Source organism: Psammomys obesus, unplaced genomic scaffold (assembly GCF_907164565.1).
Source record: "Psammomys obesus unplaced genomic scaffold, mPsaObe1.curated_primary_1811, whole genome shotgun sequence".
In the NCBI taxonomy this organism is placed as follows: domain Eukaryota; kingdom Metazoa; phylum Chordata; class Mammalia; order Rodentia; family Muridae; genus Psammomys; species Psammomys obesus.
This window is the reverse complement of record NW_026596051.1, coordinates 6,004,455-6,076,543: the sequence shown is the minus strand read 5'-3', so window position 1 is coordinate 6,076,543 and position 72,089 is coordinate 6,004,455.

Below are 72,089 nucleotides of genomic sequence, written 5' to 3'. Positions count from 1 at the left end.
GGAATCAGTTAGGTCCACTCTCAGGTCACCCAGCCAGAACCCGGAAGAGATACCAGGTGGCGCAGGCATTAGGTCACCAGACCAGAGCCACATGCCTACTTGTCATGATCACCTTCCCAGGATGATCGGTGGGCACAAAAAACACCAGAGACTGGGAGTCCCAGTCATGAGAAAACCCCACAAGGAAGAAAGGAAATGGTACTTACTGACTTGGGTCACGCAGTCCGTGGAAAAAGTCTCACAGACCAACAGGTACAAGCCGCCATCACTGAACTGGGCTCCAGCCACAATCTCTGCAGCACAGACAGAGCTGTGGGCCCCAGGGCACCAGAGACGGGAGTCACTGTGTGGAGAAATCCTCACAGGGAACAAAGCGAAGCAAAGGGGGCAGACTTAGGCCACCCAGTATATGCCTGGAAAAAGTCCCACAGAATGGCCCAACCCAAGGACCTGCTGTGAACCAGATAGCCTGCTGGTACCAGAAGAGCTGTACCCACACACCACAGATTACCACTTGGGTACTGGGGAGCAGAGGGCCAACCTCAGAACTACAAAAGCCTGGAATCCCCAAGATCAACCCCCAGATACTGCTCCAAGGGGCAACCAGTTATCCCTACTAAAACTGATCAAACCACAGGACACACAGGTTACAGCAGCAGATGACTAAATTTACAACAAGAAAACCAGAAGCAGGGCACCTGTCTTCAGGACTTCTCCAGGTGAGAGGAGAGCCCCCTCAACTAACAAGGACCACAGTTACCACTCAGGTCTCTATGCCTGAGTTAAGCAGCAGCAACTCCTGAAAAAAACACTGGCCATCCAGTGACTATACGCAAAAAGCTGAGAAGGCTTCCTTCAGGAAAAACCATCTTCCTGCCAAGGGGATTCTCTCCACCACAGGATTCCAGGAACCACCAGAAACTTACTCCAAATACCTAAGATAGCCCAATGGGTAGAGGCCAGCACAAAAGCTCAACCAACAAAGACAGAGTAATATGGCATCTCCAGAACCCAGTTATCCAGGGCAAGTAGCCCTGGACACTCCAGCATAATTGAAATTCAAGAAGATGACCTAACACTTATGCTCATGAAGAGGATAACAGAGGAAACAAATAAAATATGCAAAGACCTAGAGGAAGATAAACTCAAACAGATTATGGCCATCCATAAAGAAATAGAGGAAGATAAAAACAGATTATCACCATCTGTAAAGAAATACAGGAAGTTGCAGCCAAAGAGTTGTGGCCTTTAGAGAGGAAATGCTTAAATCACTGAAAAAAATAAAAGAAACAGAGGATTTTTCAAACAAACAGCTGAAGGAATTGACAGAAAATACAGTAAGACAGGTGAAAGAAATCAACAAAATGCCTCAAGATCTGAAGATAGAATTGGAAAAAATTAAAGAAAACACAAATGGAGGAAATTGTGGAGAGAAAGAACTTAGGGAAGATTAAAAAGAACTATAGAGGTTAGCATAACCAATAGACTATAGACATGGAAGAAAAAATCTCAGTGTGGAAGATACAATGGTGGAAATAGATATATCTGTCAAAGAAAATGTTAAACTAAAAAATTCCTTACACAGACCATCCAAGAAATTCAAGACAACATAAAAAGACAAAACCTAAGAATAATAGGAATAGAGGAAAAAGAAGATTCCCTGCACCAAACCCAGAAAATATTTTCAACAAAATCATTGAAAATTTTCCCAACTTAAAGAAGAGGCCAATAAGAATATGAGAGGCCTACAGAACACCCAATAAATAATACCAGAAAAGAAAATCCTCCCACCACATAATAATCAAAAAAGTGAGTATACAGAAGAAAGAAAAAATACTAAAAGCTGCAAGAGAAAAGGCCAAGTAACATATAATGGCAAACCCATTAGAATCACACCTGAGTTTTCAACAGAAACTATGAAAGCCAGAAGGGCCTGGACAGATATCTTGCAAACCCTAATGGAACACAGATGTCAGCCCAGGATACTATAACCAGCAAAACTCTCAGTTCTCATAGATGGAGAAAACAAGATATTCAATGACAAAAAATTTCAACAATACCTACACACAAATCCAGCGTTACAGAAGACAATAGAAGAAAAAATACAACCCAAGAAAACTAGCTACTTTCAAGAAAACACAGGAAATAATTAACCTCAGTACAGTAAAACAAAAAGCAACCAAGCACACAACCTTATGACCACTGCCAACACCAAAATCAAAGGATCTAACAGCCACTGTTCATTAATCTCTCTCAACATCAATGGACTCAACTCTCCAATAAAAAGACACAGAATAACAGAATGGATGGGTAAACAAACCCCCAGAAATCTGTTGCATACAAGAGACTCACCTAAGTCACAAAGATAGAGAGTACCTGAGGGTAAAGTGTTGGAAGAGACATTTCCAAGCAAATGTACCCAAGAAGCAAGCAGGAGTAGCCATTCTAATAGCTGATAAAATAGACTTTCAACCAAAATTAATCAAAAGAGATAGGTAAGGACACTTCATACTCATCAAGGGAAAATTCCACCAAGAAGACATCACAATCCTGAACATCTATGCCCCAAATATAAGGGCACCTACATTTGTAAAAGAAACATTAATAAAACTTAAACCACACATATATCCCCACACATTAATAGTGGGAGACTTCAACACCCCACTCTCAACAAAGGACAGGTCAACAAAACAGAAATTAAACTAAGGAATAGTGTCTCTAACAAAGGTTATGAATCAAATCGACCTCACAGACATTTACAGAACCTTACACCCAAACACATAAGAATTTACCTTCTTCTCAGCACCTCATGGAACCTTCTCCAAAATAGACCATATAGTTGGTCACAAAGCGAGCCTCAACAGATACAAGAAGATTTAAATAATCCCTTGTATCCTGTCTGATCACCATGGAATAAAGTTGGACTTCAACAACAACAGAAATAGCAAAAAGCCTACACACACATGGAAACTGAATAACTTGCTAATAAATGACAGCTGGGTCAGGGAAGAAATAAAGAAAGAAATTAAAGTCTTCCTAGAACTCAATGAAAATGAAGACACAACATACCCAAACTTGTGGGACACAGTGAAAGCAGGCTCAGAGGAAAGCACTAAGTGCCTTCAAGAAGAAATTTGAGACAGCTCATTCAAGCAACTTAATGGCTCACTTAAGGACACTAGAAAAAGAAGAAGCAGACACACCAAAAGGGAGTAGATAGCTGGAAATAATCAAACTCAGGGCTGAAATCAAACAATTAGAAACAAATAAAAGAATTCAAAGAATCAATGAAACCAAGAGCTGATTCTTTGAGAAAATCAACAAGATCGACAAACCCTTAGCCAAGCTAACTAAAAGGCAGAGAGACACCATCCAAATCAACAAAATCAGAAATGAAAAGGGGGATATATCTACAAACACTGAGGAAATTCAAACAATCATTAGGACTTACTTCAAAAGTCTATATGCCAAAAAATTTGAAAATCTAAACGAAATGGACAATTTTCTTGATTGATTCGACTTACCAGAGCTGAATCAGAACCAGGTAACACAATTAAATAGTCCTACATCCCCCAAGGAAATGGAAGCAGTCATCGAAAGTCTACCATCCAAAAAAAAGCTCAGGTCCAGATGGTTTCAATGCAGAATTCTACAAGACCTTCAAAGAAAAGCTAACTCCAATTCTCCTCAAACTATTCCACAAAATAAAACCAGAAGGATCATTCCCAAACCCATTCTATGAAACCACAGTCACCTTTGTACCTAAACATCACAAACACCCAACAAAGAAAGAGAATTTCGGGCCAATCTCCCTTATGAACATTGATGCAAAAATACTCAACAAAATACAAGAACACATCAAAGATGTCATCCACTATGACCAAGTAGGCTTCATCCCAGGTATGCAGGGGTTGTTCAATATATGGAAATCCATCAATGTGATCCACCATATTAACAAACTGAAAGAAAAACCACATGATAATCTCCCTAGATGCTGAAATAGCATTTGACAAAATTCAATATCCATTCATGTTTAAAGTCTTGGAGAGATCAGGGATACAAGGGATACACATATCAAAGCATACTAAAGGCCATATACAGCCAACATCAAAATGAACGGAGAGAACTTAAAGCAATCCCACTGATATCAGGGTCAAGACAGGGCTGCCCAATCTCTCCATATCTCTTCAACATAGTTCTGAAAGTCCTTGTTAGAGCAATAAGACAATTAAAGGCGATCAAGGGGATACAAATTGGAAAGGAAGAAGTCAAATATCACTATTTGCAGATGATATGATAGTATACCTGAGTAATCGCAAAAACTCTACCAGGGAGCTCCTACAGCTAAAAAAAAAACCTTCAGCAAAGTGGCCAAATACAAAATTAACTCGAAAAAATCGATAGCCACCCTTTATACAAAAGACAAAAGGGCTGAGAAAGAAATTAGGGAAACAACAATAGCCACAAAGGACATAAAGTACCTTGGTGTAACCTTAACCAAGCAAGTCAAAGACTTGTATGAAAAAAAATTTCAAGTCTCTGAAGAAAGAGCTAGAAGATTGCAGAAGGAGAAAATATCTCCCATGTTCATGGATTGGCAGGATTAACATAGTAAAAATGGCCGCCTTGTCAAAAGCAATCTACAGATTCAATGCAATTCCAATCAATTTACCAACATAAATCTTTAGAGACCTGGAAAGAAAAATTCTCAACTTTATATGAAATAACAAGTAACCCAGAATTGCTAAAACAATCCTCTACAATGAAAGATCTTCTGGAGGTATCTCCTTCCCTGATCTTAAGCTGTACTATAGAGCAACAGGTATAAAAACTGCATGGTACTGGCATAGAAACAGAATGGTGGATCAATGGAATCGAACTGAAGACCCAGAAATATACCCACACACTTATGGACACCTGATCTTTGACAAAGATGCCGAAACCATACATTGGAAAAAAGATAGTATCTTCAACAAATGGTGCTGGTCTATGTGGGTGTCTCCATGTAAAAAAAAAAAAAAAAATGCAAATAGATCCATACTTACCACCCTTTACAAAACTGAAGTCCAAGTGGATCAAAGATCTAAACATAAAACCAGACACATTAAAATGGTTATTAGAAAAAGTGGGGAAGACCCTAGAACTCATTGGTACAGGAGACAACTTCCTGACCAGAACATCAACAGCGCAGGCTCTAAGAGCATCAATCAATAAATATGACCTCATGAAACTGAAAATCTTCTGTAAAGCAAAGGACACCATCACCAAAACAAAATGACTGCCTACAGATTGCGAAAGAACCTTCACCAACCCTTTTTCTGACAGAATGGTAATATCCAATATATATAAAGATCTAAAGAAGCAGAGAAGCAACAAACAAGTAATCCAATTAAAACATGGGGAACAGAGCTAAACAGATAATTCTCGATAGAGGAATATCAAATGGCAGAGAAACACTTAAAGAAATGCTCAACCTCATTAGCCATTAGGGAAATGCAAATCAAAACGACCCTGAGATTTCACCTTACACCCATCAGAATGGCCAATATAAAAAACTCAGGTGACAACACATGCTGGAGAGGGTGTGGAGAAAGGAGAACCCTCCTCCACTGCTGGTGGTAATGTAAACTTGTACAACCACTCTAGAAATCAATCTGGTGCTTTCTCAGACAACTAGGAATAGCATTTCCTCAAGATCCAGCCATACTACTCCTAGGCATATATCCAAAAATTCCTCAAGTACACAATAAGGACATTTGCTCAAACATATATGTAGCAGCTTTATTTGTAATAGCAAGAATCTGGAAATAACCCAGTTGCCCCTCAGTGGAGGAATGGATGCACAAATGGTGGTATATCTACACAATGGAGTATTACTTTGCAATGAAAAAAAGGAAATCATGAAATTTGCAGTTAAATGGTGGGACCTGGAAAGGATCATCCTGAGTAAGCTGTCCCAGAAGCAGAAAGACACACACAGTATATACTCACTCATATAGACATATAACATAGGCTAAACCTACTAAAGTCTGTACAGCTAAAGAAACTAATCAAGAGAGAGGACCCTGACTAAAACGCTCAGTCCCCATCCTGAAAGGCAAAGAGGATGGACATCAGAAGTAGAAAACTGGAAACAATCTAGGAACCTGCCACACAGAGTGCCTCTGAAAGGCTCTGACGTGCAAACTATCAAAGCAGACACTGAGACTTATGGCCAACTGTTGGGCAGAGTACATGGAATCTTACGTAAGAAGTGGGAAATAGTAAGATCTGGAGAGGACAGGAGCCCCACAAGGAGAACAACAGAACTAGAAAATTTGAACACAGGGGTCTTCCCAGAGACTCATACTCCAACCAAGTACCAGGCATGAAGAAAACCTGGAACCCCTGCACAGATGTAGCCCATGGCAGTTTAGTGTCCAAGTGGGTTCCATATTAATGGGAACAGGGACTGCCTCTGACATATCTGATTGGCCTGTTCTTTGATCACCTCCCCCTGAGAGGTGAGCAGCCTCACCAGGCCACAGAAGATGACAATGCAGCTACTCCTGATGTGATCTGATAGACTAAGATCAGTAGGAAGGAGAGGAGGACCTCAGCTATCAGTGGCTTGGGGAGGGGCATGTGTGAAGAAGGGGGCGGGATGGTGGGACCAGGAGAGTAGGAAGGAGGGGCTTATGGGGGGATACAAAGTGAATAAAGTGTAATTAATTAAATAAAATTAAATTAAAAAAAGAAAACAGTTCTAGACAATAAATTATAAATAGAATTACCAAGAAAAACCCAAACTGAGGAGAAAAATAAAAACTAGAAATAAATAGTTTATATACTCATATCAAAACCATTTAACGAAGTCTGACCAACAGAATACATGAGATAAAAGAGAGAATTGCAGCCACTGAAGACAGGTTGGAATAAGTGGATACCACAAACAAACAAAACACCAAAGTCTGAAACACCTCGGAAAACTGAGAAACTGTAAAGACCAAATTTATGAATAATTGGAAGAGCGAAATAGGAAATGCATGTGAAAGGCATTTAATATAAGAAGGCTATTTATCAAAGTAGAGGAAACATTCAGGACACCAAATAAACAGCATAAGAAAAGAAACTTTTTTAAGACACTTTAACATTTGCCATAGACCAGATTAGCCTCTACTTTTGAATTTCCTGTCTCAGGTTTTCTGTTGCTGGAATTCCAGGGATGTGATATTGTGCCCACATAAAATTTCCCACCCTTGAGCCTCATGTGGTTACCTTTTTATCCTAGGAAGCAAATGAATGTGTTCATTACTCCTTGTGTGGGCAAAAGGGTTTATGAGTAGGAACGACTGTGAGATAGGTTGTTAGGTAATAAAGAACACAGAGACAAAGAGATCTAACTTTCCTTGGGAGAACTTTGACTATTGTCTCTTCACAGCCTTGTCAGGTATTAGAAGGACTGAGTTTTCTAATATATATATTATATATACATATCATATATATGATATATATATATATATCATATTATATATATATATAATTACATATCTTTGGGTCTTGAGAACCCTTGAAATTCTCTTGAATTAAGTTTTATTTAAAACTATGAATTTGAATATTAAGGTACAGTAACAGTAATCAGTTAGTATTTTAAAGGGGAAATTTAACCAAAATTCGTGGGCTTTAAAATCAAAACAGAAGCTATTGCTTAAAATATTACTCCTTTTAAAACCCTTGTTTCAAAGTAACTAACTTCTGGAAATTAATTCTCATAGCAAGTCATTTTCAGAATAAATTAAACACTGCCCATCCCTGTGTAACTGAAGTAAAACCTCAATACACATTATAGCATCATATGCTTTTAGTTGATCTAAAAACCCTTGTTAGGCCACGTATTTAGGCAACACATGATTAGTTTTCCCCTCTGGCTTGCTGTAGACAGCATCTTCAATGAGTAGGTTAAGAGAGCAGTAGACTTGGAAAGGGGCAGGGTGAAGATAAGGGAGGGAGCATGGGAGTGGGAGGGAATGAGGGAACGAGATACAGCTGAGATACAGAGTTAATAAAATGTAACTGATAAGAAAAAAATAAAATTATTAGAAAAAATAAAAAAATAAAAAAAATACAAAATAAAAAAAAGAGAGCAGATAGCTACTTTGATGAAAACAATGACTCTTTATCTTGCAGTTGTCTACAGAGTTGCCTCGTTTGTGCTCTCAATGTTTGGTGTAAGATACCTTCCACCTCCACGACTGGAAACAGCTGATAATAACACAGCAAAAAGAGGTGGCTCTGGGATCCATCCTGGAAGGTCTACTTATTTTTGAAGCAGACAGGAATGTAACATCAGTAATATAATGTGTCATCAGTCTGCAATGTAGCTTCTTTCCCTGCTTACTCAACAAGCAGCAATTCAAAGCCTGCTTCATTACACTGTTCATGATTCCATTAAAGACCAAGAAGTGGGTTCCACTTATATCTAGGTCAAATTTGAGCTGAAAATCTAAAGTCAGTGTTGCTAAACACGAGATGATTTTCCCACTGTCAAATTATAACTTAAGAGATTTTAACTTTACTATTAGTGGATCTTACTAGTAATTCACTTAAATTATTCCATAAAGTATGAAACAGACCTCTAAATAACTTAGGTGTCAACTTAGTTTGAACCAGACACAAATGACTCAACATGGGAGCAAACTGACTCAGAAAGGACCAACCTTCACTTTAAAGGTAAAGATCAAGTTTAATGTATTGGTTTAAAATTTTACGTTTTAAGGATAAGAGGTTTTTTAAATTAAAAAAAAAAAACAATTAAAGATTATTATTTTTTTTCTTTTTTTTTTCTTTTTCTTTTTTTTTTAATTTTTCTTTTTAGTTACATTTTGTTAACTCTGTGTCCCAGCTGTATCCTGCTCCCTCATTCCCTCCCCAACCCCACACTCCCTCCCTGGTCTCCTCCCTGCCCCTTTCCAAGTCCCCTGATAGGGGAGGACCTCCTCCCCTTTCATCTGACCCTGTTTTATCAGGTATCTTCAGGGCTGGCTGCAAAGTCCTCCTCTGTGGCCTAACAGACTGCTCCTCCCCTGGGGGTGGGGGGTGTCAAACAGCCTGCCCTTGAGATCCTGTTAGAAATAGTCCGTGTTCCCCTTACTTTGGAAAACTACTTGGTTACTGAGCTACCACAGGCCACATCCGAGCAGAAGTTCTAGGTTATATCCATAGATGGTCCTTGGTTGAGTGTCAGTCTCAGAAAAGACCCTGTGCCCAGATATATTTGGTCCTTGTAGAGCTCCTATCCTTTCCATATCATACTAACTTCCCTTCTTTCATATGATTCCCTGCACTCTGCCGAGGGTTTGGTTATGAGTCTTAGTGTCTGCTTTGAAACACTGCTAGGTAGAGTCTTTCAGTCTACCACAATTAAAGATTATTAAAGAGCTATATTTATGGGTTTTATTTCAAATTGAAAGTCTTATTAAAATTATTTTAACTGTGTAAATCCCAGCCATTATATTTGATGAAAAGCTAACTCAGCTGGCAAAACGATGACTTAACTATTTTTATATAGTAAATAAACCTTTATCACAACACAGCATATTCATTGAATATGCATTCTTCAGGCAGACTTTTCGGTTAAGAAGGAACTGTAGAATGTAAAAATACTGGTTGAACTGTATTATCACAAATCTGTAGCTCCATGTTGATATAAACTCACCTGAAACCAGCAACACTTTAAGAGGCAAGTGTCAGTTCCAAGGGTTACTCAAGCTAAGCTGTTTGCCTGATATTTTAGAAAACACGAAATTAAAATGATAGAATGATAGATACCATTTGTAACTAGTGATTGTATGACATAAGACATGCGTGTCTCAGTTTAGACAGGAGTACACGTAGGGGCTTTGTGGAAACAGCTGCTATATCTGGCCCGCCTTCCAGATCTTGGTTATTTGGCCAGCTGATGACCATCAGATCCAGATTTTTTACAGTTTGGAGATTTGTAATTTCTGGTACTCAGCCTTCATTGTCATATCAGCCTTTGAGAAAAGGTACAACTACACACAGCCTACCCACCTCTAGACATGACACTCAGGCGTGTCAGGTGTGCAAAGTTCCACCACCATTCCTTACTCTTTCCTGCGCCATGACTAACCTCCCAAATTAAAGACCTCCCACATCCTTCTATGGGTTCAACGAATTGTGTACCCTAAATAATATCATGAATACTGATTTCAGTCAACATTCTGCTACCTAGTGGACCTGACACTTGTTATGAGAAGGAAGCTTCATGCAGGGAATCTCCACAATATGGTTGCCTTAAAAAGACCTGCATACTTGAGCATTTTGGATACATTTCTAGGAGTGGTATAGCTGGATCTTGAGGAAGCAGTATTCCTAATTGTCTGAGAAAGCACCAGATTGATTTCCATAGTGGTTGTACAAGTTTATATTCCCACTAGCAATGGAGAAGGGTTCCCCTTTCTCCACATCCTTTCCAGCATGTGTTGTCACTTGAGTTTTTTATATTAGCCATTCTGATGGGTGTAAGGTGAAATCTCAGGGTTGTTTTGATTTGCATCTTCCTGATGACTAAGGATGTTGAGAATTTAAGTGTTTCTCTGCCATTCTCTATTCCTCCACAGATAAGTCTCTATATAGCTCTTAACCCATTTTTTAATTTGGATTTTTTGATTTGTTGCTTTTTATCTTCTTGAGTTCTTTATATATTCTGGATATTAGCCCTCTGTCAGATATAGGGTTGGTGAAGAGCCTTTCCCAGTCTGTAGTCTGTCGTTTTGTACTGACTAGAGTGTCCTTTGCTTTACAGAAGGACATTTGTTCAACCGTGTTTGTAACAGCTTTATTTGTAATAGCCAGAACTTAGAAACAACCCAGATGTCCCTCAACAGAGGAATGAATACAAAAAAAATGTGGTACATTTACACAATGGAATATTACTCAGTAATTAAAAGCAAGGAAATCATGAAATTTGCAGGCAAATGGTGGGATCTAGAAAAGATCACCCTGAGTGTGGTATCCCAGAAGCAGAAAGACACCCACGGTACAAACTCACTTATAATTGGATATTAGATCTATAATATAGGATAAACATACTAAAATCTGTACACCTAAAGTAGCTAAGCAAGAAGAAGGACCCTGGGTAAGATGACCAATCCTCACTAAGAAGTGCAAACAGGATGGACAAATGGAAGAAGGAGAAAAGAGGAAACAGGACAGGAGCCTACCACAGAGGACTTCTGAATAACTCTACCAGCAGTGTACCAAAACAGATGCTGAGAATCATAACCCAACTTTGGGCAGACTTCAGGGAATCTTATGAAAGAAGGGAGAGATAATAAGACCTGTAGAGGACAGGAGCTCCACAAGGAGAGCAACAGAACCAAAATATCTGGGCACAGGGTACTTTTCTGAGACTGATACTCCAACAAAGGACCATTGATGGATATAACCTAGAACCCCTGCTCACATGTAGCCCATGGCAGCTCAGTATCCAAGTTGGTTCTCTAGCAAGAGCAACAGGGGCTGTCTCTGACATTAACTCAGTGACTGGCTCTTTGATCTCCTCCTGAGGGGGGAGCAGGCTTGTCAGGTCACAGAGCAGGACAATGTAGCCAGTCCTAATGAGACCTGATAAGCTAGGGTCAGATGGAGTGGCAGGAGGACCTCCCCTATCAGTGGACCTAGAGAGGGGCATAGAAGAAGATGAGGGAGGGAGGGTCATATTAGGAGGGGGCTACAGCTGGGAAACAAATAAAATAAACTGTAATTAATATAAAAAATAAAAATTTAATAAAAAAGACCTGTATAATGACAACAATTGACATGGCATCATGAATGAGGAAAATTTCACAAGGCTTCACCTAGACAAAGGGCAATAGGTAATAAATGGCTGCTAGAAGAAGGAGAATCCGTTTTCTACAGGAACATTCTCTCTGATAGGTTATCCAACCCCAGGTGGTCAGAACAAACGCATGCAGATATGAGAAACACTTAGTGAACGAGAGAGAGAAAGAGAGAATAATCACAGTAGAGGTCATGGAATAATTTTAGATGGAATTAAAGGGTACATAGGAAGAGCTGGAGGGGTAAGTAATAATCATAAATATAGTACTCATATGTGGAATTCTCAAAAAATATAAAATGAAAGAAAGATAGAAAAATAGAAAGAAATTAGAACGAAAGAAAAAGAAAGATAGAATTTATATCCTATTATCACCATGGAGAACAAAAGCTGATTCCTGTTTTAGAATCAGATCAATCATTGCCTGGTCAGCTTCACCTTGAGAGAACTTGCTTTTGTGATTGTGGTGATTGCAAAGTTTCAACTATATTATAATTCCTTTCTTAAGTGATTCAGAGAAATTCTACCGTCTTTGAAATCTTATTAAAATTTGGTTTGAGCTGAAGATGACTCTGGAGCATATTTTAGTCCTCAGTGTTATTCTTTCTACTTGCTTAGTCTCTCGTAGTTTCCATGGGTATCATTGTGTTGTCTACTGGGAGTAGAATTATTTTTTGTTGCTTGTCTGTTCCACACTCAACTCTGCGGGAGTTGCCATAACAAAGGGCTTGCATGGCTTGTCTTACATATATGTGCATGGTCATGCTTCTTTATCACCAAAGAGGCACTTCCTCCATGGGCTGCTGAGGCTGTGTGTTGGAGGGTAGAGCAGGTTAATATTCTAAAGCTTATAAAATGCCTTTTCATCTTGAATGTATATGATTTATGGGGTCTGGACACTAATATTCCTCTTTCTCTTCCTCCTCCTTGTCCTCTTTCTACTGGTTCTTTCTTTGTACTTTGTAGACCAGAAACCCTGCCTCAGCCTGCTTCATGTTAAGATTAGCATTAGAGTTTCTGTATTTCCAAAAAAGAAAAAATTCACTTTGTCTTTACTTATAAAAAAACCCTATATACTTTATAGTTTTTGATACGCATAACAGCTGCTTTTGTCTGTTTACAAAGCTCAAATTCCAGCCTATTAGAGTTTGATTTGAATTTAAAGTGTTCTGTTTGGGAATTTGAATTGTATGTTATTGTGCCTTTGTGATCCTAGCCACTAAAAATATCAGACATTGTGTGAGAACACAATTAATGAAAAAAAACAAAACTGGGCCATGTTATCCTAAGTGATAACATGGAGTGTCATCATGTCAGTTGTTCTAACCAAGACATATGGAGAACATTTCTTTGTAGGATTTAACTACCCTTTAAAATATCTATTGTACTTTATTTTACAAAAATAGAATTAATTGTTTTTTTAATTTTTATTTGTTTTGTATTGCTATTCCTTCTGATGCATTATATGAAAATCAATTGCATTCTCATTCTTCACAGTTGGATGTAGAATATTGTCAGGAGTGTCTACAGGGGATCAACCTGCTGAGAGTATTTTAACCTTTTCAGTTGTTTTTCCTTTTCCTCTGCATCCTAGAGGGAGATTATGAAGCTCTGAAAATTATATTGGAATAATAACAGTATCAATAAGTACACAAATAAATTCATTCCTAATAAAATTCATTCAGGTATTTACCAGATATTTTTAAAAGTCTGTATGTTTTTGGACTAATTGTAAAACATTGTGGAAAATAACAAGCTATTTAAGAAATTCTTTGAGAGTTACTAAGTATGAAAAGCAACACCAAGTTCATGTAAGGAAAAACAGTGAAGTTATGAAGTAATGAGTTAAAGATGCTTCTATTTCTACTTGATTCACTCTTATCTTCTGTCCAGATCTGCACCTTGTCCTGACTCTATTCTCATCCACCTCAAAAGAAAACAGTCTGAATCTAATACCTTTTTCTTCTGCAGAATATCTTTCATAAGTCTTTATTTCCTTCCACTTGATACATGTCTGCGAATGTAAAATATTGTGTATAAGTATGTATACATATTTCACAATCATAAAAATATACATATGTGTTTTAGATATGGTAGTGATAGCAGGAGGAAAGAAAAGAATGAGTCACAAATCAAAAAATGGAGAATATAACAAAATAAATACCATTAAAGCATGGATGAAACTATTTCTCACTTTAATTCCAGTTAATAATGATAGCCTATCTCTTCTCCACTAACGATAAATGTTAACTAACACTAATAGGTATGTATAGTGTGGAGTGGTTAATTTTGCACAAAATGAAGACTCACATGGCCTTCAAAGCATGATGCACAAGCTGGCACCAGAGCTGGACACTGAGGGATATAAACATTATGTCTTTATTTGCAAGTATTGTCATGAAATACATTAATTAAGAATAATTCCTGAGTAAATAATAAATCTCATCAGACACTAAGAAAGCAGTATATTACAAAGAAAACTTTTGCCTTATTTATAGAACTTATTGAAAACTGGGTCATGTGGCAGAAACAGGTTTCTATAAGCTCCAGCCCAGCAAGAGTTACATGTTGAGACATGTTCTCAAGGTAAATAAGTAAATAGCATGTTGTGATATGGGACATAACTGTACTAAATGGAACCTGCATGTGTAATAAAGAACATTTATGGGGACATGTGACCAAAACACAAGTGCCATGAGGTCACATGGCAGAAAATGCCATAGACTGAGTGGCCTCTTTTCAAAGGTGATATTGACTTGAGATGTGGCTGAGAAGCATTGTGCTGGTGAGGTTTGGCAAGAAATCATCTGGTAGAAAATGCAGATCTAAGATGCATTCAGGTAGCAAAAGACACAGTTCACTCCATTCTGGACACAAACGTCTTAATAAGACTCCAGGGTATCAGTTGAAGACTCTGAACATAGCTAAAATGTTTCATCAAATTTACTTATTTTAAAATAAGTAAATGGGCACTCAAATGCTGTTGAAAAAGATAGTAGATGCACAGCAATGGGTGAACAATTTTATCTTAAGCTGCTTTTGCTGCACTATGTTGAGGAGATAAAATGGTTTGCACCAGAATGGGATAATAATGTGGAATGATAAATGTAAAGGGAATTAGAGAGGTAAACTGAAGTGCATATCATCTTAAGTTACTTAGAAATAAGACAGAGTGATGTGTAATAGGTAGATACTGGTTCTGTATTTTAGCTTTTTGAGTGTGATCACTAATGATGCTGTTTACCAGTGTAAAATGGACACATGAGATACAAATGGCTGAGTAGTAATTGTGTATTATCACATACTTTACTCCCCATACATTAAGTTTGTTGGGTGACTGGAAAAACCTCAGATGTATACAAACAGTCCTTGTTTCACTTGTTCTAATGAAAATATTAGACTGTATCACTCTAGTGGATAATTTGGAACAGGTGGTTATTGACATAGTATGTTAGTCAGGTTTCTCTTGAGCAGTGATTCTCAACCTTCCTAATGTTCCTCAACCATTTAATATAGCTCCCCAAACCATAAAATTATTTTGTTCCTACTTCATAACTGTCATTTTGCTATTGTTATGAATTATAATATAAATATCTGGTATGTCACTCCCAAAGGAGTTACAATCCATAGGCTGAGAATCTCTCCTCTAGAAAAACAGACCTCATAGAATGAATTTATAGCAAATTAGAATTTATTAGATTGGCTTACATGAGACACTCTGAGTATGTTCAATAATCTTCAATATGATTGAGTTATCTATCCTGTATCTAGAGAGACTGAAACTGGTGGTCACTCAATTTACAATTCAAGATTCCTTGACAACTCTAATCTGGTGCCAAAGGTCTAGAGGGCACCTGATCTTCAGCACATACCAGTTTAAGTATAGTGTAGTGGGGTTGTGATTGTCAGCAACTATGGCAGCAGAAATAGCCGCTAGTGACAGACAGGCAAGCAAAACCAAGCAGGCAAAAAATAATAGCTTTTCTTGAGACTTCCTTGTTTCTAATACTTAGTGCCACTCACATTCTGGGTGGGTACTTCCTACTTCACTTAACATAACTGAGAATGCTCAGCTCATTCCCATCCATATGCTAACCCAATCTATGAAATCCTTCACTGTCCATAATTCTAGATCCTGTCAAAATGACATTATTAACAGTTACACATAGGATGTAATGAGTGAAATTCATGAGAGCATTTTTGGGGCACCTGAGCATTAAAAGTATGCATAGAAGAGGACAGGCCTACTTACTCAACTCAGAAGTAGAGAACTTGAGGACCCAGATTTAGTCATGAACATTTTAAGACAGTTGGACTAAATTAGTTAGCACAGAAGCGAAGACTGAAGGAAATCCTTTATGTCAAATGGAAAATGAAGTTGGATTCCTGAGTGTATGACCTTCTCCTGGCTGATTCTGGAGAACAGATGGCAGTGGTAACATCCTTTTAGCTGTCATCTAAGCAGTTAATTTATCCTGTGTTCTGTATTTTCATCATATGTCATGAAATATTCTATAGGTTGTTCATTTTATGTTGTCAATTGAAAGAAAATATCCAAAATTCAGCACTAGTTAGCTACTGAGCACGGCCAATGTTTGATAACCAGAGAGTGTGTCCTGTCTAGGTAGTAGGGTTTCTCTCCTTTTAGTGAATGATTTGGGCCCTGGAGAGACACCTATGTGAGTTCCTGAGTTAGAGTCTTAGCACAACAAACAAATACAGAGTACAAATCACACCTCTTATTTGTAGATAACTTCCCTTATCTTCCCATCCCTTGACTGGGAGGCCTGCCTGGCTACAGGAGGTGGTCAGTTTGGGTTTCATGTACACCTTTACTAAGAGTCTTAGCTAGGTCATCACCATATACTCCTACATGCCTACTCTGTCTCTGATATATACAGCTTATCCCAGAGACGCAGCCCAACCAATTTCTGTTTTTCTCTCTTTACCTTCCCTGACCCACCCTTTTCCCTCATCAATCTCTCTCAATCCTGTTTCCTCCTTCCATCTACTTCAGATATCTATTTTATTTCCCTTCTGAGTGAGATTCAAGCTCTGCCCTTGGGAACTCCTTGTTTCTGAGCTTTGGGTCTGTGGAGTTTAGTGTAGCTATTATGTAATTTATGGATACTATCTACTTATAAATGAGTATACACCCTGTGTATCTTTCTAGGTCTGGGTTAACACCTTGCACAAAACAAGGCTCAAAGGCCTGAACATAAAACCAGACATACTAAACTCAATAGAAAGGAAAATAAGGAAGAGCCTTGGGTTGGCTTGTTTTGACCATTATCAATATGTCAAATTTTGAGAGGTTCTGTGAGGTATTGAGAAGCAAGTATAATTTTTTGTGTTTGGGTGAAATCTTCTGTCAATATATGTTAGATCCGTTTGTTTATAATGTCTGTTAATTTCATTAATTTTTTGTTTAGTATCTGTCTTGATGACCTGTCCATTGATGAAAGTGGAGTGTTGAAATCTCCCAGTATTAATATGTAGGGTTGGATATGTAATTTAAGCTTTAGTTATGTTTCCTTTATGAATATTGGAGTCCTGGCCTTTGGGGCATAGATGTTCAGATTTGAGATGTCATCTTGGACTTTCTCTATGATGGATATGAAGTATCCTTTTCCATTTCTTTATATTAATTTTCATTGAAAGTCCATTTTATTAGGTATTAGAATGGCTACTTCAGCTTGCTCCTTGGGTCCTGTTGGATGGAAAAAAAAAAAAAAAACTTTTTCCAGTCTGTTATTCTGAGGAAATGTCTATCCTTGAGGCAGAGGTGTTTCTTGTATGCAGTGGTATGATGTATCCTTTTTTTACATACACTCTGTTATCCTGTCTTTTTATTGGGGAACTGAGTCCATTAAGACTGAGAGACATTAATGACCAATGAGTGTTGATTTTTATTATATTGTTGTTGTCAGTAGTAGTATTTGTGTGTGTGTGTATGTATTTCTTTTTTTTTTTTTTTTTTTGCTTTTGCTACTGTGGAGTCATTCATTTCCTGTGTTTTCTTGGGTATAGGCAATATCTTTTGGTTAAAGTTTTTCTTTTAGTATTTTCTGTAGGGCTGTTGTTGTGGTTCTATATTGTTTAAATTAGGTTTTGTCATGAACTAACTTGTTTTACCCATCTATTCTCATTTAAAATTTTCTAGGTATACTAGTTGGGGCTCATATTTCTGTTCTATTAGAGACTGCAAGACATCTGCCCAAGCCCTTTTGGCTTTTAGAATCTCCATTGCAAAGTTAGACATAATTCTAATAGGTCTATATTAATATGTTATTTGATAATATCCTTTTAAAGGGTTATAGTCAGATATTTAAGCGAAATAAAATATTGAACCGTACAAACTCAGTATCTGTGTTTAAATATATTTCTAATAATATTTTCAACATGTCCTGTTATAGTCCTGGGAATACTCAAACACCTTGATTCTAATTGTGTGTCTAAAATAAGCACATTCTTCAATGGTTGTAAAGGTTGAGATCATGGTGTCAAATTTTGGGTGGTATGGCCAGTTTCTTTCTGTGTTTGTGTTTGTGTGTGTTTGTGTATGTCTGTGACTAGGGTGGCAAGTGTATATTTTTCCCATGGTATTTACCATTTATTACTTGGTTGCTGTTTCTCTCAGGTCTGTAGCCTTTTCAAGTTATGTGTAATTAATAAGAGTTTCACATTGCCTTTAGAATTAATACCTTTTTTATGTAAGAAGTGGGAAATAGTAAGAGCTGGAGAGGACAGGAACTCCACAAGGAGAGCAACAGAAGAAGAAAATTTGAACACAGGGAACTTCCCAGAGACTCATACTCCAACCAAGAAGTATTCATGGAGATAACCTAGAACCCCTGCACAGATGTAGCCCATGGCAGGTCAGTGTCCAAGTGGGTTCCATAGTAATGGGAAGAGGGACGCCTCTGACATAATCTGATTGGCCTGCTCTTTGATCACCTCCCCCTGAGGGGGGAGCAGCCCTACCAGGCCACAGAAGAGGACATTGCAGCCACTTTTGATGAGAACTGATAGACTAAGATCAGAAAGGAGAGGAGAACCTCCCCTATCAGTGGACTTGGAGAGGGGCATGCAATCAGAAATGGGAGGGAGGGTGGGATCGGGAGGGGAGGAGGGAGGGGCTTATGTGGGGATACAAAATGAATAAAGTGTAATTAATAAAAAATAAAAAAAGCTAAAAAAAGGAATTAATACCTTTTTGAATAACAAGTTGATTTTACCCTTTTTTTGTTGTTAATTCAATTAAATCTACAAACTATGTGAATTGCAAATGCTATAGGTTCCGGGAATGAGCATGGAGGCATGCATCATCTGACCCATCTAACTGACTGGGCATGCTGAGGTGCAATGTTTTTGTTTGTTTGCTTGTTTTTGACAGTTGATTCTTTTAATCAAGTGTCTCTATAGAGACACTACAATAGAGACTCTACAATCCATGTTATAATTAGGTAAAGATCCTAACAGTTATCTGAAAATCAAGGAAGCAAGTACTGTAATACTTGCTGACGGTAAAATCATGCCCTTCCTTTTCTTGACAGTTGTGTCTTTTTCATGTACAGAAGTTAGAAAGGGCTATTAGGAATAAACAGCAGCTGAGGCCCAATGGTAAAGTGACATTTCCATTATAGATGAGATTTTAAGTAGCAATTTCTCTATGTTCTGTGCAACAGAATTAATGGAATCTTACACCTGTGACAGGGTGTTGCAACACAGGAAACAGTGGCTTATTATTCCTGTTCAGTGACAACCCAAATCTAATCTGAGGGACACTGATGTACATAAATAAAAGATAGTGATTGAGAAGACTCTGGCATTTCACATGATTTACTTCCTCCTCAAGGACTCACTAGTTAACCTGCTCAAATATTCAGGAGCCTAATGGAAAGCAGTTGACAATTTTTTCTGGATATTAAGCTTTGCCAATGATTCAGCAAATAATCCAAACAGAAAATATGCCTCCAGCTAAAATATAATAGCTGATGTAGAAATAGGTGTCCATGAAAGCAATGGCACAGTGCTCTTCCCAAAATTTAAAATACCCAGTTGTATAGAAGAAGAACTAACAGCGAGTAGATCATCTATTATCCTCCACTGAGGGAACAACGAACAAGGCAAACAGAAGAGAAAGAAGGCTTGTCAAAGGTGACCTTACCTTTGACCTTACTAAGATCTACAGGTGCTAATGAGAACAGACACTGCATTCCAGGGATCTAAAGTTAAGCAGAAACTGTCAAGACTGCCTTTCACTGTTAACGCACAGACTCTGAAGCCAGATAAAGGTCTGTTCAGGTCTTTGTTTCTATGTGAAAGAAGTCTCTCTTCAAATCCTCTCAAATTTTGTGTAGAGCAGATATGCTAATTTCTTAATCCTGGTGTTCTGACTCCTTCACATGCGGAAGGACAAAGTAGATACAGTGATAGTAACACGCCCTTCAATTTCAGAATGACACACTGAACTAAGACATTATCAGTAATATATTCTTATATTAATTACATTACAATGATGGCAAATAGTAGGATTCCCTACGAAGTGAATAATTTTCACCATATTATACTCCGAACCCATTATGTTACTGTGGTGAATCTGACTTATGAAACATGAGTAAGGCATAGAGTCCATTTTGTCATTAAATATGAAATTCTGAGGTGAATTACTCCTTAGAGATGGCAGTATGTGAGCCAGATATTTTCAATTCAAGTCTTGCTGAACTTTTTGGCTAACATTTCACATTAAGTTTTTTCTTTCTCACTCTTTTCTTTGTCTTTCTTCTTTCTTTCTCTCTCTCTCTCTCTCTCTCTCTCTATCTCTCTTTCTATTTTTCTTTATTTGATTCTCACTTTTGTCCTGTTTCCAAATGGTTACTTATATAGCTCAGGCTGATCTCAAACTAAGTCTATGGCTGAGGCTGTTACTTGAACTTAACCTCTGGCCTCAGCCTCTCATGAGCTTGGATTATCAACAGGCATGTACACTACTCACTCCATTTATTTTTTAAAAGATCTTTTACCTCTTAGCAGAATGTCCACAAAGAAATGGAGTCAAGCCACTCTAGGTTACAGCACCAGATGGCAGACTGAGTTGAAAATATCCATTTGCTTACTCTTTCTAAGGCTTTCATGGGAAGATGGTAAATGACATTATCCCAAACAATTTGATCATTGTAATGGCTGGAAATACATTTCTGCACAGGATTTAATTGCTAACAAAATATATTTTTATGATTCATTATTTTAACCAATCATAATCACTAAATATTTACAAAATTTTCTAAAAGAAATAATTTGCATGGATTTTCTTAAACATTTGACCAACAAGTTTTTATTGAATTTTAATTCTATATTTTTTGAAAATAGCCATAGGATTATTAATTTAATTAGTACTTATTCATGGATAATTATTTGAACTGGAAGACACCTCTTTGTCAACATTCCTGACCTCTAACAACCTATACTTTCTCAGACTTATTACCATTACTGCCCGACAACTGTGGCCTGGAGTTATCCTGAATTAACTTGCTCACCTGAAAACTCAGTAATTAAACCTTATCAGTGGCTGGCTCTTTGATCACATCCCCCTGAGTGGGGAGAAGCGTTACTAGGCCACAGAGGGAGATAATGCAGCTAGTCCTGATGGACCTGATAGACTAGGATCAGATGGAAGGGGAGGAGGACCTTCCCTATTACTAGACTTGGAGAGGGGCATGGGAGGAGAAGAGAGAGAGAGGGTGGAATTGGGATGGAATGTGGGAAGGGACTACAACTGGGATACAAAGTGAATAAACTCTAATTAAAAAAATGAAAATAAAAATAAAAAAATATTTTTAAAAACCTTATCTGGTGCACAAATGTTTTACAGTAAACTCTCGAATGAATTAAACTAAAGATTGGTGGGGTTTGGTAGAGAGATGGAGAAGTGGATGGAAAATGATTATGAATGATGTCTGAGTAATAAGCCAATTTACTGGTGATGAAACTGAAGACCAAGTCTAAAATCTGTGCACATAGGGTTAATTAGCATTATTATACTCTGCCTATTTCTATGTGGGAGCGTGTGTGTTTGCCTATGTATATTGGTTGCTGGAGACTGAGAAGGATAAATACTTATGTATAAAAATAAGCTGAAACACAGCGCACACTGGTGCATTCCTGTAATTGCAGCACTCAGAGAGGCAGAGACAGGCTGTTCCCTGTGAGTGTGAGGCCAGCCTGCTCTGCAAAGCAAGTCCAGGATAACCTAGGCTACACAGAGTAACCCTGCCTCAAAAAACCAATGACGATGATGATGATGATGATGATGATGATGATGATGATGATGATAAAACACAGAGAGGGAGAGAGCAAGAGAGCTGAAATGTTGGTCCAGAAGAGCAAGTTCTTCAAAATTAACCTACCTCAAACTACTGGGTAATGAAATCACCTTAGCTAGATGCAACCAAATGCCAAGAGTCCCTTTATTTTTAAGGCAAACTATTATTGAACCTATCCAGATTATTCATAAGTAGTGAGGCTGAGTGTTAGTTTGTGAACTTATTGCTTCCTAATATGTTATATTAGATATATGATATTGATTGACAGGTGACAGTGATGGATAGAGAGAAGACAGACATATAGAAAGATTGTATATTTATATAAACCTATAGTATAAAGGATGATTCTTTCTGTCTAAATAGATGTTTGAAGACTGTCACTACAAAAAACTAAAAAAAAAAATGTTTATTAGTCAATCACTATTAGCTACTTCCATTTCCCACATATGCTCATTGCGTTAATTTACACTGTGTGTGTGTGTGTGTGTGTGTGTGTGTGTGTGTGTGTGTGTGGCGGTTCCATATAATTAGATCTAGGAAGAACAATAACAGTTGTAAATCAAATCATCACATTACATGGATGTATGAGAAGCAGGTCCTGAGATGTAATTATCTTTTTCAAGGTCACCAGAGCCACAGTTAAGACAGTTGGAATTTAAGTCAAATTCTCCAGCTTCACTGTGGTTTCTCTTCTAGAAGCTATGATCATTATTAGAGATTGAAAAAGTGTTGTGCCCTTGTAAACTAAAACCACTTGAAGGAAGCTTGTTTGAAGAGATTGACAAGTTAGGACTTCAATACTATGGAGACATTGTAATACTGCATACCAATAGGCTAATTAAATACCTTGTCTGGGATACCTTTCTCTCCTGAATCAGCCATTACTTGCTCATTTCTCTGCTTACCTTTACTATTAGTATCCTGTGGGTAAGATAAAAAGCCTTTGGCGACTGCTAACTTAGCAGATTGACTGGTTTCCATCAACCCAAAGGCTACAAATGTCATCAGACAACAACTTAGATCTATAGAAAACTTGCCCCATCTTACTATAACTGCCTCTCTGATGTACACAGCAATGCTTTTAAACATGCTTTGATTTATGACTTTCTTTGTGCTGTAAAACCATAAAATTTCATGAAATGTTTTTGTGTTGGAACACAGAATTTTGGGTGACCAAACTGTTTCCAAGTCATCATCACTCACAACTGTTCCAGAATAATTTCTCTCTCTTTACCTTTAAGATGAGGGTTGTGGATTGTTGCTGATATCATGGTTTTGCCTGTTTGTTTTGTTTCATTGAGAGCTGGTAGGAATTGATTCCTTGTTGGTGTCTATAGGGCATTGGTGTTCCACTCTTAAGAATGAGTGGCATAGATAATACATCCTGTAAGATTTTAAATGTAGACTTGATATAGTCAATTTTCAAGTCCCTGTGTTTGCAAGATCACCTTTGCAATAACTGTCTGCTTTTCTATTTTATCATTTGTTGGTACTCTGGGCATCATTGTCTTTTGGGGGCCTACATGAAAAAGTGCCACTCACATATACAATGTTTAGAAGTATAGATCTCAAACTTATTGTAAATGGTAACATTGGGCTTGGAATGATCTTTTTATCCATTATGGGTAAGAGTTTGACCTTAGCAACCAACATAATCCATCAAATGCTGGCAGAGGACCAAACAATAAATGGTTGGAAAAGACAGCCTCAGCCCTGAAGTTTTATGAACAGTAAAATATAGAAGAATCAAAAAAGCTCTCAAAATAAATCAGAGAGCAGCAAATACTTCTGCAAACCAAAGCCTTTTATATGTAAACATATCTATACATTATATAAAGAGAAGAAATCTCATAATTTGTTATATTTTATACTAACTATTATTGATCCATAACTAACAGGGTAGTGTGTTTAAATTATTGATTTTCAATATAAAAATACTCCATTTGAGACTTTAAAGATACTTTTTCTGAGTCCTTTAAAAAAATAGAAGTAGTAAGTGCATGTGTTTGGTTTTTGCAAACTGTGGTAGGAATTTGTTATTGTGTTTATTTAACTTAAAGATTAAACTGTAGAAAGGAAGTAGTTTGCGGTTTTTTTACTTTTTGTAAATTTTATTTATATATGTATTTATTTTACTTTGGATCCCTCCCTTGTCTCCTCTTATTCCCACCCACCCTCCTTTTCTCCCCCTATGGCCTTTCACTAGTCCCCTGATGGGGTAGGACCTACTACCCTGATCTCATCAAGGCTGGCTCACTTATACGTGGATATTAGCCTATAATATAGGATAAGCATACTAAAATATAAAGTGATAAAGAAGCTAAACAACAAGGAGGACCTTAGGGAAGATGCTTAATCCTCATTCAAAGGGCAATAGAATAGACATTGGAAGTAGGAGAAGACAAGGAATAGGGCAGGAGCCTTCCACAGTAGTATCTGTTTTATGTGAAGTCAATATGGAATGTCTTGTTCTAATTTTGTCTTTGTGTTGTAATTGAACTTTCTGATTCACAGGCAAAGTCTATAAAAAGGGAAGTGAGCAAGTCAAATGGCATAAAGTGGATTACTAATTCTTGAAATATTTCACATATGTGAGAAATTTAAAGCATAAATTGAAAACAACCTAAATTGATCATAGAGCTGCTGTTAATTATTGTCTTAGGCATTTACTTAAATGGCTTTTGAAGATTTAAACACTTTCTTTTTGGCTTATTAATAAAAATCATATTACTTATATAAATTTTAAAAATTTGGAATTTAAAAAAAATTAAAAATTCTAGATGTGAGATTTGTTTTTTATTATTATTATTATTATTTTATTATTTTTTTCTTTTTAGTTACATTTTGTTAACTCTGTGTCCCAGCTGTATCTCGCTCCCTCATTCCCTCCCCAACCCCACACTCCCTCCCTGGTCTCCTCCCTGCCCCTTTCCAAGTCCACTGATAGGGGAGGACCTCCTCCCCTTTCGAGATTTGCTTTCTAATGGTGATATTTTACCCTACCTCTGGTGTTACTTTGTTTCTCAAGGATTTAATAGCACTTCTGTCATATTAATGAGGTAGTATTCATTTTCTTATTTGCTCTCTTTAGAATGTATATTTTTACTACTTCTAACATAAGAAATAATGCCTTTTTTTGAGACAAGGTTTCTCTCTGTAGCCTTGATTATTCTGGACTTGCTTGTAGACCAAACTGGCCTCCAAATCCACTCACAGAGATCCAACTGCCTCTGCCTCCCTGAGTGCTAGGATTATAGCCTTGCACCACCACAACTGGCTAAAGATCATAGTCTTGACTGAGTATTTAAAAATATTTATTTTGACTAATATCCACTTATAAGTGAGTATATACCATGCATGTCTTTCTGCTTCTGTTTACCTCACTCAAGATGATCTTTTCTAGTTCCCACAATTTGCCAGCAAATTTCATAATTTTCTTGTTTTTAAATAGGTGAGTAGTATTCCATTCTGTAAATGTACTACAATTTCTGTATCCATTCCTCCTTTGAGGGATATCTGGGTTGTTTCCAGATTCTGGCTATTGTGAATAAAACTGTTATGAACATGGGTGAACAAACGTTGTTGTTGTATACTTAAGCATATTTAGGATATATGCCTAGGAGAGGTATAGCTGGATCTTAAGGTAAAACTGTTCTTAATTTTCTGAGAAGCTGTCAGTTTCATTACCAAAGTGGTTGTACAAGTTTACATTCCCACCAGCAAGGGAGGAGTGGTTGCCTTTTCTCCACATCCTGTCCAGCATTTGTTGTCACTTGGTTTTTATCCTAGACATTCTGATGTGTAAAAGGTGAAATATCAGGGTTGTTTTGATTTGCATGTCCCTGATGACTAAGGGTGTTGAGCATTTCTCATATAATATAGGATAAACATACTAAAATCTATACTCATAAAGAAGCTAAACAAGAAGGAGGACCCTAGGGAAGTTGCTCAATCCTCCCTCAGAAAGCAAATGGGATAGACATTGGAAAGGGGAGAAAACAGGGAACAAGAAAGGAGGGCCTATGAAAGACTCTACCCAGCAGGGTATCAAAGCAGATGTTGAAACTTATAGCCAAACTTTGGGCAGAGTGCAAGGAATCTTATGAAAGAAGGAAGATATAAAAAGACTTGAAGGGGACAGGAACTCTACCAGGAGAACAACAAAACCAAAATCTGGGCACAGGGGTCTTTGAAAAGACTGATACTCAAACCAAGGACCAGGCATGGAGATAACCTAGACCCCTTGCTCAGATGCCCATGGCATCTCTGTGTCCAAGTGGGTTCTCTAGTAAGGGGAGAAGGGGCTGTGTCTGGCATGAACTCAGTGTCTGGCTCTTTAATCACCTCCCCCTGAGTGGGCAAGTGCTGCTGTACTAGGCCACACAGAAAGACAATGCAGCCAGTCCTGATGAGACCTGATAGGCTACGGTCAAATGGAAGGCAAAGAGGACTTCCATTATTAGTGGACTGGAGTAAGGGATTGGAAGGAGAAGCAGAAAGAAGGGAGGGATTGTAAGGGGACAAAGGAGGGGGCTACAGCTGGGATACAGAGTGAGTAAATTGTAATAATTAAAAATTAATATATATATATTTATTTTGCAGGAGTGTTTTGTATGTTGGTAGGATGGGTCCATCTGCATTGTTCCTCTCAGCTTCCTTTGCTACTTATAAATTTTGTTTATGAACCTGTTGCAAAACTGAGACAAAAATGCAAGGACATTATTGGAAATTAACTTATGCATTCTATTTGTATTCTATTTGTCATTCTGGGATGCCTACCTTGTATCCTCAGTCCTGGGTTTCTAGTCAACAAAGTGTCAACAATTGCTTGACATTTGATGAAGTCCCATTGACTCTGAGGTAATCTCACCCAAGTTTCTGACATTCAAACTCTAGCATCAAAACATCCCGGCCCTGTTGCACCTTGATGACATGGCTCAGGGCTATGTCTCAGCACACAGCACTGACAATTACTTCTTGCAACCAAAGAAATTGCTGCACAGTAGGCTTCCTTCACACAACACCTTCAAGAACAGACCTTCATCATGTCTATGGTCATATGAGCTTAAGTGACAATCCCAGTATCTCCACACCCCTCAAACTTGTCATTATATACATTAGTTTGATATTTCAGGTTAGTGGGTAGATGTTGGTTTCTGTTATGTTTTCTCCTGCATTTGCCAAATCATTAGTGATGTTAAGACTCTATTATTATTGGACTTTTCTATAGTTTCAAAGTGATCATGGCCTACATAATTAGTGGACTAATTCCTCCTCGTTATTGAAAATAAATTTTATCTCATATATTTTGATTACAGTTTTCTCTCCATCTACTTCTTCACTTATTCCTTACATCTCCTCCATTTGAATCCACCCACTTTCTGTTTCTCATTAGACAACAAAAAGGTTTCTAAAGGGTAATAATATAGTACAATACAGTACAGTACAACAAAAGACAATGCAATGCAAGGCAAGGTAAGGCAAGGCAAGGCAAGGCATAAGATAAAACAAGAACTAACACATAGGAATTAATAAAACAACCAAACAATAGAAAAATTGCACAAAAGAAAAGGCACAAAAACAGAGACCCACACATTAATCCCACTCAGGATTCCCATAAAAACACTAAACAGTAAGCCATAGGAAATACCCAGAGGACCAGGTGCAGACTTGTGCCAGTCCTATACATTCTGCCTTAGTCTCTTTGAGTTCATATGTGCTTAGATCTGATGATTTAGGTCTAGTGTTCTTGGTGTCCTTCATCTTATCTGGCTTGTTAAGCCTCCTTTTCTGTATGGTTCCCTGAGCCCCAAGAAAGGGATTTGATGGACACATCAAGCTTAGATCTGAGAGTTCCAACAGCTTTCACAATCTGCATAAAGTCTGATTAGGTGTTTCTATGCTTGATCTTTTCTGCTGCAGGAGGAAGCTACTGTGATGAAGGTCCAGCAAAGTACTGATTAAGTGTAGCAGAAAGTCATTAGGAGTCATTTTATCGCTAACATTTGCTTTTACCCTAGGTCTCTGGGCTATCTAGTCTAAGGTTCTTGGTTCTTGGTCAGCCAAGCAGTGCCAAGAATGGGTTCCATCTCATGAAGGAAGCCTTCAGTAACACCAGACAGAGTTTTGTCTGGTTACTCTCACAAGGGTTTTGCAATTATTGCCCTAGCATAGGAAAATTCCTTTTATAAATACTATTTATAGTCATAATTCATAATTTTGATTGTATCTGTAGCTAATTAAAATTTTTGAGAGATTATGTTCTTTGAATCAAGGGAGAGGGCTCTGTTTAATATTCAACCATGGAGAACTGCACAGTTATCTCTTGCTATTGTTTTGCTATGATTTAAGAATATATTTGCTGAACTTTCTTTTCCCTTAAATATCCTAAAATGTGTTTAACATCCCAGGCAATGTCCTTTTGATAAGTTTGACATGGTTTCTTGAGAAAGAACCTGATTTCCACTATTGTTGCACAGTAAATATGGTAAATGTCAGGTAGACCAAGAGAGTTGTTAATGAAGGTCAGCCCAGTAGAGCTTATTGATTTTCTTCCCTTCCCTCTTTATCAATTATTTAAACAAGGCATTTGAAGACTTCAAAATGTAACTATAAATTTGTCTGTTTCTCCTCTCAATATTCTTAGATTTCTATGACTTCTTAGATTTCTCATGGATTTCTATGTTCCATTGTTAGATCCGTGCATATTAATCATTGCCTATTTGGTAAGATAATTGATTATTTAATCTATAACCATGATATGCTATATTTTTCCAGTGAAATAATAACATTTTTATTATTATCATTTATTATAATTTATTCAATTTGTATCCCAGCTGTGAAGCCTCTCTCATCTGCTCCCAATCCCACCCTCGATCCCTCCCTCTTCTTTCCCTATGCTCCTCACCAAGTCCACTGATGGGGAAGTCCTCCTCTCCTTGTATTTGACTCTAGCCTATCAGGTCTCATCAGGACTGGTTTCATTATCTTCCTCTGTGGACTAGCAAGGCTGCACCCCACAGGGGGAGGTGATTAGAGAGCCTGCCACTGAGTTCATGCTAGAGAAATTCCTTGTTCCCCTACCTAGGGAAACCACTTATAGACTGAGTCTCTGGTCTACCTCTGCCACCAGGGTTTTACATCCTCTTCATGCACTGTCCTTGGGTTGGGTATCGTTCTCTTCAGAAAGGGCTCAGGTTTTTTTTTCTTTCTGTTTGTTTGGTTTTGTTTTTTGTTGCTTGTTTGTTTGTTTTTTACTCTGCTGGTAACTTTTTAGAGCTCCTGTCCCCTTCAGGTCTTTCTATCTCCCCCTTTTTCCTAAGATTCTCTGCACTCTGCCCAAAGTTTGGCTATGAGTCTCAGCCTCTGCTTAAAACCTCGATCAGTAGAGTCTTTCAGAGGCCATCTCTAGTAGGATCCTTGCCTTCTGCTGTTTCTGACTTCTATCACATTTATCCTTCTGAATGAGGATTGAGGGTCTTCACTTGGGTCTTCCTTGTTGTGTAGCTACTTTAGGAGTATAGATTTTAGTATGTTTTCCTATATTATATGTCTAATATCCACTTGTGAGTGAGGATATACCATATGTGATAATTTTCAATAGGGGAATATCAAATAACAGAGCTACACTTTAAAAAATATTCAACGTCCTTAGTCATCAGTAATATGCAAGTCAAAACAACCCTGAGATTTCACCTTATACCTAACAGAATGTTAGCCAAAAACTCAAGTGACAACACTTGCTGGAGAGGATGTGGAGAAAAGGGAGCCCACCTCCATTGCTGGTGGGACTGTAAACTTATACAACCTCTATGGAAATCAATCTGATGCTTTCTCAGAAAATTAGGAATAATGATACCTCAAGATCCAGCTATACCACTCCTAGGCATATTTCTAAAATATGCTTAAGTATACGACAAGATCAAAACAAAACGTCTGACTACAGATTGGGAAAGAATCTTCACTAACCCTTTATCTGACAGAGGACTAATATCGAGTATATACAAAGAACTAAAGAAGCTGAAAAGCAGCAAACCAAGTAATCCACTTAAAAAATGGGGAGCAGAGCTAAACAGAGAATTCTTGACAGAGGAATATCAAATGGCAGGGAAACACTTAAAGAAATGCTCATCCTCATTAGCCATCAGGGAAATGCAAATCAAAACAACCCTGAGATATCACCTTACACCCATCAGAATGGCCAAGATGAAAAACTCAAGGGACAACACATGCTGGAGAGGTTGTTTAGAAAGGGGAACCCTCCTCCACTGCTGGTGGGAATGTAAACTGGTACAACCACTCTGGAAATCTATCTGGTGCTTTCTAAGACAATTAGGAATAGTGCTTCCTCAAGACCCAACTATACCACTGCTAGGTATATACCGAAAGTACACAAAAGGGATATTTGCTCAACCATATTTATAGCAGCTTTATTTGTAATAGCCAGAACCTGGAAACAACCCAGATGTCCATCAACGAAGGAATGGGTACAGAAATTGTGGTATTTTTACACAATGGAATACTACTCAGCAATCATAAAGGAGGAAATCATGAAATTTGCAGGCAAATGGTGGGATCTAGAAAAGATCATCCTGAGTGAAATATCCCAGAAGGAGAAAGACAAACACGGTATATACTCACTTATATAGACCTATAAGATATGATAAACATAATGAAAGCTATACACCTAAAAAAGATAATCAAGAGAGCGGACATGGGGTAAGATTATCAATCCTCGTTTTGAAAGACAGATGGGATGCACATTAAACATTGACAGGAGTCTACTGAGCGCATTTGAAAAACTCTAACTAGCAGTGTTTTCAAAGCAAAGACTCATGACCAAACCTTTGGCAGAGTATAGGGAATCATAAGAAAGAAGGGGAGTTAGTCTGGTGAGGAAAGGATAGGAGCTCCACAAGGTCCAAATATATCTGGGCACAGGGTCTTTTCTGAGACTGACATGCAACCAAGGACCATGTATGAATGTAACCTAGAACCTCTGCTCAGATGTAGCCTGTGGTAGCTCAGTAACCAATTGGTTTCCCATTGTGAGGGGAACAAGGACTATTTCTAACAGGAACTCAATGACTGGCTCTTTGGCCTCCCCACCCCCAAGGGAGGAACAGTCCCGTTAGGCCACAGTGGCGATCTTTGCAGCCAGTCTTGAAGATACCTGATAAAACAGGATCAGATGAATGGGGAGGAGGTCCCCCCTATCAGTGGACTTGGCAAGGGGCACGGTGGAGATGAGGGAGGGAGGGAGGGACTGGGAGGAAATGAGGGATCGGGACATGGCTGGGATACAGAGTTAATAAAATGTAACTGATAAGAAAAAATAAAATTCAAAAAAAAAGTATAGGACAAGGACATTTGCTCAACCATTTTCCTAGGAGCTCTCTTGGTAATAGCCAGAAGCTGGAAACAACCTACATGTGCCTCAACGGAGGAATGGATACAGAAATTGTGGTACATTCACACAATGGAATACTACTCAGCTATTAAAAACAAGAAAATCATGAAATTTGCAAGCAAATGGTGGGAACTGGAAAAGATCATCTTAAGTGAGGTATCCCAGGAGCAGAAAGACACACATGGGATCTGCTATATTTTAACACTGATATTTTGCTTGTTATTTAGTAGTCTAGACTGAAGGTTCAGTCCTTAATCTAGTTTTATTTTGTTCAATGTTCATATAATCAATATATCATTATTTATCTCTTTTCCTTTAACCTATTGATCATTATGTTTAATATAGATCTTTTAGGAAGCATATTGTCACGTCTTGACTTTGTTAAAAAAAAAATGGAAATCCTTATTTTAAGCTTTGATATTTAGACCATTCCCACTAAAAATTACTCTGATGCCATAAGATTTGTCTATGGTTCTTAGATTGGGACTCTAAACATCACTGCAAGAACTGTTGGATAACCTTATCATCTCCATGTAAACAGAAAAGGAATATTTCACCTCTAGAAATCTGCATATCCTGTCCATTTTACATACCAGAGCTTTTGAGTCTGACATGCTTCGTGATGTTTCTCTTCCCTTCAGCCCACTCTTTTTCATAGAGATATTCTCTGACTCAGTTTTCTAAACTTTAGGTCCAAGAACCCATCAAACCTAGTTTTGAGTTACTATTTTATTTGCTTTGTCACCTTTTTATTTATCACCCATTCATCACCTATTTATTACCATAGAATGGTGAAAAATAACCATCATGTTTTATTGCCCCTCTACTTACATTTACTTAGGTATTTTTAGGTATCTTTTTCCAGACTGAGGAGGCTCCTTTCACTGTTTTGTTAAGCTCCATTTCTATATTGTGATCATGTATCAATTGAATGCATAAATCCATTAGGATGGATTGTAGAGGCTTTTTCATTTTAATAATTTCATGACTTCAATTGAATTTCACATCTTAAACCAGATTTGAATTTCCAAAATAAATTACAATTTCTAGTGATAATGTTTGTAAAGATCATGTGCTCACTCAGAAAATGTTTTATTAAATTTAGCACTGGAAATAAAGTAGTAATTTATATAGTTGAAAATGTCTTTTATACAAAAATGATGGTGATACTTGGATGTATTTTGTTAGTTATCTTTCCTTAAATATTGTGAATATTCATCATTAAAATAATTTTGGGAAATTGACACTTCTAGAAGAATCAGTTTGATTATTTAACAGATATCTCTATTATCTCCTTTTTAAAATTTATATTTGCAATTATTATTTCTGTTCATTCTATGCATAAACTCTTTACTTGATGTCATGACTTTGATTACTAATATTGGTGAGATTTCATTTACAATGACAGATTTTATCTGTTGGGGAGGCTACTTGTTCTCCCATTTTGAAGTCATCTTTTATTGTCATTTATTCTGTTTTTTAATTTTTTATTTTCTTTATTGCAAAATTTTCTCTTAGTGCATTCTTTGTTTACAAAATGAATAAAATATGGATGTGTTGGTGTTTATTTGGTAATTATATCATTTGATTACTTCAAGATTTCCTGTAGCTCTATTTAATATTATTCCTTCAAATGTGTTTTTCTGTCTTTTCTATTATTTTCTACTATACTTTACATAGTTTAGCTTTTGAAATTATTGTTAAGTTCTTGTTTATACTCTTCAAAATTTTCAAGAGGGAGGAAGGGAGGGTTCGGGAGGGGAGGAGGGAGGGGCTTATGGGGGGATACAAAGTGAATAAAATGTAATTAATAAAAAAAATAAGGAGAAGCCAAGATGGCGGCGCCGGGAGAGCACTGTGTCTGAGAAGCTGGACAGCACTCTCTGTGCAGCGACCAGGAGACTGAACTCTGGGCCCTAAAACTACAGCGATCAATCGTGTTTCCCAGGTGAGGGGAGGCTCCCACAGCGTGGGAATCGGTCGGGTCCACTCACGGCTGCCCAGCCAGAACCCGCAAGAAATCCCGGGTAACGCGGGCTTTGGGTCTCCAGGCTGGAGCTGCAAGCCTGCATGTCCCGATCACTTTCCCAGGCTGATCGGTGGACACAAGGGTGCCTGAGAATGAGAGTCCCAGTAGAAAGAAAACCCCACGGGGAAGCAAAGTTGCAAGTCTGATCACGGGTCACCCAGTCTTTCCCTAGAAGGTCTCGCTGACCGCGGGTACCCGCCGCTATCACAACTGAGCTCCTGCAATTTGATGGGAATTGCATTGAATCTGTAGATTGCTTTTGGTAAGATGGCCATTTTTACTATGTTAATCCTGCCAAGCCATGAGCATGGGAGATCTTTCCATCTTCTCATATCTTCTTCTAATTCTTTCTTCAGAGACTTGAAATTTTTTTCATACAAGTCTTTGACTTCCTTGGTTAGAGTTACTTTGAGTTACCTTATGTCATTTGTGGCTATTGTGAAGGGTGTTGTTTCCCTAATTTCTTTCCTTTTGTCTTTTGTATACATAAAAAATAAAAACAAGGAAATATGACTTGAATTTTTTTTACCATTTGAGATCCTTCTATTTTATTTTATTTATTTATTTTTTAATTTTTTTTATTAATTACACTTTATTCATTTTGTATCCTCCCATAAACCCCTCCCTCCTCCCCTCCCAATCCCACACTCCCTCCCCTTTCTGCATGCATGCCACTCCCCAAGTCCACTGCTGTGTTCATAGCATGTGAAAACCAGATTCTGAGCTGTCCCAAACATGCATAATTTTTTCACTTTTTCTCTTTTTTTTTTTTTTTTTTTTTTTTTTTTGCAAGACCCTGATCATACTCATCACTCTTTACTGACTCAGCATTATCACAGTAAATGCAAGAGAAAAGAGATTAAGAACCTTGGGGAAAACACTGGATTATTGCAGTCTCAATAAACTAATTAAAAGATAATTCCCCAGAACAAAAGTGTTTGCTGGAAGTTGTCTCCAGTGTCAATGAGTTCAAGGCTGATCCTCATTTTCTCCTCTAGTAGATTTATTGTGTCTGGTTTTATGTTGAGGTCTTTGATCCACTTGGACTTGAGTTTTGTTCAGGGTGATATGTATGTATCTATTTGCATTTTTCTACATGAAGATATCCAGTTAGACCAGCACCATTTGTTGAAGATGGTTTCTTTTTTTCCATTGTATGGTTTTGGCTTCTTTGTAAATCAAATGACTTTAAGAGTGTGTGTTTATTTCTGGGTCTTCAATTCTACTGACTAACCTGTGTGTTTCTATGCCAATATTATGCATTTTTTGTTTGTTTGTTTTTTAATTTTTTTATGTATTACATTTTATTCACTTTGTATCCCAACTGTAGCTCCCTTTCTCATCCCCTCCCAATCCCACCCTCTCTTCTTCTTCTTCTCCCATGTCCCTTCCCCAGTTCACTGATAAGGGAAGTCCTTGTCTCCTTCCATCTGACCCTAACCTATGAGGTCTCATCAGGACTCATAGGTTGCATTGTCTTCCTCTGTGGACTAGTAGGCTGGCCCCCCTCAGGGGGAGGTGGTCAAAGAGCCAGCCACTGAGTTCCACTCATGTTTCTTTTCTGAATTGTGACCCAATGTTAGACCCCACAGCACACTAATAGACATGACTTGTGTGTACTCTGTTTCTTTGTTTCCTTTCACCTTTTACTATTTGTTACCTCAATACTTTGTTTGAATACAACTCAGGTGTTTTCTAGATGGCCCTTCTGTTGTAATGGATTAAGAGAGTGCTGCCTGGTGTGAGGAGGTATACAATAGTAGTGGGACACATAGCCAATTGCCCATTGGTATTGGTTAAAGGGGGCTTGCTAGGTCTCCGACTTCTAACCTCCTGTTTTCCCATCTGTTGTTTTCAAAGTTGACAAATTCAAAGAGGAGAGTTATCTCACTACTGAGAGTGAATGACATATTACGTGGAATTACATATAAAGGAAATAGAGTTTCCTCTCTCGTATTTGCTTATCTTTCAGTCATCTTTATCTAGCATTGTAAATATATGCTCAAAATAATTTTATTTGAGATATATTTATGATAGTGCTGTGTTGGTTTGACTTTGTTGTCAGGTTAACTCTCTTTTTGCTTGTACATTTCCTTTTTGCAGCATGCATTTAATATAACATGGATGTATAAGTAATTGTGTGTGTGTGTGTTTGTGTGTTTGTGCCTTTGGTGGGTGTTTACAAGCTCATTTTATGTTGGCATTTTGTTACATTATGCATCTGGGCATCTGGTCTTTCATCAAGAAACTCATCTTTGGATACTATTGAATACTTACTTAGAAAGCAGTTGGCACAGGTGTACGAATGATAACCAATAGGATATCACTTCTCCATAGCATCTCAGGAGATTTGATTTTAGTGACTTTTTCACTAATAGTTTTTAACAATATTTGATATTAATTATTTTAACTCAGTGAATCATACTTACATGTAAAATTTGTTAGTAATAAATAGTTCTCATAACCTTATTATGAGAAATAAATAAAACTAAATGTTCATGGAACCACATGGAAGTATTCTTGCTACATTGAAACAATTCCTTAATCACCATTATTATTAAATTCTAATGTAGGACACACAGTTTGAAGAAATCAGTTTGTGGTCCTATTTTTTAATTTATTCTAGATTAATACAAAATGTTTTATTATATGTTGAATTTTCTTTATTTGATTGCAATTTCTTAAATTTTATATTTTGAAATTGCTATTTAGGTGTATAATGCATTTTGAAGAATTATGTTTTAAATTTTGAGCTATATGATTAGAATAGTAGTGGATTTTTTTTTAATTTTCCTCAAATGGCTATGTTCTTTTGTTTTGAAATCTCTCAAACAGAGCATTTTATATCTTTATTTTGCTTTATAATTATTTGATTTATATTATTTTTATAGCATTTATGAAACATTTTGTTCAATTTCTATGAAATATGCTTATAATATATTTCCACCTAAACCAATTGACAGTCTGTGTTCTCAAATACTTTGTTTTAATTAATTAGGAATGGGTATGCTTAAGACTTCTATATTTTTAATGTTTTTCTTTAAAAAATAAGTGTTTGTTTTATCTCTGACTTCTTATGAAATAATCTGGTTTTCCTTGTGTTACTTCCCATTCTGTTGCACTCACAAATAATTCCATGCTTGTATTACTTATTCATCTTTATGTTTGACAGATATTAATAATATAGTCTAAAATTAATTACTATCTATTTTGTTTAAATGACATGAACATTATTGAAAGATTAAGCAGAACCCACATTTCTCATTTTTTAAAAAGTTTATTATTATTATTTACAATTTCTTCACTTTGTATCACAGTTGTAGAACCCTCCCCCATTTCCCCCCAGTACTACCCTTTCTCCCTCTTCCTCCCCCCATCCCTTTTCCCTAATCAGCTCACTGATAGGAAAAGTCTGCTTCCCCTACTGTCTGTCCCTAGCTCAGGTTCCATTAGGACTGCCTGGATCCCATTCCTCTTTGGGCTAGCTAGGTTGCCCAACCAGGGAGAAGTGATCAAGGAGCAGGCATCTGACTTCATGTCAGAGACTGTCTCTTCTTCCTTTACTGGGGATCCCACATGGTCATTGAGCTGTCTATGGGCTGCATCTGAGCAGGGGGTCTACATCCTCTCTATGTTTGGTCTTTGGTTGATGCTTCAGTCTCTGTACTCCTCCCTGGACCCTGTTTTTGTTTGTTTGTTTTGTTTTTTGTTTGTTTGTTTTTTGTTTTGTTTTGTTTTTTCACTTTGTTGGCCTTCTTGGAGGGCTCCTGTCCCCTATGGGTCCCTCTTCCTCCCCTGAATCCATAAGGCTTCCTGCAGTCTGTCTAAATTTTGGCTGTGAGTCTTTGCATCTACTTCAATACCCTGCTGGTTAGAGTCTTTTTTTATCTTTTTTTTTTTTTTATCAATTACACTTTATTTACTTTGTATCCCCCCTGTAGTTCCCTCCCTCCTCCCCTTCCAATTCCTACCTTCCTCTTCCTTCTCCACACATGACCCTCCCTAAGTCCACTGGTAGGGGAGGTCTTCTTTTCCTTCCTTCTGATCCTAGTCTGATAGGTCTCATCAGGAGTGGCTACATTGTCTTCCTCTGTGTCCTGGTAAGGCTTCTCCCCCCTCAGGGGGAGTTGATCAAAGAGAGGGCCAATGTTCAGTCTCCTGGTGGTTGGAGTCTTTTAGAGGACATTTGTTGTAGGCTCCAGTAATGTTTTCTCTCTTCTACTACTTCTGGTGTCTATCCTGTTTTCCCTTCTAAATGAGAATTAAGCATCTTCACTAGGGTCATCCTTGTTGTTTAGCTTCTTTAGGTTGGTAGGTTTTATTATATTTATCCTATATAATATGGCTAATATCCACTTGTAAGTATTTACCATGCATGTCTCTCTGCTTCTGAGATAATTCATTCAGGATGATCTCTTCTAGTTATATCCATTTGACTGCAAATTTCATAATTTCCGTGTTTTTAATAGCTGAGTAGTATTCCATTGTGTAAAAGTACCACAATTTCTGTATTCATTCTATGGTTTCGGAGCATCTAAGTTGTTTCTTCAAATTTTTGCGTTTCAACACTTTTCACAATCTTTAAGGTCTACATGTTATTAATCTTCTAAATTCTAAATACTGGAATCTCTTTTTAAATGTGCACACTAGTAACAATTGTTTGTCCATGTTAATTGTTCTCTGCCTTTCTTTTTGGTACATTAAACAATGTTATTACTTTCTGTGAGTTACAGCAGTGTGACAGCTCTAATTGTTTTCATAACTCATTTCAAATAGTATTTTGGCTGCTGTTCCATATGCATCTGCATCTAGGTTAAGAGGAAGTATTGTTGGTGGGGTATCATTGTTCACTTTACTAGAAATATTTTTCTTGGTAGCTGACATTTTCCAGTGTATTCTTATTATCATTTCTGTGTCATTCTCTGGTCAGTATTGAGATATCACTTTTTTATTTAATTATTTTTATTTTTATTAATTACAATTGATTCACTTTGTATCCCCCCTGTATCCCTCCTGCACCTCCCTCCCTCCTCCCCTCCAACACATTATTTAATTAAAACTCAAAATACAAACTTTTTTTAATTTTAAAAAAGTTTTATTATTATCATTTACTACAATTTATTCATTTTGTATGCCAGCTGTGCCCCCTCTCTCATCTTCTCCCAAAGCTACCCTCCCTCTTCTCTTCCCATGCCCCTCCCCTAGCCCAGTGATAGGGGATGTCCTCCTCCCCTTCTATTTGACCCTAGTCTATCAGGTCTCATCAGGACTGGCTGCATTGTCTTCCTCTGTGGCCTGGAAAGGCTGCACCCACTAGGGGGAGGTGATCAGAGAGCCTGCCACTGTGTTCATGCCAGAGACAGCCCTTTTACCCTAATGGTTTTCATATAGTCCACATGCACATTTTTAGCTTCCAGATGGAGAAACAGAAGACTAAAATTTCACCAAATCCCACTGCTACCTAAAGGGATGTGCACCCTCCTTACTTCTAAAATTATAAATTATTGATGCATGTTTGTCACCTTAATGTGAAAGAAAACACACAGAATGCAATTATGTTGTCCATTTTGCTTGGCTTATTTTACTCCACATTATATTTGAGAGATCCATTCATTGCACAGTACACAATAATCATTCATTTATTCCCATTGCTATCAGGTTTTCTATTTTAAAATCATACCAGAGTTTATTTATTCATTCTGCTGTCAGATTTTGTTATGCATTATTCAGTTTTTCTTTGTTACAGAAATATATTCATCGTGACTATGAAGAAATATTACTCAAAGCAAAGAAAAAGCAAATACTGTGCACACTACATATTTTTTTTCTATTCTTAAATCATCAATGAAAAAGTAAAATTACATGGATGACAACTTAGAACACAGGATATTTCATCAAATTCAGTATTCTGAGGGGAACTTAAGGCTGTGCCATGGAATGGAAGGAACTTTCCTTTAATGGCTTCTACATTGAGAAGGTGCAAACCAATGGATGGGTCTCTTTGGGGATGTCTCAGAGGTGGTTTTCCTAGAGGAAATAGATTGTTAAAGTATTACTTCAGGACTGGGTCTTGTCCTAGGTCACTGTGTGTTTCTTTCCATGTTCTGTCCATCCTGAAAGACAACTCTCCCTCTGTACATTGAGTTCACCATGCCAATGAGCAAGGGGCCAAGTGTCCATGAACTGGACTCCCTGAAACAATGAGTATTATCAGCCTTTCCTTCATCAAGCACTTTCTGTCAGGTACTTTGTTTACAGTGGTGAGAAGGCAAACTAAAACAGGGTTATTACCTGTGTGTTAATTAGTGTTATAGGTTAGAGTAAAACGATATCATATATATACCACGCATGCCATGCCCAAACTGAATTCTAGACTTGACTATCAAGAACCTTTATAAGATAGGCCCAATGTTGTCTTACTGTAATACAAGAACACTGAAGTCTGAGAGAGGAGGATCACAAGTTTTGTGATATTCTGAGGTACATGACAATTTTCTGCCAAAAAGAAAGAGAAAAACAAAGAACAGGAGGGAATAAGATACACAACCTAATTTAGTAGCTCTTACTGTATAGATAAGTGGAATAACTCTTTCTATCTTCCTCACATATTCGGTTTGCTTTATATAACCTGATGATTCTTTGTGTAGATTATGTATAGACATATGCATAGAAATAAGTTAGATGTGATGTGGGAAACATATTTTCATAGGCTCCTAATAGAAATGGAGAACTGAACTTAACCGGAACAAAGAATAAAATGAACTAAAGATTGTGCTTTCCAAACTTTTCATGGTGATTCCACCTTGAGGATCATTGTATTTTGAGAAATGCTTTGTTTTATGATGGCTGTGTCTGCAGATTGGAAACTTCATAAATGAGAACTGGTAATTAATCAAGTGACACACACAGTTCTTTGAATTCTAAAATTATTTATAAGGAATTACCTCTGTGACCTGGGATTGGGATATTTTATTAACTGTCCACATCAGGAGTCTTGCAGCTAAGAATATTATCTGCTCTAATCCATTATCTTGTGGAAAGTGGCTGTTTCATAGTCCCACTAACATTTATCAAATACACTTAATTATATGTCCATTGTCTACTCTGTCAAAAATTTGGCTTACTTAACACTTTCAATTTTTATAATCTCCAGAGCTCAATGTAATAAGCATCTACATGTTTTCCAGTTTTCAAAATATTTGCTGACTTCCCTAGTTACCAAAGATCTATGTGAATGATTCAACAGCCAATGTCCAGGTGCTGTATATCGAGTGCAGGTGAGGAACTGAACTTAGTTTTCTTTTCATCTACCTTATTTTAAAAAGTCTTTTTAAAGAATTGTCTTATAATGTCAAAACACTAAATGTGGAGACAGTAAAAAGAAAACCTCATTTTATAAGGCTTGAACAACCCTAGAGATTGTTGCAGAGACATGCCATGGACACACATTCATTGATCTGAACTTCAGTGTTCCATTTATTTCCATTAATGCAATTATTCCTAGTGAAATATTGAATCATTTGTTATTTATCATGATTTGATTATGGAATACCCTCTCAATATGTTCAGTACATTTAATTTTTTTTATCCAGCTTTTAGTGCTAGTTTAGAATATGGTGAAAACTTAGATGAGCATGCTGGAGAAGTAGATTACTTAGGACTATGCTTTTGATGCTTGTGGTTATAATACTGCATAACAGCAGGCTTCCTACTCATTCTTCGCTTCCTATCCATAAGGTGGTAAAGCTCCTCTTCTCAAATCTCCTGGTACTATCATGTTCTACTTTAACACATGAAGCCATAATCAATGAGAACAAAGACAAAGAAGTATGAATTATGAAGAAATTTGTGTTTCTTCTTTTAAGATAGTCTTTATGGTATTTTGATAAGAGTCATGTAGAAAATATCAGTATAGCTCTACAGATTCAATAGTTGATAAGAAAGTAGAAGACAATGGAATCTAAATGAAGATCCGGAAACAAACCCACACTCTAGATATACTTGATTACTAACAAAGAAGCCAAAACCATACAATGTTGACAGCATCTTCAACAAATAGTGATGGTCTAACTGGATGTCTATATGTAGAAATATGGAAACAGATCCATTTTTACCACCCAGCACAAAACTAAAGTTCAAGTTGATAAAAAAACCTCAATATAAAACCAAACACACTGAAAAAATTAGAAGAAAAAGTGGGAAGAACCTTTAGTTTATTGGCATAGGACACAACTTTTTGAACAGAACACCAAGAGCACGGACTCTAAGATCAACAATCAATAAATGGGACCTAATAAAACTGAAAAGCTTTTGTAAAACGAAACATACTATAAACAGAACTAAATGACAGCCTACATACTGGAAAACGATCTTCACCAACCCTATATCTGACAGAGAGCTAATATCCAGAATATATAAAGAACTCAAGAATTTAAACATCAACAAATGAAGGAATCCAAGTAAAAAATGGGGCACAAAGCTAAACAGAGAATTATAAATAAAGGAATATCCAATGCCAGAGAAAACACTTTAAAAACTGCTCAAAATCCTTAGTCATCGAGAAAATGAAAATCAAAACAACTCTGAGATTTTACCTTATACCCCTCAGAATGGATGAATCAAAAATTCAAGTGAGAATACGTGCTGGAGAGTATGTGGAGAAAAGGGAACTTGTCCTCCATTGCTGGTGGAAATATAAATTTGTATAACCACTTTGGAAATCAGTCTGGCACTTTCTCAGACATTTAGGGATAGTGCTACTTCAAGATCCAGCTATACCACTCCTAGGCATATATCCAAAATATGCTCAAGTATACAACAAGGACATTTGTTCAACCATGTTTATTGCAGCTTTCAACAGAGGAATGGATACAGAAATTGTGGTACATTTACACAACAGAAATACTACTCAGCAATTAAAAACAAGGAAATTGGGAGAGGTGGGGCAAGATGGTGGCACCAGGAGGACTCTCATTCTGAGGAGCAGCACAGCAGGATTGTCACAGTGACCAGCAATCAGAACTCGCGGCCATAAAACACAAGTGATTGTGTTTCACAGGTGAGAGGATACCCCACGGTGGGGGATTCAATCAGCTTTAACTCACCATGCTAAACCGCGGGAAGAGATCCTGATTCCACCAGACCCTTGGTCGCCAGCCCAGGGCTACATGCCAGCATGATCTGGTCACTGTCCCAGACTGAACTGTGGGCCCACAACACCACAGACTGGATTTTCCAGTCGAGAGATAACCCCACGGAGTAGGAAACGATTGGGACCGACCTTAGGTCACCCAGACATCCCCTGGAAAAGACTCAGGTTCCAGGAGCCAGCGGGAGCCAGAGACGGGGACCCAGGCAGGTGCACAGAGCCCTGCCTGCACGCCTGATTCGCCGCCTCAGAACTGTGGGCACCAGGGCACCAGGGCACCAGAGACTTTGTTTCACTATCAGGTGCAAACCCACAGGGAGGGAAACGGCTGGTCTTATCTCAGAGCACTCAGCCGACATCCCCACCCCGAAAAGGTCTAGGGAAAAATAACTGGGTTTAGGCAGCCGCCAAGGCTCTGAACGGCCAGAAAGGCGGAGCCACAAGCAGGCATCTGTGCCTGTGGTTTCTACAAGCCACCCCAGACAGAACAGCGGTCCCCAAAGCAAAGACTGGGTGTCTCTGGCAGGAGGAAACCCCCAGCAGAGGGGATCATCAGGTCTAAGGCTCAGGACAGCCAGCACCAAAAGACTTCCTGGATTCAAGCAGACTCTAGGCTCTAATGCAGGCAGGAGTGCTGTGCTCAGCCACCATTATTGAGTTCCCCTAGGGCACTGGGACACACAGCTGCATCTTCAGACCTACAAAAGCCAGAGAGCCATTATATCAGCCCTCAGATACTGTGCCAAGGATCAACCAGTTATCCCTAGCTAGACTGACAAAACTGTGGGAATCCCTGGTCCTTCAAGAGGGCTGCACCCACAGCGTCTGGACTGCAGCCACCATCCCAGACAGGGACACACAGCTTCTGGTCCAGAGTGAGGCAGCCAGCCTCCAGACCAGAGCAGCGCCACCAGGCACCAACTCAACCTAGGTCCACATTCTCCAGGCCCAGAGCGGAGCACTCAGCCTCTGGCCAAGAGACTTGCTGGGCGCACCTCTCACTTTCCCGGACAGATCTGTGTGTTCCAGGATAACAGACTGAGTTTCCCTGTTGGAAAAAAACCCCACAGCTAGGGAATCAGCAGGTTCTTCAAGAGGACTGTACCTGGAAATTTAGTGAGCATCAGAACATTAATTTATAATGAGAAAACCAGCAGTGGGGCAGCTGTCTTGAAAACTTCTATGGGTAAGAGGAGATCCCCCCTGCCTAACAAAAACCACAGCTACTACTCAGGTCTATACACCTGAGGTGAGCAGTGGTAATTCCTAAGAAACACTGGCCATACAGTGACCATAACCAAAAAGCAGAGGTCTCCTTCAGGAAAAATCATCTTCCAGCCAAGGAGATTCTCCCTAACTCAGGACTCCAGGAAGCACAGAAACTAACAGCCAACACCTAAATCAGCCCAATGGGTAGAGGTCAGCGTAAAAGCTCAACCAACAAAAGACAGAGCAATATGGCATCTCCAGAAACCAGCCATCCAGAGGCAAACAGCCCTGGACAACACAGCATAATAGAAAATCAAGAAGATGACCTTACATCTATGCTGATGAAGAGGATAAAAAAGGAAACAAATAAAATACGTAAAGAATTAGAGGAAGATAAAACCAAACAGATCGTGGCTATCCTTAAAGAAATGGAGGAAGATAAAGACAAGCAGATTATGGCCATCCGTGAAGAAATACGGGAAGATGCAGCCAAACAGCTTGTGGCCTTCAGAGAAGAAATAATTAAATCAATGAAAGAAATAAAAGGAACAGAGATGAAGGAACTAAAAGAAAAAGAGGAAAATACAATTAGACAGGTGAAGGAACTAAACAAAACAACTCAAAAACTGAAGATAGAACTGGAAAAAAATTAAAGAAAACACAAATGGAGGAAATAATGGAGAGGAAGAATTTAGGGAAGAAAACAGGAACTACAGAGGTAAGCACAACCAACAGACTACAAGAAATGGAAGAAAGAATCTCAGGTGTAGAAGATACAATGGAAGAAATCGATGTATCTGTCAAAGAAAATATTAAATTCAAAAAATTCCTGACACAGACCGTCCAAGAAATCCAAGACAATATGAAAAGACAAAATCTAAGAATAATAGGTATAGAGGAAAAAGAAGACTCCCTTCTCCAAGGCCCAGAAAATATTTTCAACAAAATCATAGAAGAAAATTTCCCCAAGTTAAAGGAGAAGCCAATAAGGATACATGAGGTCTACAGAACACCCAACAAATTTGACCAGAAAAGAAAATCCTCCCGCCACATAATAATCAAAACAGTAAGTATACAGAACAAAGAAAAAATACTAAAAGCTGCAAGGGAAAAAGGCCAAGTAACATATAATGGCAAACCCATTAGAATCACACCTGACTTTTCAACAGAAACTATGAAAGCCAGAAGGGCCTGGACGGATATCATGCAGACCCTAAGAGAACAGAGATGTCAGTCCAGGCTACTATACCCTGCAAAACCCTCAGTCCTCATAGACGGAGAAAACAAGATATTCAATGACAAAAACAAATTTCAACAATACTTACACACAAATCCAGCATTACAGAAGACACTGGAAGGGAAAATAAACCCAAGAAAATTAGCTTCTGTCAAGAAAACACAGGAAATAATTAACCTTACTACAGTAAAACAAAAAGCAAGGACACAACCTTATGAACACAGCCATCATCAAAATCAAAGGATCTAACAGCCACTGATCATTAATCTCTCTCAACATCAATGGACTCAACTCTCCAGTAAAAAGACACAGATTAACTGAATGGATACGTAAACAAAACCCAGCAATCTGTTACATACAAGAAACACACCTACGGAACAAAGATAGATATTACCTGAGGGTAAAAGCTTGGAAGACGACTTTCCAAGCAAATGGACCCAAGAAACAAGCAGGAGTAGCCATTCTAATATCTGATAAAATAGACTTTCAACCGAAATTAATAAAAAGAGATGGGGAAGGACACTTCATACTCATCAAGGGAAAATTCCACCAGGAAGACATCACAATCCTGAACATCTATGCCCCAAATACAAGAGCACCCACATTTCTTAAAGAAACATTGATAAAATTTAAACCACATATAGATCCCTACACATTAATAGTGAGAGACTTCAACACCCCACTCTCAACAAAGGACAGGTCAACAAAACAGAAATTAAACAAAGAAACAATATCTCTGACAGAGGTCATGAATCAAATGGACCTAACAGACATTTACAGAACATTACACCCAAACACAAAAGAATGTACCTTCTTCTCAGCACCTCATGGAACCTTCTCCAAAATAGACCATATAGTTGGTCACAAAGCAAGCCTCAATAGATACAAGAAGACTGAAATAATCCCTTGTATCCTGTCTGATCACCATGGAATAAAGCTGGACTTCAACAACAACAGAAATAGCAAAAAGCCTACACACACATGGAAACGGAACAACTTGTTACTAAATGACAGCTGGGTCAGGGAAGAAATAAAGAAAGAAATTACAGTCTTCCTAGAACTCAATGAAAATGAAGACACAACATACCCAAACTTGTGGGACACAATGAAAGCAGTGCTAAGAGGAAAATTCATAGCACTAAGTGCCTTCAAGAAGAAATTCGAGACAGATCATTCAAGCAACTTAATGGCTCACTTAAAAACCCTAGAAAAAGAAGCAGACAGACCAAAAAGGAGTAGACGGCTGGAAATAATCAAACTCAGGGCTGAAATCAATCAATTAGAAACAAATAAAACAATTCAAAGAATCAATGAAACCAAGAGCTGGTTCTTTGAGAAAATCAACAAGATTGACAAACCCTTAGCCAAGCTAACTAAAATGCAGAGAGACACCACCCAAATCAACAAAATCAGAAATGAAAAGGGGGACATAATTACAGACACTGAGGAAATCCAAACAATCATTAGGACTTACTTCAAAAGTCTATACTCAACAAAATTGGAAAATCTAAATGAAATGGACAATTTTCTTGATTGATTTGACTTACCAAAGCTGAATCAGGACCAGGTAAATCAATTAAATACGCCTATATCCCCCAAAGAAATAGAAGCAGTCATCAAAAGTCTCCCATCCAAAAAAAGCCCAGGACCAGATGGCTTCAGGGCAGAATTCTACCAGACCTTCAAAGAAGAGCTAACTCCAATTCTCTTCAAACTATTCCACAAAATAGAAACAGAAGTAATATTACCAAATTTATTCTATGAAGCCACAGTCACCTTGGTACCTAAACTTCACGAAGACTCAACAAAGAAAGAGAATTTCAGGCCAATCTCCCTTATGAACATTGATGCAAAAATACTTAAGAAAATACTTGCAAACCGGATCCAAGAACACATCAAAGATATTATGCACTATGACCAAGTAGGCTTCATCCCAGGTATGCAGGGGTGGTTCACTATATGGAAATCCATCAATGTGATCCACCATATTAACAAACTGAAAGAAAAAAAAAACACATGATGATTTCCCTAGATGCTGAAAAAGCATTTGACAAAATCCAACATCCATTCATGTTTAAAGTATTGGAGAGATCAGGGATACAAGGCACATATCTAAACATAGTAAAGGCGATATACAGCAAGCCTATAGCCAACATCAACCTGAATGGAGAGAAACTTAAAGCAATCCCACTGAAATCAGGGACAAGAAAAGGCTGCCCACTCTCTCCATATCGCTTCAACATAGTCCTTGCTAGAGCAATAAGAGAGTTGAAGGAGATCAAGGGGATACAGATGGGAAAGGAAGAAGTAAAATTATCACTATTTGACTTGACTATATGATATGATAGTATACATGAGTGACCCTAAAAATTCTACCAGGGAACTCCTACAGCTGATAAACACCTTCAGCAAAGTGGCCGGATACAAAAATTAACTCAAAAAAAATCAGTAGCACTCCTGTATACAAAAGACAAAAGGGCTGAGAAAGAAATTAGGGAAACAACACCATTAACAATAGCCACAAATGACATAAAGTACCTTGGTGTAACACTAACCAAGCAAGCCAAAGACTTGTATGAAAAAATTTCAAGTCTCTGAAGAAAGAATTAGAGGAAGATATGAGAAGATGGAAAGATCTCCCATGCTCATAGCTTGGCAGGATTAACATAGTAAAAATGGCCATCTTATCAAAAGCAATCTACAGATTTAATGTAATTCCCATCAAATTGCCAACATAATTCTTTACAGACCTTGAAAGAAAAATTCTCAACTTCGTATGGAATAACAAGAAACTGAGAATTGCTAAATCAATCCTCTACAATAAAAGATCTGGATGTATCTCCATCCCTGATCTCAAATTTTACTATAGAGCAACAGTTGTAAAAGCTGCATGGTATTGGCATAGAAACAGAATGGTGGATCAATGGAATCGAACAGAAGACCCAGAAATAAACCCACACACTTATGGACACCTGATTTTTGGCAAAGATGCCAAAACCATACAGTGGAAAAAAGATAGCATCTTCAACAAATGGTGCTGGTCCAACTAGATGTCTACATGTAGAAAAATGAATACAGATCCATAATTATCACCCTGCACAAAACTGAAGTCCAAGTGGATCAAAGACCTCAACATAAAACCAGACACATTAAATCGGCTAGAAAAAAAAAAAAGTGGGAATACCCTAGAACTCATTGGTACAGGAGAAAACTTCCTGAACTGAACACCAACAGCACAGGCTCTAAGAGCAACAATAAATAAATGGGACCTTATGAAATTAAAAAGCTTCTTTAAAGCAAAAGACACCGTCATCAAAACAAAGCGACTGCCTACAGATTGGGAAAGAATCATCACCAACCGTTTATCTTACAGAGGACTCATATCCAGTATATATAAAGAACTAAACAAGCTGAAATGCAGCAAACCAAGTAATCCACTTAAAAAATGGGAACAGAGCTAAAGAGAGAATTCTCTGCAGAGGAATATCGAATGGCAGAGAAGCAATTAAAGAAATGCTCAGCCTCATTAGCCATTAGGGAAATGCAAATCAAAACAACCCTGAGATTTCACCTTACACCCATCAGAATGGCCAAGATGAAAATTCAAGGGACAACACATGCTGGAGAGGTTGTGGAGAAAGGGAAACCCTTCTCCACTGTTGCTGGGAATGTAAACTTGTACAACTACTCTGGAAATCAATCTGGCGCTTTCTCAGACAACTAGGAATACGCTTCCTCAAGATCCAGCCATACCACTCCTAGGCATATACCCAAAAGAGGCTCAAGTACACAAAAAGGACATTTGCTAACCATGTTTGTAGCAGCTTTATTTGTAATAGCCAGAAGCTGGAAACAGCCCAGATGCCCCTCAACTGAAGAATGGATGCAGAAATTGTGGTACATCTATACAATGGAGTATTACTCAGCAATGAAAAATAAGGAAATCATGAAATTTGCAGGTAAATGGTGCGACCTGGAAAGGATCATCCTGAGTGAGTTGTCCCAGAAGCAAAAAGACACGCATGGTATACTCTCTCATAAAAACATACAACATAGAATAAACCCACTAAAATCTGTACATCTAAACAAACTAAGCAAAAGAAAGGACCCTAAATAAAATGTTCAATCCCCATCCTGAAAGGCAAAGAGGATGGACATCAGAAGAAGAAGAAAACAGGAAACAACGTCGGAACCTGCTACAGAGGGCCTCTGAAAGCTAGAAGAAAACAGGAAACAATCTTGGAACCTGCCATAGAGGGCCTCTGAAAGCCTTTACAGTATAGACTGTCAAAGCAGATGCTGAGCCTAATGGCCAACTGATGGGCAGAGTAAATGGAATTTTATGTAAAAATTGGGAAATAGTAAGAGCAGGAGAGGACAGGAACTCCACAAGGAGAGCAACAGAACAAGATAATTTGAACACAGGGAACTTCCCAGAGACTCATACTCCAACCAAGGACTATTCGTGGAGATAACCTAGAACCCCTGCACAGATGTAGCCCATGGCAGTTCAGTGTCCAAGTGGTTTACATAGTAATGGGAAGAGGGACTGCCTCTGACATAATCTGATTGGCCTGCTCTTTGATCACCTCCCCCTGAGGGGGGAGCAGCCTTACCAGGCCACAGTTGAGGACAATGCAGCCACTTTTGATGAGAACTGATAGACTAAGTTCAGAAAGGAGAGGAGAACCTCCCCTATCAGTGGACTTGGGGAGTGGCATGTATGCAGAAAGGGGAGGGAGTGTGTGATCGGGAGGGGAGGAAGGAGGGGCTTATGGGGGGATACAAAATGAATAAAGTGTAATCAATAAAAAATTTAAAAAAACAAGGAAATCATGAAATTTGCAGGTAAATAGATAGAATGAGTAAAGATCATCCTGAGTGAAGTAACCCAGAAGTAGAAAGACACACATACTTATTCTAATTTATAAGTGCATATTAGACATATGTTATAGGATAAACATACTAAAATCATATTTTTAAAGAAGCTAAATAACAAGGAGGACCATAGGGAAGATGCTTAATTCTCATTCAGAAGGGCAAACAGGATAGATATCAGAAGTGTCAGAAGACAGGTAACAGGATAAGAGTCTACCACAGAGGGCCTCTGAAAGACTCTACCCAGCAGAGTATCAAAGGAGATACTCTCATCACCAAACGTTGGGCAGAATACAGGGAACTTTATGGAAAAGGGGGGAATTAGAAAGACCTGGAGGGAACAGGAGCTCCTCAAGGAGAGCAAAATGTATGGACCCAGGAGGGTTTGCAGAGACTGATACTCCATCCACAGACCATACATGGAGTGGACTTAGACTCCAGCTCAGAAGTAGGCCATATGCAGCTCAGTTTCCAAGTGGGTTCCCTAGTAAGGTGGGCAGGGGCTGTGTCTCAGATCTTTGATCACCTCCCCCTTGCGGGTGCAGCCTTGCCAGGTCACAGAGGAAGACAATGGCTAGAGGAGCTCGCTATCAGTGGACTAAGGGTGACACCTAAAGTCAGAAAAGGGAGGGAGTGTGGGACTTGTAGAAGATGGGAGGAGGTGGTTACAGCTGGGATACAAACTGAAAAAATAATGGTAATAAATAACAAATAAATCAAAATTTACAAAAAGAAAAAAAACTAGATGCCTGTTATCTAGTTAGCTTTCATATATTCAAAACTCTGTGCTATTATAGGTAATTAAGTTTGTTGAACAAATATTAAAAGGTAGGTGTTATAAATTCAAAGACATTTAAAAATATCAATAGATGTGCTGACTACCATGTGAAAAGAGGAGCATCAGCAATTAGTAATTGTGCTGATTAAGATTGTCATTCCAGACAAAACAAACACGCAATATGACAAACTAAGATATCTTAGATGATATCTTTAACATACAGGTTATAGAAATCACAGAAGTAAGAGGAATATAAAAAAGGATAAAAGATATTCAAGTAGAAAGGAAGTTAGAATCAAAGGAAAAGAAATTTATAGTAACAATTTATAGCAAATATGAACATGTATCATAACCTATTTGTGGGAATCGTTTTGATGGGTGTAAACCATGAATCATAATGAAAGGCTGAAAGTATAGGACAAGGAATGGATACAATTAAGTTAATGTAGAAAAAAATAAACTCAAAGCGGTCATGGAAGACAAAATATACTTTGATTGACCAAATATTTGATATTTTAAAATATATAACAATTGCATATTTGTTAAAGTTAGATCATCAAAGAATATTTAAAAACTAAAAATCATTTCGTAAACTGTCAAAGCAGCAATAAAAAATGTTAACATCTCTTCTTATGAATCACTGATTTAGGGAACATACCATTTGAGGAAACTTTAATTTATATTATTGGACTGTGGTTATGAAGAAGAGGAAGAAGAAGAAGAGGAGGAGGAGGAGGAGGGGAAGAAGAAGGAGGAGAAGAAGAAGAACAAGAACAAGAAGAACAAGAGAAAATTAAGAAAACAGCCTATTATATTATTCTCTTAAAGTAGAATTAGTATTTGGTGTTGACAAATGTCATTGCTCTAAACTAAATTCATTTCATGTGGGGTAGAACAGAAAAACATGGAAAATTATAAAGACCTGGTCAGGAAGAGAACTGGCTCCCCTGTAGTCTGATTCAAGCTTATCTCCAGTGGACAGTCAAGAATTCAAACACAATTCACAACATTTGCTGTGACAGTGAGACAACATACCTTCTTTTTTATTTTTATTTTATTTATTTTTATTTTTTACCATTCCTTTTTTATAAAAATATTCTAAAGGTGAATGTGAAAATGCATAATCATGCTTAAAGCCTAAATGTTTATGTCTATGTCATTTTTTATTTTCTTCCTGCAACCTGCTGCACTTTCCAGGAATCTTACCAATACACCATTTACAGCAAACATTACGTTTTCCTACTTGGATAACCCTCATGCTGCATAGTTTAATTTTATACCATCCAAAGCAACTTCAAAGCAACTCTATAATGTCACTGAAACTTAGGGGAGAAAAAGATTATTGGCAAGCCATCCAGTTGTAACTTGAGAGCCATTAAAATGGTGAATATGTCTTTAGCTATGATAATAAATGTAACTCTTTTGATAACTGCACAACCATTTTCTTGATGTACCTCTGCTTTTCCAGTGTGCTTTTTTTTTCTGTTCATAAGTAACAACTATGGTTACTAATTCAGTTTCATGTTGGTTTTTGTGACAAAGTCATGGACTGCTTTACCTAAGTGGAAATCCCTAGATGAATTTCTCAGGCTTCTTCGGGCAGTTCCCAACAGTTCCTGGAGGTTGGGGCTGTGTCTCCAGTTGCATCAACACTGCCATCTTTTGTACACATCCGAAATGCCCCCCAAAAAAAAAAGATTTATGTTTTTGTCCAACCGAAATTCTATTAATCTTAATCTTTTGTCTTATCCTTCTTTCATTTCTCTTCCTTTTTTGTTTTCTGGCCATAGATCTATACAACATTAAATATGTGTCACTGGGACTAAAGGAGAAAGATCACATAGAGCTTTCCATATCTTATTCTGGAGCAGAAAGAACAGTATATGACCTAAATGCAAAGATATCACCATGAGGACTGATTGGCCAGTGTCATATGCCTCTCTTGCCTCCAAGAGAGCAGCCAAGACTCTATGGGAGTTATTGCATTCTGAGGTCACACCCACAGAAATGTATTTTATTAAAGAAAACATTCTGAATCAAAAGAAAATGAAAAATTACCACTTCACCACCTTCTGTTAATCCTGCAGCGTTGTGACTGTTACCTGCAGTTTTTACTTTAGCTGCTCTCAGTAAAATTGGGAGCATCTGGGAACTGAAGTCCCACAGGTTCATAAAGTACTATATTCGAAAGTGGCTTTCACAATATCAAAATGTTGTCTCCGTGAGATCTTTCTTTTCTTTATTTCTACTTTCTGTGGTTTGGGTAAGAACTTTCATAATGCAGGCAGGTGAATTTAAATGCCATGGTTTCTAATTTATAAAGCTTCTCTGTGCATAGCAGGCCTTTTATGTCCAGTAAATCTGAGACCTGTGATGATATCTATTACTGGTTAGGAACTCAGTGTACAATGAATGTCTGTTGATATCCATATGTTGTCTTGTTGTCTACTGTTCCCTTTTCTTTTGGTGTTTATGTAAGTAAAGGGACCATAATTTAGCTTTACTGTGAAATAGAAATTAGAAACCCTTTGTCCTTCAACAACATGGAAGAATAAATGTTCATCTAAACAGGCATCTCGTTAACCTGCTATTAGTTTTTTTGTAATGATAAAAATATACTACCTAAATCTGCATGTCTAGTTTGTGATCTATGTCTTTGACATGTATGTTTTCTTTTTATTTCTATTGAATTATTTCTTCAGAGGTACAGATTTTGGATTCAGTATTAATTAGTGCTTTGCAGGAAAAAAAAATCAGATCAACAGTTTAACTCCCACATGACCAAATGATAAACCTAAATGTATGTTACAAAACCTTTATTTTAAAATATATCTTAATGTATATGTATATGTCTTCTTAGTTAAGGTTTTTTTTCCTTTCATATGACATAAAATTAGGTCATAAGATAGTAAATGTTGGGTTGGAAAGAATGATCTGTGGGTGAAGAGTAAAATCCAGCTCTCAGAGCCTACATTAAAGATGGTGACAGTGCTGAATTTTCTGAAATACAGCATACAGAAAATGCAGATAGAGTTAAGAACAAACTGGCTATCAGAGTAGTTGAAAAGGTAAACTCTCCGTTCAATTAAAAAAATTCAATATATAAATGGAGAGTGCTTTAGGAAGATATTCAGGGTCAACTTCTTGTTTCTGAACACACACATAATACATTCAATTGCATCTGTACTCACACTGCATCAACAGAAGTAAACACACACACAGACACATACAGACACACACATGCAATGCACACTCCATGTACACATATGTATGTTCATGTAGGTTAGATTATCCTATTTCAGCTTACACTGTAAATATTAATATAAAATGTCCCAGTATCACCATCTCCAACAGATAATGCTTACACATCTTTCCCAATATTCTCATTAATAATACAAAACAGTAATAGATGTCAGAGAATTTAGTTAATAGGCTGTGTTGGGAAATAATTGGAGGGTCTTACAAACTTTTACCTCAACAAAACTCCTCAATGAAATCAAGGAAGAATACGAAGGGGGCAATGTTTGCCTCAGTTATGGGAAGCAAGAGCACTGTAAAAGATCTGCCTCAAACCCAAGAAGGGTTCTAAGAAACAGCTCTTTTCCTGCATTGTTAACTTGGGAATCATTATGTGGGATGATATTTAAAACTCTGAAAAGAGGATGCAACTTCAGCTTCTAGGATCATTGTTCTTACAGATTAATGGCATCCAAATATACAGATGCTAGCCATACACAAGCAACTACAGCCACTAAAGTGCATTGGGTAGCTCTTGACATGGAGGCAGGCAAGCATGAGCAATACTTGAGCAACCAATGGATCTGTGCATTTCATATTTCTATAGCACAGTTAGAAGCTGAGACCTCTCATTTTTAGGTTCTTTGAACACACATCCTTCTCAAAACAACATGTTTAGCAATCTTTTTGATACCTAGCACCTCCACTTGCATCAAGATGAATGTACACTTGTCTCTGAAAAATTGACCAAATGTTTCCTCAATTAAGAATCATTGTACTTGAATAGATTATTTTCATGTATACACCCAATAGAGCCAGTAGTAAGGGGAGAGAATTAATCTGGTTTATATACACAAGACAAGTTGTATTTTCTAAGTCAACTTTTAGAGAGAAACTCTTTTTTTGCTTCTTTATGCCTAGACATAATAATTGGGTGTGTATATGATTAAAATAAGATGTGTTATTGATAAGAGCACATGCCACTTTATGTCTCCACATAATAACTGGGTGTGCATATGAATAAAATCTGTTATATTATGGGAAAGAAAGTAGACAGAAGTTAAAAACTGTAAACAAAAACAGAAAGCCACAAAATGTATCCTTGCCTGAAACAAACTTCTTCTTTTAAACCTCTTGAAAGAAAGCCCCAAACAGTAGTTGGGGCCCTTGAGAACCTTCAGTTATATGGACAACTGTCAATCTTGATAATGTATTACTTTCTAATCTGTGTTTTCACTGTGCTTTGTATAAATTGTTCACAATATACCCATTAAAATAATAAAATTTTTAATATGGAATTTTGTTCTCTGCCCTAGTTGATGATTGGGTTCTCTTTCTAAATGCATTGCATAGTAGCAAGTACTCATGGAAATGTCCTAATACAAAGAGGTTATTGTTGTCAGCTACAGCCTTGGCAATGACCTTAAATATACTGAAAACACAAGATTTGATATTGAAAGTTCCTCACCTGGAGATTCCAAATACACACCATTACTAAGATAATGAGAATGCTCACAAAGTACAATAGCTTTCAGTAATGTTCTGAGGCTTCCTTCATGGCTTGATGACTATATCCCAAGAATAAATATAAGATCATCTGTGCTAGTTAGTTTTCGTCACAACACAAGTTACTGTCAACTGGGGAAGACAGAATATCAGCTGATGGATTATGTCTATCTTGCTGATATATGGGTCATTTTCTTGATTAATGATTGACTTAGAAGGGTTCAGCCCACTGTGGGCGGTACCACCCCTAAGCAGGTGACCTTGAGTTGTGTAAGAAAATGGCTGAACATACACAGAAAGTGAACCAATCATTTGGCAGCATTGCTCCTTGGTCTCTGCTTCAGTTCTGCTTCTAGATTCCTGCCTTCAGCTCCTGCATTGGGTTCCCTTACTGATAGACTGTGACATTTCAGCCAAATAGCCCTTGATTCTGTTAGTTACTTTCGGGTCTTGGTGTTTCTCACAGCAACAGAATCAAACTAGGGAAGCCTCCTATGCTTCTCAGGCTAAATAGAGTCTTACCCCACCCACACTGAAATAACCTCAGCAGTTATACTGGAGAATGATTCTGTCTCCTCTGAATCTTTACAGCTTCAAGTAAAATGAGTTGCTTAAGTCTGTAAACTACTCTTTTTTATACTTGAAATGTCTCTTCAAAGAAATAAGAATGTCTTCTTTAATATGAGCATAAGTTCCATTTCTTAATCTGTCACAAATTTCAAGCTGCCTTTATGCTTTGGCTTGCTCCATTGAATCTCCTTAAGAAACTGCTTCTAGAATCCATATGCAATGATAAAAATCTCAGCTTTCCTTTACATCTATTCAATCATTGGATTTATTCTTGTAACTATTATTTTCTAATCTCAGTAATTAGCCTTCCATATGGAAGTATCTGCTTTTAAGTTTATTGTTTGTTTGTTTTTAAATCAAAAATCTTACTACTAAACTTAAATGTTCGGGTGGAGAGAACAGCACTGCTACAAAATCTGGTGGATCTTAATTTTTTGAGAGCAACATAAGCAAATCTGTGTCATTTTTAGAGTACTTGGTATTTCTATCTAACCAACTGGGGTGATGGAACCCTCAGTTGTCCAAAATTTGTAAACCAAAAGTAAACCTAGGCCAACTTATGCTTTAGGTTTTAATTATTTACTTACATTATGACCATCAAGAAACTTATGATAAAAAGATTTTGGTAATCTTAGGATTATACTATTACATGCTTTGTTATTTATATGGTTGTATATCTTTAGTAGTATCATCTTTTCTTCAACATTCTTATCAAATGATGATACTTAATCATCAAACTTGACTCTCCTGTTTGTTTTATCCTTTTTTATTTTTCCATTTTTTCTTTCATTTATTTTTTTTTTGATCAGGCAGTTTGATAGTTTTTATTCCCTGATAAGGAAGTCTATGTCCCTAGTTATTGCTGAAGAAGCTGTAGGAAATAAATTTCCAACTTTCATCACCCTTTATGCTTAAGGAATCAAAGGCTCAGAGAGTGAAATGAGACAGACAAAAAAAAAAAAAACAAAAAAACAAAAACAAACAAAACTATACAGGTCATGATAAGAGGAAGTGGGCTCTCTAGAGCCTAGTAGAAGCCTCTCACCCTGTGAGTCAAGAATGTCAAAGCAATTAAGTACATCTCTGAAGGGTTTTAACACAGAAAGAATATTACTTCTATATAAAGACTTTTCAAATAGGAACATCAAAATAATTATGTCTCAGACTTAACGTCAAAACCTTCAAGTTTTTTTTCTTCATTCTGGTGGTAAATACTGAATTTTTGTGGATCTTGCCATACACTCTATTTACAGTAAAAGTCATGTTTTGAATCTTTGTGTAACCACTGTAGTTTGTAGCTCAAGTTTAGAAAATTGTAATCACATTCATGGACCTCTAGAACCACTCTATAATCTGACCTTTAAAAATATACTCTTATTGGCAACAAAGATAAACATTACCTCAGAGTAAAGTGCTAGAAAAATATCTTCCAAACAAACTGACCTAAGAAGCAATCTGGAGTAGCCAGCCTAATATCTAAGAAAATAAGCTTTCAACAAAGATTAATCAAAAGAGATGTGGAAAGATGCTTCATTCTCATAAAGAAAAATTCATCAAGAGGGCCTATCAATCTTTAACAACTATGCCCCAAATCCAAGGGCTTCTGCATTTGTAAAAGAAACATTATTAAAGCTTAAGTCACACATCGATCCTCACATATTAATAGTGAGAGACTTCAACACACCACTCTCAACAAAAGACAGATCATCAAGAGAGAAACAAAATAGAGAAATAATGAAACTAACAGAGGTCATAAATCAAATGGACATAATAGATATCTACAGAAGTTTTCACCAAAACATAAAAGAATATGCCATCTTCTCAGCATGACACTGAAACTTCTCCAAAATTGACCATATAGTTGCTCACAAAGCAAACTTCAGCCAATACAAGAAAATTGCAACTCCAGTGGGGTTTCCTCTGCTGTCCACACGCACATTATGGTGCTTGCAAACATGCACACACATGCAAATGCACAAATACAGACATAATATTATATGTATAAAAGGAATATGTATATATACATAATATAATATATGCAAAAGGAATAAAGCTTTCTTAGACTATAAATAAATTATGTTAAAACTGCATATCTTTTGCATATTTCTAACACCTAAGTCTCACATCTATAGAATCTAGTTGAGGTTTTTAAGGTTCCAACACCTCAAAAACTGTTTATGAGTTCTTCTTTGCCCTTATTTTTTTCTGTCATCCACATCAGTAAAGTTGCATCTTTCTACTCTGGGTGTGTCTTTATAATACATACATAATGTTGATAAAATCTCTTCTTGAAAAGGATACAAAATAAAGATCAAGAACAGTTATGAATCAAAGTTAAAGTACTGAGAAAAGAAATGTGAGTAATATAATAAATTCTAAATTCTGAAAAAAAAAAAAAGAAAAGAAAATTGTACTAATGCATGGTACTTTATCAGATCACCATGGATTAAAGCTGGACTTCAACAAGAGAAATAACAAAAAGTCTGCACCCTAATGGAAACTGAACAACTCCCTAATTAATGACGACTTTGTCTTGGGGGGAATAAAGAAAGAAATTAAGGATTACCTAAAATTCAATGAAAATGAAGGTACAACTTACCAAAATGTATGGTACACAATGAAAGCAGTTCTAAGATTTGCTTTTCTTATAGTTCATTGTTGGTGTAAGGAACATTGTTACCTGTGGGATTTTTGCACTTGTAGCCTGTAACATTACCATGAACATAGTTCCAAGAGTTTACTTTTTAATGACTTCATTGGCATATTCTACATAGAATCATGACACCTGGAAATGGAGATCAATTCTTCTGTTCTGATGCCTTTGGTTAAATTTTCTTTTGTAATCATCCTGTCTAGATTTCCAGCACTATGTTGGAAGGGTAGGGAGGGACAGGCATTCTTGCTTTGTACCAGATCTTATGGGAAAGCTTCCAAACTTTCCGAATAGATGTCAGTGATGGAGTTTGCATACATGGTTTGTACGGTATTGAGATCAGCTCATTCAGTATCTACTTTGACAGTTTCTACTGTAAACAGAAATTGAACTTTGTTGTTGATTTTTTAAAAATAATCCCTGAAAAGCTTCTGTGGGTAAAATGACACAGTAAATAGAACAAAATACAGTCTGCAGATCTTCACTAACCTACAATGAACAAAGGTCTAATATCAAAAGTACATAAAGAACGCAAGCAGTTGAAAGATCCCCGGAGGGTATCTTCCGTCTGAGAGACCCCCTCCCAAGGAACAACGAGGCCATTCGGATGCAAACAGCAAGAGGCTTTTATTTTGATACACGGGTACCCGGGGCAGCAAGGTCATTCGGATAACTTTGCGCGCCCCCTAGATGGGAAGCTGGGGTTTTTATAGGGTTTTAGAGCAGAAGCACTGGTACAGAAGCGAGAAGCATGGTTACAGGGGGCTGATTGGTATATTTACATGAGACCACGATTTGCGTCAAAGTTTGGCAGGGGCACCAAGATTCCAGGAACTGGGTGGTCAAGGGGGTTAGGATGACCCCTTGACATGGCCTGCCACCTGTTATTTTATTTTTCTCTATCTTAACTGAAACAGTCTCACAGATATCTATGAGGGTGATTAACACAAACTGTTTTTAGCTTGACTGGGGCAGCCTGACCGCAGATATCCCAAGTGGGTGACACAGCTAGGTTTCTTAGTAATTTTTCAGTTTCCCATCTAGCCTTCAGAGTTTTACAAAACAGTGGTGTCTCACAAAATGGCATTAGCTATGTTTAACTTAGGGTGAGGCAGGGGTCTTTCACAGTTAAACAGCAACAAATTAAATAATCCAATTAAAATGGAGTACAGAGCTAACAGAAAATTATCAACAGAGGAAACTAATGGACAGCAAAGCACTTGCATGTACATTCACAATCACATACACATATGTGTGCTGGTGATAGCAAACAAAATAAAAAAATCATAAAAAGAAAACAAAGAGAAATATTCAACATCCTTAGTCATCAGGGAAATGAAAATAAAAATGATTCTGATATTCCATCTTACACTCATCAGAATGGTTGAGATTAAAAATCTCAAGTGATAGTACATGCTGGTGGAAGTACAAACTTGTACAACCACTTTGGAAATCAATCTGGTGCTTTCTCAGAAAATTGGGAATAGTGCTACCTCAAGATCCGGCTAAACCACTCCTGGGTGTATACCCAAAAGATGAGCAACCATACAGCAAGGACATTTTCTCAACTATGTTTGTAGGAGCTTTATTTGTAATAGCCAGAAACTGGAAACACTGTAGATATCACTGAATCGAGGGATGGATAAAGAAACTGTGGTACACTTATAGAATGGAATACTAAAATATTAAAACAAGAAAATCATGAAATTTGCAGGCAAATGGTAAGAACTAAAAAAGATCATCCTGAGTGAGATATCTCAGAAGCAGAAAGGCACACATGGTTTTTACTCACTTAACAGTGGATTTTAGTCATAAAGTACATGGTAAACATTCTACAGTTCACAGATCCAAACAAGGTAAGTAATAAGGAAGACCCAAGGTAGGATGCTTAATATCATTCAGAAGGGGAAACAGGATATGTGTTGGCAGTGGTTGAAGAGAGGGGACAAGGTAGGAGAGGGAGTGCAGAGAGAAATGAGGGCGAAGATCAATCCTGGGGTGTATGGGCACAGGAGGACAGAGGACCTGAAGAGAGAAGAGAAACATGAACACGAGAACCCTGTGACAAGCTAGTAACAGAGGTCATGGAGACATCCTCTAACAACACAAGACTCCTGTTTGTAGGGAGGTGAACAACCACCCACACCCTAAAATTTTTGATGTAAAATTTACCTGCTCTACATTATATGCAGGGATAAAGACAGAACAGAGACAGAGGGAATGACCAACCAATGCCTGGCCTAAATGAGAGCTATTTAATGTAAGAGAGCCAAACCCTGACACTATTAGTGATCCTCTGTTATGCTTGAAGACAGGTGTCTAGCATAGCTGTCTTGTGAGAGGGCCCACCCAGCAGCAGCTCAAAACAGATGATAAGACTCACAGCCAAACACTGAGCAAAGCATAGGGAGTGGGGAGTCTTGTGGAAAAGTGGGAGGAAGTGTAAAAGGACCTTGAGGTGAGAATAGCTCCACAAGAACAACAGAGCCAACCTACCAGGGCCAGTGGAGCTTACAGAGACTGAAGTACCAACCAAGGACCATGCATGGACTGGAACTAGGCCTCCTACACAGATATAGCTGATGGGCAGTTTGGGGAATGCTACCTGTTCTCTGACACAGACCCTGTGCCTTTTTGATCACTTCCCCCTCTTGGGGCTGTCTTGGCAGGACACAGGAGAAGAGGATGTGCTCAATTTTGTTGTGACTTGATGAGCCAGGTGAGTTAGTGGGGAGGTGCTCCCCTTTTCTGAGTAATAGTGGAGGGGTGATGGGTGAAGAGAGGTAGAGAGTGGGACTGGGGAGAGAGGAGGGAAGGGACTACTATTGGATATAAATTGAATTAAATACATCCATTTATATTTTAAAATATGCTTCTAACTGTATAGAGTTCACTGAAGGGTATAGATTTTTCATATGGTTAATCTTTTTTTTTTTGGAAGTTAGATTTCTTTATTTTATTTTATTTTTTATTAATTACACTTTATTCATTTTGTATCCCCATATGGTTAATCTTGATACGTGGTGTTTCTATTTAGTTTCAAGGTTTTGCAATAATGTTTATGAAAAATATATAAGGAAATTGTTAGTAATGCTAAGCTTTATCTTGAGAGTCACTAAAAAGCTATACATTCTTCCCACGGAAATGGTCATATGTGATTTCCCATTTTATATAGACCTACAAGATATGATAAACATAATGAAGTCTATACACCTAAAGAAGATAAACAAGCACACAGACACAGGGTAAGATGATCAATCCTCACTTAGAAAAACAAATGGGATGTGCATTGGACGTATGACAGGAGAAGTCTACTTTTATAGTCTGGAAATATTTTATTATTTTCTTCCCATCAGTCCCTATGCTTGACTGCAGGTTTAACTTTTTTCTTAATAAACCCAAACTCTTTTTTTTTAATGAATCATTTATTTAGGGCAATTTCTTAAATAGTAACTTCAGAACATAATTAGCAGTGAGTAATGAAACAGTGACTAGCAAAATTGTGCCCAACAAATGGGGAAATCCATGTAGTCTGCCTGTTACCTTTTATGATGCTCAAACAAATAGTTCAGTAGGCAGAATTAATTAGCAAAATCAGACCACTTAAGACTCTTCCCGTTACATCCATTGACTCCATGTTAGCTGGCATATAACCTCAGGTCAAAGGAGTGATGCAGTCCTCCAGCATCTAAGTGTTTAGATCTTCAGAGAATTGCAACTTTTTTTCTTTAATTCTTTATTAATTACACTTTATTCACTTTGTATCTCCCCTGTCTTTTATTTTTGATCATTCTGAAACTTTCTGCAGACAAGTGATGGATCTTGCTTCACCTGAGTAGATGTATACATATACATATAATACATATGAATATATGTATATGTATTATATACATATACATATATGAATATATGTATATTCATCAACTTCACATAAGTATAATTCACAGAAGCAATTTATATCTTAATTTCTGTTGCATTTTACTTTTATATTGAAACCTTTCATTCCTAAGAATATTTTTATTTATTTTCAAGATTTCTTTAGATTTACAGAATCAATGTTTGCCACTGTCAATTAAAGAGATTAATGGTTAGATTTTGTTTTATTGTATAAATTGTTAATATTCCACTGAAGAATTATAATTATATATAGTTTATATTATATTTAATTTGTATTAGGTTAAATAAAGTTCCAAATCCAATGAGTTATTTTATAATGCTGTTACATTCTAATTATATTTTACTTTTTTGTCTAAGAGTGAATTACCCTGAGTCCTTTTTATTATTTTTATACATTGAAAAATTTTCATTTTTATTTTGGTGTTCATTGCAGTAGTTTTTACACGGGAATAATTTTATGGCAGCACTTTTGTCACCGAACTTGATTTTGCAACCTGTACCTCAAGATGCTAAGTTGAGATACCTTTCCTCCAGAGGCCAATTAAAACAGCAAATAAATATTTGAAGCAGAAAAATTATTTTTTAAATATGGTCACATTGGAAAGAGGGGCAATAAGATTCAGTGATTCCCTACAGCACATACTTCTAGGCCCTGAAGTAAGATAGACATTTAAACAGAAAGGTAGGGACATGCAATTTTAGCAGTCCACCAGGGACCTATCATTTTCTGGACTTCTGTCATATCTTATAAGGTGATCTGGCAAGTTGCTGGAACTGTGTGAAATCTCTTTGGGGGTTAAAAAGTCTCCACTTTGGCTAGTGACAGGCCTTTTCTGTCTGCCATACTACCATTCTGGATAGAATTCCAGTTTCTTGTGGTCCGTTGTTTCAACAGTCTGAGCGGCTGAGAGGTAAGGGTATCTTTACAATACTTTATTTATCCCTGGTAACCCAGTTACAGCAACATTGCTTTACCCCAGGCAGCTGCACAACCAACTCCCCCTTCAACCCCTGTCTGTGCTCTGGGCTAGGTCCTTTTCTTGGTTTACAGTATCTCTTCAGTCTGCTGGGGCTCCCCACCCCACCCCATGATATTCGTGTCTTTCCTAACTTTTGTTTCATGGGTTAATGATTTGTGGAGAATTTCTTGCCAGTTGAAATTCAAGAGTCTTTTCACACCTTGGATTCAGCAAAAGGGCATCCTCTAGGAATGAAGTAGCCAATTTCTCATCTCAGAAAGATGAATAATAGACTTTTTTTTCAAAAGGAGAAAAGCTATCTATTTGATTAGTCATACCTCCTGCATTAAATTTTCAATAGCTTTTCTTAAAAACTAATCTCTGCATTGAAAATTACAATCATGCGTGCCACAGGAGAAACATCCCCAAATGCATTACTTTCCTAGCCTGGTTAAATTACTTAATAAATGGTTGTTTTTAATGTATCTTACACATATATAGCCATGAATTCCATGTAAGTCTAAGGCTGGTATGTTTAATAAAAACAGCAATGAGTATAATATACTGAAAAATGAAGTATGCTAGAATTACTTCTATTTTCTGAATGATGAATTCCATTTAACAATGATTTTAAATACTGTAGACCACAAATGAGTTTTGAAAAACATCTCCCAACTATACTCACTCCTTACTGTGAACACTATACCTAGAATGTTTTCATCTTACAGTACATCATGTTTATTATCCAACCAAAAAATAAGTTTAGAAAAGAAGAAACATTGTTATTCAGTCACTATAAACAAAGATCACTTTCAAAGCCATGGCATTTTAGCATCTTCCAAGCAATGCCTAGAGAGACATCAAAAGATGAACACCTATTTCCTTTTGTGGATAGAATTAGGTGGAAATAGTATTACCATGATATCTGGAAATTTAAACTAAGTAGATTATGCAAATGTCTTATTTCTTTGGATTGATTATGATTTCAACAAAGGCCAGACAAATAGTAAGTGGTTGTATGATTGGAAATGATATAAGTATAAAATACTCTGATTTCAAACAAGAAGCAAGCAATTGGAAAGTTGTTGAATGACAGTAGAAATTTAACAAATCATTGTAAAATCCCTTTTGAGAGAACACAGTGATGTCACCGTTCATCAGAACAGCAATCTCTGCAGAAATTTAGGGCAGAATCATTAACAAAGTTAATGAAAACAATCAGATGAACTTAGAATGTTCTCATTGTGGGATAATTCGCATTGAATGATGCATCAAAGGACTTGTTAATTATATCAGGAACTTAAACATACAACTTTCAAAGAACTATTTAATATTGAGACTGAAATTTAAGTGTTTAGAACAACAAAAATGTTTTATCTGATATAAGACTCCATAAACACTGAACAACATAATTTGTATTTAGAATCAAATGTCCTGAGTTTTATTATTTCTTGGTGTTTATTTGAATAATAGATTTGTTTGATCAGGACAATAATGGATTTACCACACATGTAGCAGGTGCTACTGACAGCCCTTTGTTTGAATATATTGAATATATATATATATATCAGATATTTATATTTATAAATAAATATAAATATATAGAAATATATCAGATCATGTATATAATAATGGCTTGTGGTTTATGGTTTTAAATGAATAATTAATTAAATGGTTCCCTGACCTAAACATTGTACTTACTATTGGTCCCTGGCACTTAAGTTCTGTGTCTGTTCTCATGGGAACTGAAGTGCACTGGGTCAGCAGATATTCCTTAGCTGTAGCAAAAGGCCGGCAGGAATTTAGAGGTAGAAGGAAGCGTAGATATCTGAAACACAAAATCTGAAACACACACACACACACACACACACACACACACACACACACACACACACTTTAAAAGGAAGCCAGTATAGGCCAAATCAGAAAGATAATCATGAGTAAGACCTAGAAGCTATCTCTTACTGCCACAATATGTGAATAAAACTAGAAAAATGTCATTAATACTTATGTGACCACATAATATACTCACTTTTCTAGTTTTGAATTAAACACCACAATGAATGCAGCTTCTAAATGTTGCCATAAGCCAGCATAGACTAGATTAGTGCTCACTGCTCAATCTACAAACACATAGCAGAAAGAAAATTGGTAATGGTGTGTGGCTTTTGAAAACACAAAGATTGGAGGGTGGGATTGGGAGGGAATGAGGAAGCTGGATACAGCTGGGATACAGAGTTAATAAAATGTAACTAATAATAAAAAAATAAATTAAATTTAAAAAAACACAAAGATTATACACATGTTTTCTTCTAACACACTTTCTTCACCAAGGCCTACCCTCTAAACTACTCAGAGAGTGCCACAAAGTGAGTAACAACTATTCCAATTGAGAGTTGGAGAAACTTTCCCATTCAAACCACTGTGAGGGGACTTGGTTAACCATGAAGCTTCAGAGCCACAGAGATGAAGGTGGTCAATGGGATCCGTGCTGTGGTAGAAGCAATTTAATACTGTGTTGGATCTCACAGAAGATTATAGTATATCACAATCAGTTGCAGACATGTTATATAAGTTTCACATTATTTATACTTTAGTTATTTTTGCTTACAAGTGGTATCACAATGTCAACTAGCAAAGCAGAGTTTGTTTAGTGCAGGATCATTGTGGAAATCCAGACCTAATCCCATCAACTTTATCAGGTATTTGAATACTAACACTAATTGGCAAAATAGGGATAATAATAGTTCTTTAAATGCTGTTTCAGTACTTTGAAAAAGAATGAAGAAAGAGTTACCCATGTAGTGTCTCTTTCTCATGTACTTACACGGTCACACTCACTCCCACACACATACAAATGCAACAAGCATTTTTGGAAAGTTTAATTAGACTTCTGTCTTCTCTGCCTCCAGAAAGAGCTATTTATATTCCTTAATGAAAATTACTGAACTACAGGAAAACTCAAGTATTTTGCTTTTTATGAATCAGTTGATTAAACTGGATTCTCCAAAGCAAGAACATTGGATCATTCATTTTTGCTCTTGCTTGCAGCCTCTGTAATGATGCTTATTTCCACATTATCAGACACTAAATATACATGAACATATTTCTGATAGGTAACATAACAACAAAATCAGCCAATAGCTGACACTAATAAATTCAAACACAACACAGTATGACCGTCACAGTGCCCTGACCATTCTGGCTTAAATATGGAATGGCTTCTTTGGGTAGTTCATCTGTGAAAGGAAATATCAAATTAAGAAATGCAGAACAGCCATTTCCTCCAAATGCTTCTTGTTTTTAAGGGATATTCACTTTCTAGTGCAAACTGTTCCAACAAAGATAGTGGCATTTGTTGAAGAATGGAGAAATATACCCTGAGGTATCATTCAGGTGAAACTGCTTTGTGACCTTGTTTAAAACTATAATGCAAATGATAAAGCAACCTTGATTATTAACTAAGGTATATCATACCATAACATTTCATACTGTAAAACAGTAGAACTCTCTTATTGCACATCTTTTTTAAATTTTTTTTCTATCATATGTTACATCCCTACCAGTTTCCCTCCCTCTTCTCTTCCACGTTCTTCTCTGCCATCTCCCCTCTGCCCCAGAATCACTCCTTCTCTATTTCCTTTCAAAACAAGGCCAGCCTTCCAGGAATACCAGGCAAAGATGACTTATCAAGCTGAAATGAGAACAGACACCTCTCCTCATATTAAAGCCTTAAGAGTCAACCCAAAATAAGAGGAAAACAGTCCCCAAAGCAGGCAAAAGAGAGAAAGGCCACTCCTGCTCCCATTTTTGAGGAGTCCCACAAAAACACCACGCTACACAACCATAATACATATGCAGAGGGCTTAGGTCAGAGCCATGCAGGTTGCTGGATTGTTGTTCAGTCTCTGTGAGCCCCTGCGAACCCCAGTTAGTTGAGTCTGTGTGTTTTCTTGTGGTGTTTTTTACCCCTCTGGATCCTACAATCCTTCCTCCTACTCTTTTGCAGGATTCCCCAAACTCTCTCTCTGATGTTTGGCTGTGGGTCCCTGCATTTGCTCCCATCAGTTTCTTGATGCAGCCTCTCTGATGAAGACTATGCTTTATGGTAGGCCCAACCTACAGGTATAAGAGTATTATTAGGAATAGTCTCACTGACTTTTCTTTTTTTATCTAGGCAGTGTCAGGGTTGCACTTCCTCTCGTGGCATGGATCCAGGTCTCAAGCTGGACAAGTTCTTGATTAGTCACTCAAGTTCTGTGCCACCTTTACCCCAGCACATCTTACAGGTAGAACAAATAACAGGCATCAGAGTTTGTGCCAGGGTTGGTGTCCCAGACCCTCCACTTGGGTTATCAAAGATGAGTAATTCAGGCTCTGTATCCTTGCCTTACTAGGAGTCTTAGCGAGAGTAATCCCTGTAGAGAATTTGGGAGTTTTTATTGTCCCCAAATAAGAAATGTACAACTTTTACTATATGAAATTACTTAGTATTTCTAGAAAATGTCCTTCTAAAAAACCTTTATTTTTCTTTCAAGTTTATTTTATTGTCAATCATTATGATGTAGTGTGTGTGTGTGTGTGTGTGTGTGTGTGTGTGTGTAGTGTAGTGTACCTGCACATGTATACAGCTGTCCAGTTAAACTAGAAGAGCAGACCATATTACCTGGATCTGGAATTACAAACACTGTAAGCAACCTTACATGGTTACTGGGAACCAAATTTGAGTTCTCTGGTCCAGAAGGAAGAGAGTTTAATTGTTGAGCCATCTCTCCAGTCACAACCAGAATTCATTTCATGAAGAATCACTGTCTGGGATACTCTGAAAAGGGAGATGAAGTTTTTGATATCTATTGATGTTCTTCCAAATGACTCACAACTTCAGCTCTCCGGTCTACCATAACTGAAAAACAGAGTACACTTTAAATACTTTTAAGGTTAAACAGAAATTAAGGTTTGGGTATCAAAACATTCTAGCATCTATTGATTTATTTACAGTCTTGACAACTATCCATTCAGTACCAGCAGTGCTGACTGTAAATCCATGCCCAGTCTGTTACTAAACAAGGTCATTTCCTTAGTGTACTCACTTTTTAGTAGAATATAATTGCATTTTAATAAGAAACAAGCAAACAAACAAAACACCTGTGCATTAACCAACTGTGGCAGTGAGAAAATATTTGTAATCATTTCAACACTGTCAATATTTAAACTAAACAAATATAGATTAATAAAAACCAAGCAAATAACCAATTTAAAAATGAGCAAAAAGATTAATAAACATTTCTACAGAGGTTATAATCAAACAACCACATATTGATAATAACAGCCATCATCAGTGTGTTGATATGAAAGTAATAGAACTACCATCTTGCACTTTCTAGACTCTGGCTCAAAAACGTAAATTAAAACACAAAACACAGCAGCTTGACAAAGAGCCAGCAAAGCAGAGCCTTTATGATACAATCACCATAGTGCTGTTCTTCACTTTTCAACTTGGTCTCCATGTGTTTCATGCTTGTGGGACTTTTAATAGTTGTGTAACTTGGGGATAGTTAGATACTCATTTAAGAAGTATCGTTTAAATCATTGAGAAAGACAGTGTTCTTTTATTTAGACATTTTCTTCATTATAAAAAATACATTTTCAGGAAATACCCAAACTATGCAACACTGTTCTGTGAATATGAGAGATAGCTAGCTGTCTTTGTCACAATATTTTAGCTAAGTCTGTGGCTTTGTTTGTTTTTACTCAAAGCCTTAGTATGTATACCAGCTGGTTTCAAACTATGATCCTCGTGTCTCGGCTTTTCAGGTTCTAATTTAAAACTATGCTCCAACATGTTCAGCTCCTTAATTACAATTTAACTTTTACCTTTCCAGTAATTTATATTTGAATATTAGCAGCTTCTGAATTTTTCATAGGTTGTTTTAATCTAAATCTCTTCTCTTAAGAAATCACAGAAATTTAATAACTATATATGATTTTCAGAAGAATTTGATTTACTGATTAATATCAATAATGAGGATTAGACAAGGAAGCTATGTAATTAATTCTGCATTGATATTTGTCTTAACATATTTTTAATTGTTAAATAGATCATGTTTTATTGTACCTGTTGGTTAGGTAATGGAATTCTTGTTAAAAAGAAATAATTTGTAATGGTGTGGTATTTCAAAGCAGATACTATTTTTTATTTTATCAGATTAATTCTTAGCCTAACGAAAAATTTATTTTCTCTTTGTAACAGAATGCCTCTGAAAGACTCTACTGATTGAGGTATCGAAGCAGAGGCTGAGACACATAGCCAAACTTTGGGCAGAGTGCAAGGAATCTTATGAAAGAACTGGGAGATAGAAAAACCTGGAGGGAACAGGAGCTCCAAAAGGAGACCAACAAAGCCATAAAAACTGAGCCCTAGGAGCTCTGCAGGGACTGATACCCCAACCAAGGACAATGCATGGGAGGCTCAGATGTAGCCCATAGACAGAGTATCCAAGTGGGTTCTCTAGTAAGGAGAGCAGGGTCTTTCTCTGACAACTCGGTGACAGGCTCTCTGATCACGTTGCCTTGGGAGATGCAGCCTTCCCAGGCCACAGAGGAGAAAATGCAGCCTGTCCTGATGAGGCCTGATAATTTAGGGTCAAATAGAAGGGGATGAGGACCTCCCTTATCCTAGTCCTAGGGGAGGGGCATAGGAGTAGAAGAGGGATGGAGGGTGAGATTGGGAGGAGACAGGGGGGATACAGGGGGATACAAATTGAATAAATTGCAATGAATGATAATAAAAAGGTTAAATCTAGAAATCTATATAATATTATATATATAACATTATCTATATAACATTATATATATAGAAATCTGTATATAACATTGTCTAAAGTATAGATATTGAGATACCATTTACAAATTTAGATACAAATTTAGTTCTTAATTATAAATTTGCTACATAAAAGTATTTTTCACATATATATTACATTATAGATAAATAATATAGCTATATTAGACACAAATAAATAAATATGCTTTGTTCTAGATATTGTAAATTTTTTTTTTCAGATTTCACTCTGTAGAGAAAGCAGGATTGGCCAAAATCTGCACATACAGTTAACGCTTGTCAAGTCTGGGCTTTTATTTATTTATTTATTTATTTATTTATTTATTTATTTATTTATTTATGTAGCTTTTATTATTTTTAAATGATGTGTATGTCTTTATTTGATTTATATGCACAAGAGTGAGTTAACTACAGAGAACACAGGACCCCAAGAGCTAAAGGAAGAAGCAGTTGGATTGACATATTTAGTGGGAATGAACTCCAGTTCTCTGAAGAAATAGTACATGATATTAGCCGCTGAACTTTCTCCAGCCCATGGGTTTTATTTTATGAATTGTATATTATATATTTAAGTATTTTGTTTGTAGGAGTCCTTTATGGGAATCATTTCAACCAAATAGGTACTATTTATATGTACTGTCAACCCCTAGTGTTTATTATCTTAATAACATTTGCTGAAAGAAGTCTTAATTTCAACTCAATAAAATTTACAGTTTTAATATTTGTTTGTCTTTTAAATTTTATTTAAAAATATATTTCTCCAGTTCTTGAAATAATTCTTTTATAATATTTTTCTTATAGATCTTAATAGGTTGAGGTCTACAATTTAACTCAACTTGATAATTTTGTATGTTTGAAATCAGTCATTTTTTTTTCTCTTTCCAGGGATTCAGCACTTTGAAGATTGCATTGAAATTCAAAGACTGTGTTGAATTCTCTGACTTGGAGTAGGAAATCAAAGATTATGGGTTTATCTCGGCACTGCTTATTCTGTTTCACTGGTCATTGTGTCTAATTTGCACCAATATAAAACTGTCCTTTTCACTTCAGCTTTGCAGTCCGTAGTGATGGCATAAGTTAATCTGTACACTGATTTCTTCTTTGGCATTGCTTTCATTTTCATGTATTTTAAAGAATCTGCCCACGGAGACTGCTGAGGAATCAATGTGAATTGGTAGGTGAACTCCAGGTGACCTGAATTTTCATACTGCATCTTGAATGTATGAGCGTGAATGTGTTGCACTTATTTCAGTCTTTAACTTTTCTAGGTGATGTTTTTTTTTATCTATAGTAGTGATCTTGTAAATTGTATGCTATATTTACTTACCAGTAGCATTAGGCTTTCATACCGCTGTAAATACCACTTTTAAATACGCCGTGTTCAATTTTCTGCAGGTAACATAATAACAGTCTCTTTTAGAATGTCACTCTGAAGTCACGAAAGGTACATATAATCACTTTTTATGTGTAGGACTTCGTAGACTTTTATGTTCTTGTTGTTCCACATGCATGACAGTATCCTCTGCGAAAGGTGTCTTCAGTTAAGTATTTCCCTGTATCACTCAATGACGGTGATA